A 72,089-nucleotide genomic window follows, 5' to 3' on the forward strand; every position below is an offset into this window, starting at 1 on the left:
CACAGGCAACAGCCATCTCTTTGTAGTTCCCACTGGGTAGCCCTGAGCAATCAAAAGCATAGGCTGACCTTAGCCTATGGGCAAGCCCCTCCCAAGATACTACAAAACCAAAGCATCCAGAGGCTGGCACCAGAACCCAACATAGCAAGTCCTGACTAGTCCCATTAGTTGTACACACAAAAGATGGTTGCAACAAGTACGCAAGCCTGCTAGGGCAAATCCCACTCAGTGGGGTCAGCTGCTACACAGCAACTATTCCTATAATTAGTCAGCCAGAGCGTTTATCCTATCCACTGATCTACTAATAACAATAAAGTCTTGATGACAACAGAAGATCACACGCAACCCACACAAAGATCATGTCCAGAGTCCCCGGCATAGGAGATCAGGGAAGGTGTACCACTGGGCCACACAAGACGCAGGAGGCCATCTGGCCAAGGCTGAGAGATGAAACAAATATTCCTGACACATAGAAACTAACACAAAGAGGCTATAAAATGAGAAAACAAAGATATAAACCAAAAATGAAACAACCATAAATGAAATAAGCCATAAATAAAAATAAAAAAAAAATCTACAGAAAATAAGTTAAATAAAATGGAGGGAAGCAACCTACCAGAAACAGTGTTCAACTTATGGCTAGAATGGATGAGCACAATGAGAACAACAGAGAGATAATAAGTATAAAAAAGGGCATAGAAACCATTAAAGAGAGCCAGACAGAAATGAAGAATAAAATAACTGAAACGAAGAATAAACTAGAAGGATTCAATAGTAGATTGGATGAAGCGGAAGATCAAGTCAGCGAAATGAAAGACAAGATAGCGGAATAAGAATAATGAAAAGAAAAAAAAATTTAAAGTGAAAATAGTTTAAGAGACTTTTGGGACAACATGAAGTATAACAACATTCGGGTCATAGGAGTACTGAAAGGGGATGAGAGAGCAAGGATAAAAAATCTATTTAAAAAGTAAACACAGAAGACTTTCCTCACCTGGCAAAGGAATTAGACATACAAGTTTAGGAAGCACAGAGTCCCAAACAAGAGGAATTCAAATAGACCCACACCAAGACACATCAGAATCAAAGAGAGAATCTTAAAAGCAGCAAGAGAAAGGCAGCTAGTTACTTACAAGGGTACCTCCATAAGAATGTCTGCTCATTTTTTCATGGAAACTTTGCAAGCCAGGAGGTACTGGTAAGAAATATTCAAAGTTATGAAAACAAGAATCTACAACAAAGAATACTCTACCCAGCAAGGGTTTTGATTAAAATGGAAGGTGAGATAAAGAGCTTCCCAGACAGAAAAAAAATTTAAGGAATTCATCACTAACAAACCAGTATTATAAGAAATGTTAAAGGGACTTCTGTAAAAAGAGAAGGTGTAAAAAAGAAAATAGAAATAACAAATATGAATAATAAGATGGCAATAACTATGTATCTATCAGGAATCACTTTAAATATAAATGTATTCAGTGCTCCAATTAAAAGACATAGAGTAACCGAATGTATAAGAAAACAAGATCCATGCATATGCTGTTTACAAGAGACCCATTTCAGATCAAATGACATTCACAGATGAAAAGTAATGAAATGCAAATGGAAATGAAAAAAAAAAAAAGCCAGGGTAATAATACTTGTATCAGACAAAATAGACTATAAAACAAAGTCTATATTAAGAGACAAAAAAAGGACATTACATAATGATAAAGGGATCAATAAATCAAGAGGGCATAACCCTAGTAAACATAGCAAACATATGTGCTGCCAGTATAGAAGCACCTACACACATAAAGCAATTATTGACTGACATAAAAGGAGAGATCAACAGTAATACACTCAGTAATAAAGTAGTAGACTTTAACACCCCATTGACACCAATGGACAGATTTTCCAGGCAAAGAATCAACAAGGAAACCCTGGGCCTAAAAGTCACACTAAACTGGATGGATTTAATAGATATTTTCAGAGCATTTTACTCCAAAAAAGGAAAATACACATTCTTCTCAAGTGCATATGGAGCATTTTCTAGGATAGACCACATTAGGACACAAAACAAGTCTCAATAAATCTAAGAAGATTGAAATAATATAAACCATCTTCTCCAATCACAATAATAACTAGAAATCAACTATAAGAAAAAATATTGGAAAATATACAAACGCATGGAGGCTAAATAACATGCTACTAAACAATGAATGGGGTATTAATGAGATCAAGGAAAAAAAATGAAAAGATACCAGAGATAAATGAAAATGAAAACACAATGACTCAAAATCTATGGGACACAGCAAAAACAGTCCTAAGAGGGAAATTCTTAGCAATACAGGCCTACCCCAAGAAACAAGAAAAAGCTCAAACAAACGATTTAACCTTACACTTAAAAAAAACTAGGAAAAAAAAAAAAAACAGCTAACAAAGCCCAAAGTGAATAGAGGGAAGGAAATAATAAAGATCAGAGTGGAAATAAATGAAATTGAAAAATAATATAAAAGATAAATGAAAGCAAGAGCTAGTTCTTTGAAAAAATACACAAAATTGATAGAACTTTAGCCAGACACATCAAAGAAAAAATAGAGAAAACTTGAATAAATAAAATCAGAAATGAAAAAGAAGAAATAACTATGGACTCCACAGAAATACAAAGGATCATAAAAAAATATTATGAGCAGTTATATGCCAACAAATCTAACAATCTGGAAGAAATGGACATGTTCCTAGAAACATACAACCTCCCAAAATTGAGTCAAGAAGAAATAGAAAATCTGAACCAACTGATTACCACCAATGAAATAGAATAACTAACCAAAAACCTCCCAAAAACAAGAGTCCTGGACCCGATGACTTCATAAACAAATTTTACTGAACATTCAAAGAAGAATTATCACTCATTCTTCTCAAGCTATTCCAAAAACTTTAAGAAGAGGGAAGGCTCCCTAACTCTTTTTATGAGGCTGCCATTACCTTGATTCCAAATCCAGGCAAAGACATTACAAAACAAAACAAAATGAAACAAAACAAAAACAAAACTGTAGGCTAATATCTCTTATGAACAGTGATGCAAAAATCCTCAACAAAATATTAGCAAACCAAATTTAGCAATGCATTAAATACATCATACTCCATGATCAAGTTGGATTTTTTCCTGGGATGCAAGGTTTATATGACATCCGCACATAAATTATTGTGATATATCACATTAACCAATCAAAAGATAAAAACAATATGATTATATCAATAGATGCAGAAAAGGCGTTTGACAAAATCCAGCATCCATTTATGATACAAACTCTCAGCAAAGTGGGAATAGAGGAAATATACCTCAACGTAATAAAGGCCATATATGACAAACCTACAGCTAACATAATACTCAAAGAAAAAGGCTGAAAGCATTTTCCTTAAGATCAAGAACAAGACAAGGATGTTAACTTTCACCACTCTTCTTCGACATTGTATTAGAAGACTTAGCACAGCCATAAGGCAAGAAAGAGAAATAAAAGGCATCCTAATTGAAAAGGAAGAAGTAAACTCTTGTTATTTGCCGATGACATGATACTATATATAGAGAACCCTAAAGATTTCACCCAAAAACTGGTAGAACTGATCTCCGAATTCAGTAAGGTATTAAGTTAAAAAATAAATCTTCAGAAGTCAGTGGCATTTTTAAACACTAATGATGAACTTTCCAAAAGAGAAATTAAGAAAAAAAAATTTCATTTATAATTGCATCAAAAAGTATAAAATATCTGGAAATCAAATTAACCAAGGAGGTGAAAGACCTGTTTCAGAAAATTATGTTATTGAAAAAAGGAATTGAAGAAGATACAAATGAGTGGAAGAATATACCATGCTCACGGATAAGAAGAATCAACATCATTAAAATTGTCATTCTACCCAAAGCAATCTGTAGATTCTATGCAATCCCTATCAAAATATCAATGGTATTTTTCAGAAAGCTAGAACATATAATCTAAAATTTATATAGAACCATAAAAGACCCAAAATAGCCATGGTAATCTTGAGAAAGAAGAAGAAATGTGGAGGTTTTACACTACCTGATATTGTGCTATACTACAAGTCTACAGTAATCAAAACAACATAGTACTGGCATAAAAACAGATACATTGATCAATGGAACTGAATAGAGAACCCAGAAATAAATCCACACCTATACACTCACTTAATACATGACAACGGAGGCAAGAATATACAATGGGGTAAAAAACAGTCTTTTCAGCAAATGGTGTTGAGAAAATTGGACAGATACTTGCAAAAAAAAAAAGAAAGAAAGAAAGAAAGAAAGAAAGAAAGAAAGAAAGAAACTGGACCACCTTCTTACACTGTTTACAAGAATAGACTCAAATGAATTAAAGACTTAAATGTAAGCTCAAACCCATAAAACTTGTAGAAGAAAACATAGGCAGTAAACTCTGATATTACTAACAGGAATTTCTTTTCAGATATATCTTCCTAAGCAAGGGGGAAAAAATAAAAAAAAAATAAACAAATGGGACTACATCAAACTTAAAAGGTTTTGTACAGCAAAGGAAACCATTCTCAAAATATAAAGACAATGGACTGAATGAGAGAAAATATTTGCTAATGATACATCTGATAAGGGGTTAATATCCAAAATATACAAAGAACTCATACAACTCAACAGCAAATGAAAAAAAAAAAAACAATACAATTGAAAATAGGCAGAAGACCTAAACAGACATTTCTCCAAAGAGGAAATACAGATGGCTAATAGACATATGAAGAGATGGCCAAGGTCACTAATCATCAGAAAATGCAAATTAAAACCATAATGAGATATCATCTGACATCTCTCAGAATGACTATCATCAATAAATTAAAGAACAACGTGTTAGTGAGAATACGGAGAAAAGGGAACCCTCATACACTATTGGTGGGATTGCAAATTGGTACAGACTATGGAAAAAGTCTAGATTTTTCTCAAAAAATTAAAATCGAATATGCCTTTTGATCCAGCAATTGCACTTCTGGGTATATAGCCAAAGAATATCAAACAATAATTTGTAAAAATCTATGTACCCTGATATTCAGGGCAACACAATAGCCAATATATGGAATTAATCTAAAAGCCCATCAACAGATGGTTTCATAAAGCTGGAACAAGAAGTTATGGTTCATATATACAATGGAATATTACTCAGCCATTAAACAAAATGAAATCCTACCATTTGTAATGACATAGATAAACTTAGAGGTTATTATGCTGAGTGAAATAAGTCAGACAGAGAAAGATAAAAACTATATGATTTCACTTATATGTGGAATCTAAGGAACAAAAAGATCAAAATAATCAAAAAGAGACTCACAAATATAGTGGACAATTTGGTGATGGACTGAGGAGAGGGTGTTTGGGGAACTTGGAGAAAGTGGTGAAGGATTAAAGAAGTACAACTTAGTAGTTGATAGATGGTCACAAGGATGGGAAGAATGGCATAGGGATTACAGTTAGCATTCATATATTGGCTAGGTGGAAAATCAGAGGAGAGAAGGAGTAATTAGGGTAATTGTTTTATAAATTATATAAATGTCTAACCAATGCACTGTATACTTGAAACTAAAATAAATAAAAGCAAAAGCATTCAAAAAATAAATGTCTTCTAAATTTTATCTCTTCATCCTGGGGTCCAAATTCAGTCAATTTTTCAACATTTGAAGTCCTTAAATTTCTAAAAATTTTTTTTTCTCTTTTATTCTTACCTGTAAACTGGTTATTTTTTCTGAGGGTGTCTCTTTGTTTTAATATGTTTCTTAAATAAATCACCAGCAACTGAAATACACTACTGATATTTGTTTCCTAATCTTTAGATCTAAAATTATTTTAGATATCCAATCTTTCATCTAAATTATTTCAAAAAAATTCTATAAAATATTTCACCAATGTAATTTTTAAATGTTGATAAAAGTTCTATTTTACAATATGCTAAATTTATAAGCCAATGACATAATCTGTTTTTAAGGTAGTACTCTACTTTTGATACCATGAACTGGGGATTCGTCTTTACATTGTATTCCCTCAAGAATGTAATTTGATGGATACTCTACCATCTACAGAGATGTAGGTTGCTGTAGCAGTGGAAAGGCAAGATGGCAAAGTATGCCCTATTTCCTAGAGGTATCTACTCTTTTAAAAAATCACATGATTTCATACAATGCTTGATGTGGTAAACAATAACACCGCTATTTCCTAGAAAGAGGAAAAGCAGATATTTAAAAATAACACTGATGATTACCATAGTATCTATCAAAAGAATAAATAATAGATTACATATATCACAAAGAAAGAATGACATGATTAAGCAAGAAAGACATGGCATCTACTGAAGAAGTTATTCATTTTTTTTTTTTTCTAGTGCATTGATACAATCACATGCAGAGTGTAGACTGGGTGTAAATGGAGAGCTAGCATTTGGATGCCTGCCACACAGAGAGTATCAATGACCCGTTAGTCTTAGCGAGAGCAGTATGGATAAAGAAGAGAGAACTACAGCAACTCCTAGAAGAGTAAACCACATGTCCCTTTTCACTTCAGCACAAGAGAAGGGAACCCAGCAGAGTGAGAAGAGTAAAAGAGTTACAACCTTACTCCCAATCTTGGGTTAGTTATCTGGCTAATTTTAGGGGAAAGAAAGAGATGAACATCAAAATTAATACTGATATTGAAGCTTTAAACTTGGCCAATTTTTTGTCTCTAATCGCAATGTCCAGAAAGTTAGAAATGCTTATAAGAAATATGCTATTGTGAAGAATTAAGATTGAGATTAAAATATATATATATAGCTGAAGGCAGTGTTTGGAAATAAATAAAATAGATACATTTAATTCTTATTATTGACAGAGAGTTATGTTCTAGAAAGTCACCACAAACCATGTAATAGTGGATACAGAACTATTGCTTCTAGGAAAAATACAGGATTAGATCACTGAGACCCTCCGATTATCAGATTTTTTCTTAACAGATATAATCTTGTTTCATGTGTTTCTGTTTAAAGACACCTTATTTAGTATATATCACTGGTTAATTAGTTTTGATCTCATGGCAAATAGCACTATAACTATCACCTGAATGCAGCTTATCTAACACATGTATTTTCACATTATAGGCTTTTGCACTTAGGAACACTAGAAGGCACTTCAACATTACACTTGGAGATCATCTTGAGCAGCAAAGTCAACAATGCAAAGCACAAATATGTTAAAAAAATTGTGGTACAAAAGAGACTGAAGGTTATGACAGGAAGATGAATGATTGGTTTGAGGCCATTACACTCGTAGGTAAGAAATGTTAAGTGTACTTTAATTCGAAGATTTTGTAAGATAGTGTACAAGTACATGATTCTGAGAAGTGTGAAAGAAGAGCACACAAGATATGTCTGTGGTTGGAGTATGAAGATCTAGTTTGAAAACTGAGAAATATGACTTTGAAAAAAATAATTAAATTTGAACAAATAATAAGTTTATATATAGTTCAAAAATTTTAAAAATAATAGAAGAGCACAAAGATCAAAAAGGAGCCCTCCCTTTTACTTAGTCCTCTAACTACTCAGAACTCCTTACTGGATGACAGATAATGTTACACAGAGAGAAACAATCTAGAAGGACATGGCATTCGTGAGGGACTTTAATGGGTCTGCTGGATTTGGAGAGATGGAGATGGCTAATCAGTGCATTAGTAGAGACATTATTAAAAAAATCTTGATCAAAAGAAATCACGGAGATATTGTGAGGACACCCAGAATAATAAAAAAAATATATATGCCAATTATAGATTTAGCAAAAAGTTCGAAGTTACACGATCATCACACAATTCTCTTTTGAATCATGAGTCATATATGCCAAGGAGAAGAATTTATATCAGTTGATCTCAGTAGTGTACTCTTAATTCTCCTTCACTGTTAGAAATGTTCCTTAATATCCAATGAAAATTACCTATTAATTTTATCCCAGTGATTTATTTTAGTAGGAAAAGGATTATTAAAGACTATAGAAAAATCAAATCAAATAGTAAAAAGAAATTAATAAAATACAGACTTGTTTGAATTTAACAGTTATTTCTGAAAGTTTCAAAAGCCTTTGGGGTTTTAAACAACCTCAACTGAAATAGTTCTATAGTCCCATGAAGTACGGGCAGGCATTATAATCTCTATATTACAGCTGGGAACTTTGAGGCACAAAGCCATTTAAGTGATATGTCCAAGGTCACTGAGCAAGTCACCGGTGAGGCCAAAAATAGAATCCCAATTCTTCAGCTAGTTCTTTGTTCAGGAGACCATATTGGTTCTTTTATTATTCTGCGGATAAAATTTAGCTTTATACCAGAGACATTTTTTTTTATGCCAACCTAAAATTCAACATTTAAAAGGCCCATTGAATTGATATTAAATCAAGTCATATTTTATGCTTGAGATTTTTCAAGTTACTCTTAGAAAAGTGTTTTCTTGTTGTTTAAGAGAAAAATATCCATAGGTAGTTTTTCACTGTTATCATCTCAATTCATAAAACTTTCTCCCTCTCTTAAATATTTAATGTCTCTATTTAACAATGAATATGTTCCGGTTTCTGCACAAGGAAATGCAAGCTGTAGTAATTGGCTTTGCCTTCAGACAGCTGAGTCAGCAAGAAATCAGGCGGCCTATAGAAAACCTTTTATTTGCTATCAGTTTTTCAGAGTTTCAAGCCATTGAAATATATTGGAAAAATCTGGGAGGCAACTAAACCATGCAAATTAACCGTACATCGGCTTTATACGACTCTTGAACCTCTAGATTTGTAATTCCTTATCTGTGGCTGCTCAAACAATTTTCTGGTTCATAACGCTGTCAGTGCAATGGTAGGAAAGGAAAGTGGATTATAGTCTCTAGTACATACTTGTCTAAAAGTACTTATATTTTTCCAGTCATGAAAAGAATCTTTTTTTCCCCCTCTGTGGGAATTCTTGAGAGCTAGAAATTCTACTTTTTGAGCTTTATATCTACACATACGAATTTTGTGGAAAATGATTTCATAAAGTTCAAAACTGTTAAATATTTTTAAAGTAATACGTGTTCATACACACATTAAAGAGAACTGTAGATATATTTATTTCTTTAGACGTTTTTGCAAACATACATATACCTCACAAATATATGTGTAAATACAGTCTATATATACTGTTTTAGAATTACATGCAATTATAATACAATAATAGATAACATTTATGAAACAATTATGTGTGCCATGCACTCTGTGAAGGTCTCTACATATTTCATTTATCCTTATCACATTACGAAGTGACTATTCTTATTATTCCCATTTCCTTAATAAGGAAACTGAGACACTAAGAGCTCAAGTCAATTGCCCAAAGTTATACAGCATTTAACTGAGATATCAGAGTTATAAACATGATGGTTGAGTTCTCCTACACTGCATGTGAATCAGAATTATTTGTAGACATGTGAATATATATATATATATATATATATATATATATATATATAGTCTGTAGGTTTAGTCGAAACTAAATTCATAAACTGAGATCCAGAAAAGAGAAGTGTTTTCCATAGCTTGCACAGCCAACGAATTCTGAAACTTGGAGTATGACTCAGGTAGCATTCTAACAAAGCTTTCATAGTTGATGCCATTAGATTTTGCTGTAAACTGCAAATAGATAATGAAGAGGAATTTTCATTTAAAAGGCTAATCAGCTCTTTTCTCTGCTTCTGTAGATATGCTTGCTGCATAGTCCGTACTGGAAATTAACTAAAGACTCATTCTCCCTTTTGCTTATTCTAAGCAACAAATGTAACTGCCTATACCTCCTAGCAACTCCTGTGCTTTGTAACAATCTGAGGACAAACTAACCAATCAGCCCATGCCAAATAAGTTCTATATAAGGAATGTTGCATCTGATCTCCCTGCCCAGATCTTCAGAGTGCTAGCTCCTCTGGGACTGTTGGCATATTAAATCTGAATTCTCCAACTCTCCGAGTGCTGCTTGGTTTCTCACCGGTCTGATTTTTGCAACATTTCTGGAGGCCTCAGCAAGATTTCAACCATGCTGGCCCTTTGAGCTGCCAGGCCAATGGATCAGCCAGGCTGAGGAGGAGGGTCTCCTAGAGAAATGGGGGAGGCGCACCTGACAGTATTCTAGGCTCTCTTTCTGACTGGCACTCTGACTCTCTGGACAGCCGAGACACTGATCGGACTAATAGAAGGGATGGACCAACTCACCAGGAATGGCCACGGGAGAAGGTAAGGCCCTGGAACCTCAGCCTCCTAGTCATTTTTCCCCTCCAGACAGAAGAGGAGCTTGATCACCTCCTAGTCTTCAGTTAGAAGACATCATGGTCTTCCAAGGGGGTGAAGACATCAGGGTCTCCCCAGCAGTGGAGACATCAGAGTCTCCTAAGCTGGGGAGACATCAGGGTCTTCCAAGGTGGGGGAAGACATAGGTCAGGGTCTTCCAAAAGGGAGGAGACCAATTTTTAATCTGGCATGTGAATGAGTGAATGAATGAGCATCCTGCTCAGCTTGATTGGTCAGATACGAATTTGTGGCTCCACACTGGGCACCCTTAAAGTCCTCTAAAAGCTATGGGTATGAGTGGGCTCATCTGCGATTCAGTGATGTATGGTATATGATCCAGGGCAGCATTGGACTAGTGTCCAATTGTAAGTCACATAGCTGAATCCACTACAGCTAAGTGTCACCTAAGCTACTTCGGTACACAGCCAGTTGAGCACCTAAGTGGTCTCCTCCCTAGAGGAGGCGCCCACCCTTGTTTGTCTTTGTATCATTGACGCAGAGTGGGATACATGGTGGTGGTGGGGGGGTGGGTGCAATTAACCACTGATTTTGCTTAAGAATTATGTATCTTCAAATGGTCCTTTAGACATAGGGGCCCTCTGTTAAATTATTTTCTTGAAATTTTAAGGTCTATTTCCTCCTCCATTAGGAAGCTCCCTAAAGCAAATATAGGGGGAGGTTCCTCTGAGCAAACTGTCTTAAATTGTATGTGAAAAATTTTAATAAAGGCTTCTTAGGGGATTACAGAGTCAGGTTGACCCCAGGAAAACTTCATACTCTTTGTAAGCTAGAGTGGCCCACCTACAAGATAGGATGGCCTTCAGAAGGGACCCTGGACCATTGTTATATCTGTATACTGAGTAGTGACAGGGTCCCCTAGATGCCCAGCCCAGTTTCCATACATAGATTCATGGTTGCAAATCCTATTATAGTGCCGCCTTGGACCTGGTTCTATGTAAATAGGCAGCAACAAAGTAAGGTACTTGTGGCACGACTCTGGGAAAGAACAAGGAATGCAAAAGCCGTGAACTATAAGAAGTTTAGAACTATTACTCAAGAAAAAGATGAGAACCTGGCCAGCTTTTTTAGCTGGCTGGAAGAATCCTTTAGGAGGTATACTAATGTAGAACCCACTTCCACTGCAGAGTTAGCTTTGTTAGGCCAACATTTTATTAGTCAATCAGCCCCTGATACCAGATGCAAGCTTCAAAGGCTGCAAATGGGACCACAGACTAATCAAAATCAATTACTTTATATGGCCTTCATGGTCTATAACATGAATTCAGAATAAAAGAAAACAGAATAAAAGAAAACAGAATAAAAAAAAAAAAACACACACACAGCAAGCCAGGATTATGGCTGTCGCAATTGGTCAGGCCTTTGGTACCCGACAAATGTCCTGTAGAGACTAGAGAATAAAGAGACATTGAATCTCTGCTTCAAATGCAAGAAAGTAGGACACTGGGCAAAGTGCTGTACCGAAAAGTCCCTGAGGCCCTGCTACATATGCGAAGAAACCAGTACTAATCCCTGGCATTGGAGAGTTGACTGTCCACACTCCCAGAGAGGAGGGTGGCCAGCCAACACATTAGTAGCCCAGGTCTAGGAACTGTGTGACTTAAGAGGCCTGGGGCCATCCTCGCTGCTCTGGCCCAGGAATGTGGTCATTACTACCAAGAAACCCTGGGTAACTGTGAATGTGCTGGGTAAGCAAATTCAATTTCTTTTAAATACAAAAACAATCTATTCTGTTTGCCTTGAATTTGCAGGAAAATTCTCCTCACAAACTACAATTATCATAGGAGTAGAAGGCAAGGTCAACCATTTTACTCCACCACTGACCTGCCAATTTGAAGATTAGATCTTTCAGCAGAAGTTTTTAATAGCCCCAGTCTGCCCAACTCCCTTGTTAAGATGAGATATTTCAACTAAATTAGGAGCAACACTAAACACTACAACTTGGGTATAGATCTCCCAGGTTTTTAATGCATTGACAAACAAGTTAATCCTGTGGCTTGGTATAATGGTAAGCTGGAGCTTGCCAGGACTAGTGTGCCCGTAAAAGTTCAGCTTCTATGTTCCTTCACTAAGACCCAAGCTTATTAGCTGGCCCACTGATAGGAGCGCCTTTCCAGAGATCTTGGTAATCAGGAATTTTCTCCCCCTTCACCCTAAGACTCTGAGGGGGAAATGAGTTCTCTCAAGACCCCATCTATTTCATCGCTCCCTGAGGAAACTAGATATGCACCCTCAGGGAAGTTACAAATAGTGATGATAGGGAAATGTGATTATGTGCATGACCTCTGATCTATATTTGTCTGTGTTATATGTAACATGATGGTTCAGTTAAGAATTATAATTATGATGGAAAGGAAAATGTTTTTGGTAACAGAAGGTATAAAGTATCAAGACTTATTTTGAAGTGAATTAAAGGAAAAGTGTTTGTTTTTGACTTGGTTATTTCTGAAAGTGAAAAGAGGCAAACTGAAGGAATGAGAAAAGTGGTAGAAGGTTTGTGAAGAGAAATCCTGAGAGAAAATTGTAGGTAATTAAGCTAAACAAGATTGGAAATTTCAAAGCCAAAAGTAAGCTAATGCAAAATTAGAATTGCGCTTTAATGTTTCTTAGGCTATTGGTCTGCTACTGATGTTATGGAAAAGTTTTCTGAATAGAAAACAAGGATTCCATACTTCATCAAAATAATTTCTGTATTTTATGTTGCCTTAACCAGTTTTCTAAGACTTTTAGAGAATATACAAACATTGGCCCAAAGTCTGAGGGCCAGACACTCCTGTCTATACATTTCATAACTCAGTCTGTGCCCAATATTCAAAGGAAACTCCAAAAGTTGGGGCCTATACCCAAACCCCACAGGCTGCCTTGATGTCAGGAATCTTTAAAGTGTCCAATAACTGGGACAAGGCAGAGAAAGAAGCAGAGTACAAAAAGGCGCAAATTTTAGCTGCCATAATACAGGGACCATCTCAAGGTGACCCTAGGCAATAAAAAACCTTGCAGGCTTGGAGGGCTTTGATCTCGGTTGCACATGATTGGCATCATCAGGACTGGGGCATCTTGCAAGCTCTAGTCCTAGAAAAATCTACCACGGTAACAACATTGGAGCCTCAGGTCACCCTTAGCATGGCAGGAAGGAAACACTGAATATTTACTGGATACTAGAGGTACTACCTACTCTGTCCTGACCCATCCCATGGGCCTCTCTCCAATCCTGACTGCACTCCACATAACTGCAATCCATTAGAATCAATCATAACCAACCCCTTGAACCCCCATCGAAAGTCCAGGGAAGTATTAACACGTGGCATTGACGAGATGGGGTTAAATCCCTATGTTCAAATTTGTATCAGAGGTCAAGTCCTAGACCATCCAGCTTGAGCCTTTCAGGTTTATAATCCTTCTACAAGGAAGTAATTGAACCCTACCCCTACCACTGCTATCAACTAAAAATGGCTGAAGGAATAGCTAACTCCCTGAATGTCACTTCCCGCTATATATGTGGAGGAACTCTGATGGGAGATAGGTGGTCATGGGAAGCTACAGAATTAGTTCCTACCAAGACAATGCCAAATATATCGGCCCCACACACCTCTGATGATAGTCAATGGATTTTAGAGCATATTATCATAGAACAATACTGCCTGGCTAGGGGTGGAGGAAATCTCACGGAGCCAGTCAGAAACTTAATTTGCCTAGGCCTACAGTATTACGATGCCACCTCCAAACAAAGCATGTGGAAAGGAAACAAAACAAACAGAAATCTGTTAGCCAGATTCCCAGAGCTAAGAGGATCCAACCAGGGTCCAAGACTGGATAGCCCCACATGAGCTTTACTGGATTTGTTGAAACAAGGCCACATCTGCTTCCCCAGAAATTGGGAGGGGAAGTGTATAATTGGTATGATAAGGCCATTCTTCCTCTTACCTCTGAAAACAGGAGAACTGCTTGATTACCCGGCCCCACAACCCTTACAACAGGTAAAAAGAGAACTCTAAATAAGGTACTGGGAGAATGATGAGTGGCACCCAGAGTCGATAACCAATACTATGGGCCTGTCACTTGGGTAGAAGATGGATCTTACAGATACCGTACCCCCATTTACATGTTAAACCAGATTATCTGACTGCAGGCAGTCTTAGAAATTATTACCAAAGAGATTGGGAGAGCCCTGACCCTTCTTGCACATCAATAGACTCAGATGATAAATGCCATCTGCCAAAACAGATTGACACTAGACTATCTATTAGCAGCAAGAGGAGACATGTGTGGAAAATTTAGTCTCACCAATTGTTGCCTACAGATAGATGACCAGGACCTGAAGATGACAAAACTGGCACATGTGTCTGTGCAAGTATGGCATTGATGGAACCCCAATAGCCTTTTGGGGGGATGGTTTTCAGCCTTTGGTGCATTTAAAACCTTAATAGGAGCAGTTTTACTACTCCTAGGAATCTAACTGATAGGGATGTGTCTGCTGCCCCTGCTAATGAAAAGCTTTAAAAACATGGTGGAAGCCACAGTATAGCAATGAACTGCTGCCCACATATACTTTAACTACCACTATCCAGAGATCCCCCAGGATGGTTTAGATGGAGAAAGTGAGACTCCAGTGTAAAAAAAAAAAAAAAAAAAAAAAAAAAAAAAAAACGCAGAAAACACACACACAGAATAATGTCTAGAGTCTCAAAGGAGGGGAATGAGTGGAGAGGAGGCATCTGAAAAATGCAAAAGGAAGGGCTTGCAGAAATGACCAACTTACTCAGTTACAGATTAACCACAACTGATAGATTTCTTATTGACCTTCTGGAAACTCTTGCCACACCGGCAAGACAAAGGATCTGTAAATGATAGGATCAGTGGTCTGGGAATTCTTTCCCCCTTGCAGCCCCCACCCTAAACTCAGGAAGGATAAGGAAAATTTCTATTATAACACCAGCAGAAAAATGAGTAACATTTACTCAGTGTACTAACCATTGTTTTAAAATCTCAGATAATATGATCTTGAACTGCAGCTCCACTACTTCTGTAAGTTATGAAAATGCAAATGTTAACTTACCTGTTGGATGGTTTCTTATTTATGGGAGAATTGTTTATTCTTATGTTCCCACTAACAGTACTGGAGAACCTTGTTCCTTGGAAAGACTAACTGTATTTATGCCTCAAAAGTCTTCAACTAGGCACTGCAAGGAATTCACCCTTGCAGGATATGATATGGGACATCTCTTGCAGAGTTCTTAATTTTTTTTTAGTATATCTAGTTAAGTTTTCTTCCCCCTTTTCTTTGAGAAAAAGGCCCTCTTCTTCAAATCCAGATAATGACCCTGAAACTGGTAACTCAGGACCATCATGCAGAAATGTCCATCCCTAGGCCAGGCAGGGTTCTTAGAGTCTGAGAGGGGAGGGGGCTTTAGGCCAAAGGTCTTTTTACTCTTTAAAAAAATATATATTAACCAAGCCTGTTTACCTTTACTTACTTAATGGGCAAATCAATAATAGAAATGAATAGATATATGACTTAAATAACAGTTCCTATCTTCTCTTCCTTGTCTAGGGACTGAGGCGGCACTTCAACAGGAAACCAAAACCCTGCCCTGATTAAGGCAGAAAGGAAAAGAGGTCCATAAAACACCAGTAAGGCAGGGACTACGACCATTCTCAGCAGGAAGCAAATACGGAAGAAGAGACCTCCTGTCCCTCAACATCCATATAATAACAAGGGGGTTCATGGCTCTAAGAAAAGTTAGGCAGGAAAATAAGTTAGAGGGGTTTCTGAGTCTGCCTGCAAAAACACTGAGGTCATCCTATCTTAGAAGGGGTCTGCCGTAATCCATCAACAATTAGATGAGTCATGGGGATCCTGGTACAGAATATTGAGTTGGAAATCCTGGCTTCTCCCATTTGCAGGTCCTCCCCTCATGCTCCTCATATTTCTCTTATTCCCCCTACCCTTTATCTTGAACTGTCTTATCAAATTTGTCTCGTCAGGCCAAGAATCCATTAAGTTACAAATGGTTGTGACATTGGGACCACCCCTATACCAGCCCATAGGCCAAAAAAATCAAGAGGATGATGCTCTATAAGAATTTAAATGGGCATCTAAAGGGGGGAATGAAGACAAATTTTCACTCAAAAGGCTAATCAGCTCTTTGTTCTGCTTCTGTAGATATGCTTGCTGCATTGGCCTTACTGGAAATTAACTAAAGACTCATCCTCCCTTTTGCTTATGCTAAGCAACAAATGTAATTGTCTATACCTCTTAGCAACTCCTGCGCTTTGTAACTCTTTGTAACTGCCTGCCACCCATAGCAACTCCCACACTTTGTAACCATATGAGGACAAATTAACCAATCAGCCCATGCCAAATAAGTTCTATATAAGGAATGTTGGAACTGAGCTCTGGGCCCAGATCTTCAGAGTCCTACCTCCTCTGGGACTACCGGCATAAAAAACCTGAGTTCTCCAACTCTCTGAGTGCTGCTTGGTTTCTTGCAGTCTGATTTTTGCAACTTTTCTGCAACAAGAGGAGCTATCTTTTTATGGCAATTATGCAATGGATACCCATTTTCTTCTAGTGACATTTTCTGGATGAGATAATTTTTAAAATTAGATAGGAAAAATATTTTAATTTTTTAAATTTTCTGTTGATGTTTTTGAAACTTTTTTTTTTAAACACATATAAGAACTTCTATACTTCCTCATGGTTGCTATTTAACAACTTTTCTCCATTTCCATTCATTATTCAAACTATTTCTCTCTAATGTTATAGAAATACATTTTGCTAAGACACTTAGGTCTCCAAAATGCTATCTACAGTTGAACATCTTAGTATTTATCTTAGAATTTTTTGCAAGATTTGACATTCTTCACTCTTCCCTTTTATACACACACACACACACACACACACACACACCCTCTGCAACTATTCAACTCTGCTTACTCTCATTTTCATGTAAGCAATTTTTTAACAAATATTGATGTTTCCCAATGTTCAGTGTATAGAATCCTACTTTTCTCACTATGCACACACTTCACAGTTGAAGGTCATCACATCTCCTAAAATTAACATATTTAGATAACCGTGTGTGTCTGTGCCATGTGCACTACATAAAAGAGAAGACCAATGTGTTTCAGATTCCATTTGTTTATTGTTCCTTCTCAAATCAACTATCCATGGTTAAGGGTACAAAACACTTAACTATGATGATCAGAGGTAGCCCCACTGGGACTAAATCCCTAAGTTGAGAGCTGAAGTTTGAGAAGGATTCTGTTATATGAATTTATCTGATATAAATTTTTTAAAGTTTTGTTTTTAAAAGACTATCCTCAAATAGTACCATGCTGATAAAATTTCCTGCTAAAATTTTGCTGAAAGATCAGATGCGAAAGCTTCTCTGTTCTTAGTGTCTAGACTGATCTCATGTTTTCATTTAAGACTTTGACTGACTGCAAATTGAAGCTTCAGTCTCAAACTCAACAGTGAGTTTTCTTCTTCTATCTTTCCCAACTCTAGAGCAGCCTAGCATTGCCTTGGGGAAGGGAGAGAGAACAATGGTCTGTCCTTTACATACATCCTTTTCCCATTTCTTTAGGCAACAGTTCCTCTTGTGTGTTGAGGCATTAGTAGGAAAGGGGAAAATGTCCAATATTTCCTTAATTCCTTGGGCAGGACTGTAGTCTTTTCCTTGCTAGGATATAACTTCTTTTCCTTGCCTGTGAGCTCCAACACGCTATGATGATAAGGTGCTCATTCATATGTAGCTACCCTAGGCATTTTTACTTTGTAGGTTTGGTGTTACCTGTTGGCTAGTCTTTAGCCAATGATCTTCATACAGTATTTCTCTAATGCCTATGTCATTTTTGTCCCTTTATTCCCCAAATCTGTAGGTATAATTGCAACTCATACATACACACATACACATTCATATTCTCTCCTTCACCCCTCATATCTCCAGTCCTTTTACTCTCTTCCAATTCTCTTTCTTTAGTACAGAAACATACCAAAATGTCCGCCTTCTAAGCAGATGCACAAAGAATGAAAAGTTTTTCCTTTTCTTTAAGGCTTTACTAATTTTTAGAAAGGAATTTCATGGAGCCCCTTCCATGTATCCAAAATGGGAAAGACTCACTCTCCATAAACAGCGATCTCAAAAATATCAACCAGTCTTATTTTCCAATTTTCATTGCATAGTAATTGGTAGAAATGAGTAGGGTTAACACATGTCTATTCTCTTTTGCCTATCAATAATTTTAACTTCTGGTGACTCTGAAATTAGAGTTTGAAATACTTATGAAAGTCTATTCTTAGCTTAACCAATAATTCTATAACAACAGATGAAATCAGCAACATCTTGTTACATTCTGATCAGTAGACAGATAATTTCTGGGTTATGAGGTAGCAGTTTCAAAGACTCTGATGTAGGGAACTCATTTAACATTTTAATAATGCCTATGATTTAATTTTTGACATTTAACTACTTACAGTTTTCAAGCCCTACCATTTCTCTTTCTCTTCTGCCCCATAACTGACCAGCTGATAAGAAAGACTAGGCGCTCCCTTCTTTGGCAAGGGCAGGAATTTCAAACAATACAAATCCCAGCTCACTCACAAGTACTCTTATAACTCTATCCCCTAATCACAATAAAAGCCAAACTGATCTCTGCTCTCTCAATTTACTGTATCATTTTACTCACTTGGGAGGCTTTTCTACTTTCTAAAGAAAGCTTTGGTTATGTAATAAATCTTTTCATAACCTTTTTGCAAGAAATATTTTTTGAGGTATAACTTACATATAATATTATGTTTCTTACACATATACAGCATAATTATTTGTATATGTTGCAAAATGATCACCAGAATACACACCTCCAACTATACCCTGGCCAGGAAAAAAAGAAGGATCTGTACCAGAAATGGATCCAGAGACGAATCTTTACAAAGCATTGTTATGTGAAGCCCATGGAAGACGTTCCTTTCAGGAACATCTTGGGTCTGGTTTGCCTCAACCAGTATCTCGTGAGACCTGCATCATTACCAACTTCGAGAACAACCATGCCCAAAATGTGCAGGTGATGTAGTTCAACGTGAACTCTGTCGTCAAGGTCACCTTGGAGGCCAAGAACCTTGCTGACCTTCCTAAGCCGATGGGGGGTTTTAAAGTGGCTGGTCAAGTTGGACCCCATAATAAAGTGCATCATGGAGAACCTGGATAATCATATCATCTCAAGAGCCAGGGAGTTGCACTTAGAGATCTGCCTGGCGGACTTGGTGGAGAGCATGCCTGGATGCCTATAAAAAATCTGACCCAGTTGCTTCATACAATGAGACCATCAATGAGGAGTTCAATGTACTTTGCCTGTCCAGGTCCCCAACAAGCACAATTTGCTCTAAATGAAGGTGTGACCCTTCCCCAACTACCTGATCTAGGACATCCTCAAGGTATCTGCTGGCCTGGAGTTCAGGCTGCGGGCCTGCTGCCTGGGAGCGAAGTACAAGTGGGATGTGGCTGAGGCCCACCAGATCTGGTGTTTAGGCCACATGGACCTGCCACAACATCAACCAACATTGCTGAGAGCGTACCTCTGGGAGCTCAAAGACAGCATGATAGCAAGCTTTCAGCAGGTCACCAAAATGAGGGACGTGTGAGAAGAACGTGTGTCACGTGCACCTTGACGTCCACAGTATGTTGCTGCACATGGAAGTCATCCAGCATGGGACAGCAAATCACCTTGTTCCTGCACTGCTTCTACACCCCTGCACTGATCACTGTGTCCTCTCTCAGGCAGCTTATTTACCTTGTGAAGATCCAGGGTCTGGAACAAGTGATTGGTGGTATTTGTGGTGTCTTGAACAGGAAGCAGAGAAATGTCTTTGAGGAGACCCAGGTGGCTGGGAACCCCTTGTTTATTATAAAAGCCTGCCTGGCCAACAGTGAGCCTTTTGGCTTTGCTGCTGACATGAGCTCCCACACTAGTGGCCAAGCCTTCCTCCAGGGCATGCGTGACTGTTGGCAGATCCTGTTTGGAGATTTCTTCGAGAACACTAGCCATCTCGCCAGGTGATGTCTAAGACCCACAAGCACAAATGCTTGAAGGAAGGCATCACAGCCCTTGACAACTTCCTGGACAAATTGTAAGTGGGTCTCCTGGCAGCACTTACTTCCCATGGTGGGACACTGAGGTATACCAGTACCCAGCAGATGATTAACCACAGCAACAAGACCTGGCATTGTCACACCTTGGGACTGACCGGGCACAAAGATGCTCTGACTGACAGGTTTCTGGGGTTCACTTTGCTATCACTCAACATTAACACTTGATGAAGTTTCTTTCTATATTTAAGATTTCAGAGGCAATAGAAATGCCCTTACAGCACTTACTTAGTTTGTAGGTGTGGGAGAGGGGATGCTATGCCGAACACTTTTTTTTTTTTAATTTTTCAGAAGGAAACTCAAATGTCTCTCCAAAATTTAAAATAAACAATTAAGAGGCTTATTTGGGTAAATGGCCTCTAGCAGATTTTCCCTCAGAATGTGGAGAGACAGTGGGTAGACATTCCCTTTGGACAGAAACTAGAAAGCAGGAAATTGTTTGTGGTATTGCCATGAGCACCACAAGCTGTATTAGTGTCATTGTAACAATAAATCTGATATGGTGATAACTGTGGGAAAAACATCCTCTTTATTGAGTGTGGCATGATGAGTCTTAATATTGTAACCCAAATTTAGGTATGTGTGGAACAGTTCATCCCACATCTGTAGGGTAAATAAAACAACTGGCACTGTGAGGAGGATGGCCAGACAATGAGCACAGCTAAGGGGTGGGAAGTTGGGGGCAGGGGCTTTAATGCTTTAGCCTGCTAACTAGCTTTCTTTTTTTTTTTTTTTTCTGCTGGCAAGCATATGCTTTGAGCCTGCTGCCTGCTGGCTAGTTTGTACTTTAAGCTGTGGTGCTTCGTGCCTCATGTGCTGAGGCCTCCAAAGTCTCTCTTATAGATTTAACCAATCTAAGTTGGATGTTTTGATAATTGACATTTAGGGACAATAGTATGGAATTCTGGGGCTCCTTAAAATAGCTGTAATTCATATGCTGTGGCCAGAAGCTATTTGTGTGTCTCAGGTTGAATCGTGTGTCTTGATTTTAACATAAGCCATAACTGACACTAGGCTCAAAGGAATGACTTTTACTTGTGACCACTGATTATATATCTCAACCTGGCACTTGCTCCCATCTTATTGAGTACTTAAGGGAAAGACTGATATCCTGTGTAATGTACAGGCCCATGAATGATTGCTCATATAGAGAACGAGTAGTCACTTAGTATTGTGCTGAGAGTCACACTCTTAGAACAAATGACTCACTATAACTATTAATAATGACTTCATCTGTGTTGCAAAAAGAATCCTTTTATTGGGTATATAGGGAAAACACCCATGGTACTCTCATGACAGAGCTAAGGGGTTTTTTGAACCCAATTTCAGTCAAGGGTCTTTAAAACCAATACAGCTACTATTGCCATGAGAGAGGCCCTGTGATACTAATTTGTGACTTTCTGAAAGAAGAAACTTATAAACATGAACAGAATATAGAGGACTCCCTTGAAGTATATACAGTAAGGCCTCTAAAACAAAACAAAAAAAAAACTGAAACAGAGGTCCCCAATTTACTACATCAGAAATCCAAACTACTAGAAATCTACAATTTGCTAAAAGAATTTCTACAAAAAATAGATAAGAGAGCTAATTAAATTTTATGCCTCCACAACATAGGTTCTGATTTAACTTTAACATCCACCTGCATACAGCAATCGGAAACATTTCATGGCTTTTATTAATACTGAAACTCAAGTATCAGTTATCCCTGGGGATCTCACTAAATTTAAATAAGGTATTTCTTTATTCTTAGAGAAGTTATAAAACATGAAATAGAGGGAAAAAAGGTATATTTCACCTTAACCATCATAATTATTATATTGCTTAATTCCCTATGTTCAGAGTACCTATTACCCCAAAATATCCTGGAGTATGCATGAGCATTCTGAATCAATCAATAATAAATTAAAATTAAATTAAGTTTTTGGCACTCACATCAGATTTATGAAATGGGACCCTATCAACCTTACTTCTCAGTGTCCTAAATTTGGGCTTAGAAACAAGTGAATGAGTGATATCTTGAACATTCTTCATTTTGCTTCATCTTTCCTATTTGTCTTTCACTGACAAACTCAGTATGGCAAAAGGCGAAGTGTGAAAATAGGCCGTGAATGGAAGGACAAGTGGATGAGCTAAAAAATGGCCATGTCTTCAGTGAGTGGAGTCATTCATTCTTCAGTTAGCAGCATCATTTCAACCATGGAGAACCTCATCTTTACTCTTTTATTAATAGTTTGAAGAAGTTTATATTTGAACGAGGCATAGATTTGTTGAGAATACTTGAGTTGGCTGGTAGGATCAGCTATAAATAAGAAGAAAGGAGGATGTGAATTTCCCAGAATATCAGGGCAGGAAATGATTTACTGTTTGAATTTATCTGTACAAAGGGTAATTCCTGAATGAGGGGTCTTAGGGTATTCTAACATTCCTCGTTCTGCCTAAAGGCATATTGTAGCATTTGGGGAAAGTTATGTTTTTGCTCAGCTGTCCCAACTATCACCAGTCTCTCCTTATTCTGAACCATTTGAGACTCAATTTGATGAATTTAAAGTGAAAACATGTACTTAAAAAAAATACTGTGCTAAAAAGTAGCTACAAAAGATAGCTGCCAGTAGAATGTGATTGCAGTAAGTTATCTGCTTTAAATAAAATAGTACATTTTTGTGTAATGGTTTATTGTCTGTTTTAAAATTCTGAGAATTCATATATTAAATGACACTTCTTGAGTCACCGTTTTTTGATTCAATAGGTAGTAAATAGTAAATATTTTTTTAAAAAATATGCTGTTAATTTTGCAAATAATGTTTCTCAAATAAAAAATCTTTTGAATTTTGTTTTTGTGTTCTTAATAGAACATATGGATATAGACATGATTTGGTTGTCAGTTGCCCAAAAGTATTTAGTGTCTACTATATTTCCGTGCCAGCAAAAAATAAATAAACAAATAAAAATAAAGGTATGTGAAGATAGATGGAGAGGAATACATAAGAAAATAAATAAATAAATATAAGGCTGGACTATGCCTCAACATACTTTTAAACTATATCCCTGTCTTTGGATATGCTGGATATACACATATAGCAAATTGTGTACCTTTCTTATAACCATCATATTTTAATAAAATCGATGATTTATTATCTGTATTTGTCATAAGCCTATAAGTATATTAAAGAAAAAGTACTATTGATTTTTCCTCTCTGTATCCCTAATGTCAATCTTGTGTCTGAGAAATGATGGAATCAGTAAAATTTTGATGTTTAGTTAATATGAGCTAATAAAGAAATAAGAGCCTATAAAATAGATACATATAGAAGAGTGTAAAAAAGAGGAAATTAAAATAGTTTACATAGCTTTTTGTTTTGAAACCACTAAAATCTTTTTTTTTTTTGATAAGTATAAATATTTTCTTTAGATCATCTCGAGTTAGAGAAATCTCAGTCCCTTCACAGATGAGATTTCATATTTGAATAGGTGTTGAGGGACAGTTGGTAATTAGGGAAAAATAAGATTACCTAATACCCATAATTTCAGTATAGGGTGTCATATGGCTGAAAAATATTTCATCTGAAGATACTGACTCCACTTTCCAAGGAATAGCAGGTTGTTTTCATGAATGGGAAGATTTTATAAGATACTTATCTACAGATATAAAACAGGACATTACCAATTGATCTGGTAATTAAAACAATCTGAAACTTCATTACATTGGAATTTACATCTTGAGCCCAGGTATTATTACAGAAACAACTTTAAAATTCCTGGAGTAGGTCCTTCTATGAATATCTTGTAATCTAAAGTTCATACTATTTTCCTTCTTTATTGTTGTTGTTTACAAAATGCATCATAATTTTTCTCAGTTTTTTTCATTGAAATGTTTAAATCAGTGACACTTACCTTTACTTCATCTCTAAATATAATTAGTCTCCAGGACCTATCAATTCTTATCTTTCAATAATTGGTGCCCGCTCACTATCTTTTGTTTCTACCCTATTTTGCAGCAGCATCAACTATAGCTAGACTCAGATACTTGGAATAGTATTTCTTATAATTAACTATGCATAAAAGTAATTTGCATATCTTGATAACATACAGATTTTAATTTAGCAGTTCCAAGTTAGGTCCTGAAATTCTTAATTTCTAAGAAGCCCGATTTTTTTGGTTCTGCTATCTGGAGGCACATGTTTAGAAGTAAAGCTTATAGGTCTTACCAATCTCCCTACCACTGCCACTCATATGTCACTACAAAATAAATAAATAAATGGATAGATTAGATGATAGATAGATATAGATAAGTAAATGATAGATAGATAGATAGATAGATAGATAGATAGATAGATAGATAGATACATACATACATACATACATACATACATACTCCAGTCCATGAATAAGTGTAGGGGCATAAAATAAAACTCTGATTTTTATCATATTTATAAATGCATTTTCTTGTAAATTGCAGAATTATTATGCTCATTGAGTAATTTGTCTCATTATTATTTCATATGTCTCTTTGTAAGAGCATCCTTTTTGGTATTCTTTACCTGTTTCCACAAAACTTTCCTAAAACCTATGTGAACCAGGATTACAAAAATGGACATGAGCCAAGTTCTAAAGCTAATAAACATAGAACAAATTTTTGTAGCAAACAAGTTAGGCTGATAATTAAAGCTCTCCATCAATTGACTCTATCTAGCCTAACTTGTATTACCTTATTTTCTAACTTGAGTATTTTCTTTCATCTAAATCGGTCTCCAAACTACTTCTAAAAAGATTGAAAACTTATTGCATGCTCATTTATTCAATCATTCATGTATCAGCAATATTTGTTAGGTGTTATTTTAGGCTCTTGGTGCACAAGACAGATATAGTTCTTATTCCCATGAAATTTAAAGTTCAGTGGGAGAACCAAAACATCTTTTAAAATATACAAATAAATTACTAATTGTGATTTTTTTTTTTTTTTTTTAGAATTTAGTGAGACTAAATTCTGTGAGTAGAAGCAAAGAACATACTGGCTGAAAAACACTGTAAAAAGAACTTCTTTATTCTGACTGTAATCATTGTCTGTTCATTGCCTAGAATGTTCCTTGTTCTTCTGTGCTAATTCTTCTCATCCTACAAATCCCATCACCTGGACCCTATTATAGGCCTAATATTTATAAAATGCTTATAATTTTCCTATCACAGTGAGAAGTGTTTCACATACAGCATCTAGTTTATTTCTTAGCTTTATTATAAACAGTGGCTTTATTATCTTCTTTGTAAGAAAGTGATGGCAAAGACCAATTGAGTAAATTATCTAAGATTACATGTGGTAGGGTCAGGTTGTGAGTCCATGATGTTTGATCCAAAAATAGTTTAATCACAAAACAATACTCTTCTAAAACAAATTTTATTCCATTAACCTCTGCTCTACTCTTTAAAATTCAGCTGGGACTCTGGAGTTCTTAGTTTTTCAAACATTTGTTGATATACGTGGCCCAGTACAACTCACAACCTCATCATTCTGTCATGTAGACATTGAGAAAAAAGTATTCAGACTGACAACTTTGGTTAGTGTAGAGCTAGGTCCACAGAAGGCATCCAGTCCAGTTAATATTTTGGGGTAAATGTTTCATTGATCAAATTTCAGATTAATCTGTGTTTCAGCTTTGCTATGACCATCTAGAAGCAGTTTCCCTGAGTCATATCAGACTAGACTAGACAAAGAAGGAAGCAAATATTTGTTCTATATATACCCAAATCCAGTGTTGTTCCAAGAACCCTATAGCTCCTCCCAGTGAATAAAAAAAAAAACCCAAGAGTGAGTGGCTCTTCATTTGATATGAATATCTAAGAGTGCTCAGCTTAGGAATCGATAGAAATCAGAATTCTAATAATCATGCTCATGTATTCAATAATAATGTCATTTAATTACATTCCCATTTATGAATATGGATAATAGTATTAAGATTGAAGCTTGTTAAAAAATATGTGATTTTGGTAAGATTCTCTGTGCCTCATTTGGATATCAGTATCAAGGGATTCTCTATTGCATATGTTAACCATTTCTTAAATAAAAGAGCTCTTGCACATTAAAAATAATATTTATGAGGGCAATAAAAAATTATTTAACCTTGAGTCAGTAGTATCTGGAGACTCTCGAATTGCAATTTTTCTTCGATTCTTGAAATGGCTTACAAGCAAGGGAGCTTAATTAACAGAAACACATGGCATAAATTTTCTTATGTACTATCATTAATATTCAGTGAACATAAGGAGGAAAATCCATAGTTTGTTCAAACTCATGGTTCTCTGAACTAAGATGATAGCAATTTATATCAGGTGAGGAATAGTTAAGAGATGTTTTAACATTCTATCCCTAGAATGGCTTTTTCATTAAATAGAAATATACTGAGAAGTGTATCTGTCTATTAATACATAGTTACATAAAAATTGTTTTAATTTTAGTGTGTGTTTTGTGGATGATATTATTCTGGTCTTTTGAATTTCTTTCATCTTTTATATATGTGTTTTTGCTCACTCAGTTTTCCTCTTATAACTTTCAAAATGTAGATTCTTTTAAGTTTAAATATCAGGTTAACTGTATCATAGTCTTCCACGAAGAAAAATAGAACTAAATACTGTTTTAGCCATTAGAATTTGTGATAGTGTTCATTATATTAAGTAACACACCCTGAAATCTGTGTTCTTTGCAAGGTAATAGGGTCACAGTGCTGTTTTCACAGCTCTTAGCCATTAAACGGCCTTACTGCATCTATAATACATGACACCCTAAAGAACTGGACACACATACATACACGAATAGTTGTTACTGTCTCTGTGCACTTCTGCCATGAGACAGACTTCCTAGGCCTTTTTTTAGCTCACTATTTGAATGACAAGTATATCTCCCTTTATATGATCACTATATCATCTATTCTTTCGTCACAAGTTGCATTTATATATAACTTTTAAAAATCTATCCTTCCTTAGTTAGCTTTCTTTCTGTCCTCTTTGTGTTGTACTCTTTCCCCTCTATCTAGAGAAACAAGGTCAAGGCATGTTCTTGGATGCCTGTTCATTAACAGCTCTGCAGGTGATGTTCCTAGAGAGGTCTGATGTGTTGTGTGATGTTCTCACACAAACTATGTTAATTTTTGATCAGTGATTATGAGTTTTAATTGTGTTTAGGTAACTGGAGGTTTGTTAAATAGGCCGCACTTTGAAATGCTAAATTGGAGCAATGAATCTTAAAACCAAGGAATCCCCCAACTTCTTGTGTTTTATTTTTGTATATTAATTACTGAAGAGAAAAAACTGGTAGAATGATGAGTTTGTTTATGCAAGGCTGCAAATGTATGACTATGACTCTGTAATTTCTTTTTTCATTAACATGATTTTTTTTTTTTTTTTTTTTTGTCCTGCAAACATAACCTTTAAAAAAGAGTCTCAAGAGGAATGGAGAGGGAGAATTTGCTTAGGTAATATGATGCAGAATTTGGATTCAAATTCAGGAAGTCTGACTCCCAAGTCACCGCCCTAGTAGGACTGCTCCAGAAACTCTAGGTCTTCTGTTTGCTATAAATACAGGTCATTTATTGCCATTTCTTTATTTTAACTTAAAAGAAATATTTTCATTTCATTTTCAATATTTAGAGTTTTTGTGCCAAAGTTCTTGGCTGCTTATCCCTTTTTTAATAGTATTTTTAAAATTTCTTCTTTTTTCTATTACTGACAATTTGTTCCCTTTGCTTTTGCAGTTACGTACAGCAAAACACCTCCTTTGCCTCTTCAAGTCCTCTCATGTAGTCTTTTTTGTGCTCACTGGAAGAGTCTGATAAAAAATATATTGTTTTTTCTTGACATAAAATATGTCTTTCTTTATTTCTTTCTCACTCTATCCTATTACTTTCTTAGAAGAATTGTTGAATTCACTGATATATAGTACATAATTACATGTGAAATGGTTTGAGAATTAGCGACTTAATTAATATAGCTCAGAAAAATTCTTTAGTGGGATTTTACTATAATTTCTTTTTTTTAAACTAGAATATTATATCTATCTCTGAAGTTTATTTAACCACTTAAAATGCTAATACTTTAGTTTTTATTTTTTTAAATATGACGTGCATGATGACAATATAAACAGTAAAATTTCAATATGGTATATAGTGAACAAGTCACTTTTCAACCCCTGTTTTTCACCTAACCAGTGATTTAAATTGTTTTCATGACAAGTAATAATATCTATCCTCTGCTACACCTTAAAAATACTTTTCTTTTCTCTTCTCAAACTAAATTAGGAATTTTTTGGGTAATATTTGTTTTCAATAAGGTATGTAGTTTGTTCAGAAGAGAATTTCATCAGCATAGCTCCTTTATAAGGTCATTTTTCTTCAAAATCTAATACACTAAATTTTCTAAACAGTAATGCTTAAGTTTAATTGTATAAACAAATGGTTTTGTTTCTTTAAGGAAAGCTGGACTGAGATATCAGGGTTTATATCTAATTTCAGAGTTGTAGTCAGTAGAAAATAATTAACTTAGTTTAAAGGAATAGGTCAGCAGGTCAGGTCTGGAAAAGTGATAATTTGTCCACAGATTTTACCAAGCAGATTCCCAATATTCAGGTTCATTAGGTGAGATAATAGGGACTCTTTGGGGCTACAATGTAAAATACTTGAGTATATATGAGTTATGATTTCTTGGTCTTAGGAGTTGAAAAGATTTCAGGGGAATGAAATTGGTCAAAACCTAGTGATTTTAGTTGAGAAGTAAGAAGTAAAGGATCCTACTGTGGCATCTGGGAAATATTAACTGAATGGTAAGAAATTGGAATATTTAGAAACAGTGTATTTCAAGAGTTGTATTTCCCCCAAATGGTAGTTTGTTAAGGCCAGTATTCTTACTACCTGTGTTATTACCCAAGCTTAATGCACTCCGATGGCCCCAGGCTTTAGCTTGGTGTAAGGGGAGGATTCACCTTAAGAAACTACAGTTGTATCCAAAGATTTGATTTCTTACAGACCAATTTGGCTTCCCTTTCTGCATGACCTTGAGGTAAGTCTTTGAGAGATACAAAGGCTAGATTAGGCTTCACATATGATGACAGCAGTCTCGTTAAGACACTCTTTTTTATTGGCTAAAATTAGAAATTCGGGCTGTTATTGTATGAACTACTATGAAAATCAAAAAGGAACCTTAAGGAAAATGAGAGTCTAACCTACTTATTGTCAATATTACTTTGTAGAGCTCTTTATTCTGAAAATGAATTCAAGTCAGCACATTAAGGCCCAAACATTCACAAGCATGGTCCTAGACACTGAAGGGATATAAAAAAGAAAAGGCACAGTTCTTATCCTTAGATTTTTAAAAATTTGGATCTTTCTTTATTTTTGATACTTCCTTGATTGGATTTTGACTGTAAGTTTATGACTGTGTTAAAAAAAAAAAAACAAAAATGACAACAACCCCTTCAAAAAGAAAAAAAAGAAAAGATGAAAGGAGGGAGGGAAAGTAAAGGAATGAAACCAACTAATAGATATATTCATTACAGACCTGAAAGTTGGCTGTGCTTGCAGAAAATACAGTTAATATAATCTACATCTGTTTAACTTTGTGCATAGTGTATAGAATAGAATTCTCTGGATACTTAGTAGTGAATTTAATAAAAATGCATTATTTTCTTACACAATAAAGTTTTAGTAACTTAGGAGAATGTATTGGTAATTTAGAGAAGTAGCAATTCTCATTAAAATCTGTTTTTAATAGGCTTATTATGTACTTGAAATGATATGATAGATTATCATCTTCGGTAGTATTATTTTAAGAATTATATATGACCAAAATATCAGTAAGGCTTATTCTCTGAGACCATAGGAAAACCAAATCAATATTCCCATCTCTACATCATATTGATCATTCATTTGATTTAGGGAGAAAGAAGACAAATATGTTAGTGAAAGAGAGACAAATGAGTATTGTGCCTAGCCAATTCCTGACTCATTTACAAAGGAAGCTAATGTAATTCTCTTACTCATTTATGGGAAATATGATAGATTTGATTATATAATTTATGTCTCTACTCAGTCTTTGTGCACCCCACTTCCTTTCTCTTCATTTTTTGCTCATCTGTTTGGCAGTCATTGCACTTTTTGGAGATTTTTTTTTAGGATGTTACTATCAATCTTTCACCTCAACTAAACCTCTGAAAATCCCATTTTTACCCTTAATATATGAAAATTACTGGAGAGGTAATATAAGGAAAAAATGAAGCAGTCACCCACATATGTCACTAGTTTTAACATTTTACTTAAAACTGCATAATTGAAACCTATTGCTATATTTGCTGCATAGTGTTAAAAATAGCAAATTGATTGCTTTAAATGGATTTTTCTTTATCTTGGAGTTTTGGTGCAGTAAATTATTTTAAGTAATGTTAATTTGTACTGGAAGTGTAAATCATAGTTTTCTAAGTTTGACACATTTTAAAACTTTTGTTTTAAATTTCAGGATCCATGCATAATATTCTGAAATTTATGGTATTACTTTGGTAACACACACACACACACACACACACACACCACTTCAAACTTTATACACATCAAATAAATATTCATCTCAATTGATTCAAAATATATAGATTAAATGTATTTAAAATACATGTATATTTAAAATTTAATGTGAGTAATGCTTATTTTGAATGTATCTTAAGGTTTGCTTAATTCAAATATTTAAAAGATCTTATCCAACTGAACTTAGTGCTTGTAACTAGGAAAGAATAAATCTTAAAACCATTGAAATAAATGCATAGTTAACACAAATGTCTTAGAAACTTACATGAAATATAATTTATATTTTTGCTGAAGGCAGTGCTTCTCAAACTTCTTTGTACAATATGAATTGCCTGGATAATTTGATAAAAGCGGATTCTAATTCAGAATGTGTGAGGTAAGATCTGAGATTCTGAATTTCTAGGAGCTCTCACGTGATGGTGTCACTGATGTTCCATGAACCATGTTTTGACTAGCAAAAATCTGGTTCACAGACCACATGGAAAAGTTCTGCTTGGTTACTTGGCTTAACGCCTCAAGACGGATGTTTCTTTTTCAGGAACTTACATATACTTTATACTTTAAATCTTCCCTTCTGCAATGCCATTCAGAAACTTCTAGATGTGATATCTTCTGAAGGCCTACACACTTGGAGATAGCTAAGCTCCCTGTGCCACTACTTACTTACCTTGTCTTTGGCCTTGAAAAATATAGAGTTAATCTGATGCAGAGTTTTGGACTTAGAAGGCAGTAGCTAAGGTAATTAAAATTGCTGTCAGCCCTGGGCAAAGATTTCAACTTCAACTAACTATATTTAAGCAAGCATAAACATGGAGTCATGGTAGTGATTCCAACCAAATTAGAAGTAGAATTTAACAGTTAGTATCTCAACAGGACTAAACTTGACAGGGAATATGGGGAATTTGCTTTGACAGAGCAAGGTTTGAAATTTTATGTTTTCTTTTGCTTATTACAATCATAATCATTCTTATATCACACAGAGAAGTAATTTTAGTAGCTATGTTAAATATAAAGTAATAATTGATATGTAGGATTTTTACATTTTCTGATTTATCATTTGATTTCCTAATGAAAAGTCCAAACGTGCAGGGATCTTCATATAAAGATTTTTTGTAAGAATGGTGAAAATTTTTCTCTATAATACCTAACAAAAAGACAATGTATTTAATAAATTTCATTTGCTTTTAATGATAGATTTACATTTGTTGATTTGATCAGTTTAATCAAGATATACTTAGGCCTTTCACCAGAATTCACAAATCTGTACTATAAATCAGGCATCCCACATATTGCATAAGTAAAGACTAATCAAACTTATGCTCTATGAGAAATATTTAGTATATGAGCATAAGTAGTATAACTTTGGACTATAGTTAGGTTTCACTCAAAAATTCAGAAATTAGTGAAGTGCAACAGCTCTTTCAGAGAGTAACTGTGAAATAAACACAATACAGCAGAGCAGAAATATTCAGGTCATTGGAAGGGAAGAATATTTTCCAGGTCTATGCAACTTAAGTGTTACTTGAGTAAATATATTAACATAGCTGATGAAAGAATGTAGAGTTGATTAGTGATAAAATCTTAGATAAAGAAGAATAACCGGGATAACCTTTGGTATTACCCATCTATTTTTCTTGGGTGGAATCCTAACCAATAACATGAAGATTGTTCGCACATATATTCTTCCTCACTTCTATTTCCACTCTTTCACTTGTTCTTCCTGTTCATGAGGGTGTCTTAAATGTGAGATGGAAGATAAGAGACTCTTCTAGTTTGCTGTCACTGAATATTTGATATACTTGACTCTTTTGATTCCATAAAAAACAAACAAACAAAAAAACACATTTTATCTCCCCTTGTGGTACTTAATAAAACCAAAAATAGACAAATCACATGAATTTGAATATTTTAAACCCTGTGACAAATTTATTTTTACAAAAAAAAAATCGATATTATAATGTACTGTATGGAAATCTCAGATTAGATGCAAGGCTTTGAATCCCTGCGTGAGACTTAACACATGAAGTGTCTTTGACTTTCTTCTTCAAAATGGGATATAAATGTATATGAAATGCAATTAAAATTATTCTTTTTGATAAAAAGTCATTTTACTAACTCTTTGTACAAGCTCGTATTCTATTTTTTTTTAATAAAAGTAATGGAAAATAAAAGATAAGTTTTTGTAAAGTGAAAATTACCATTGCCAGATTACTTTAATCCCAAGTATAGACACGGATGTAGAAATTGAGAAAGAAGGTAGGATAAGTCTGTAAATATCTATTTAAAAAAATGATGTTAGTCAGTAGAACCTGTCCTTCCCTGACCCTTGCTTTCAAGGTTTTAGAGTAAATGTGATAGGCTGGTAGGTCATAAAGATAGCTTATTCTGTCACACATCCTTCAAATTCAATATTTGCATTTTTTTCCTCTACTCAGAGGTGGAATGACAAGTGTAAAGAAGACAAACACAAGGTTTTCTGGACATAGTCAGAGTGGTAGGATCTCCATTATTAATCCTATTATATTATTGCTTTTCTTTCATCTTTCTTGGAACTGGGTGGGTACTTTAAAAGTAGAATTAAAAAAAAAAAACAGAAGCTAATTTGTGATTGATTGTATAAAAGTTTTTAAATTCATTACTTCTATTTCAAAATTGTTTTTGTTTATTTAACACATATTAAAGTATTATTCTATGTCTGGCATGATGCTAGGTCCTGGGGACTTACAATCTTTAAAACCTTTTAATCTTTTGTTTTCATGGAGTTTGCAGTTTAGTAGAGATAGAAGTATGTGCAGCAGTCATAAATATATGTAAAAAGTAATAGATAGGAGTGTGTGAAGTAAATTACACTTGCAGTAAGATTGAAAAGATTATTTAATTAAAAGTGGAAAACAAGCAATGAGTAATAGCCAAAAGGAGGATTAAGAACCTGTTGAACTCTATCCATAGGACAACTGAGTTTATGCTTTTATACATCAGTCACATGAACTTGGTTGATGTCTGGTCCTAAGAGATGAACACACTATGTATGTGCTGACAAAATCAAGTGTATGTATCTACAGTACTGAGGGGCATATATTTGACCACAGCAAATTTGCTAAAGTAATGAATGCCACCCTACAGTGTTCCTGTTGACCATCTTACTAGCCCAACACAGGGAATATAACCTCTATGCATTACTGTAGTGATTGACTTTTTATCTGAAATTTAAGGGTTTACTTTTGGGAGATGCCATTGATTTGGAGAGATATTAGTGCTATTACTATAAAATGTGAAATACTACCTTTAACTTATGAATAATGCTATGTATTATAACTGAATCCACTTAAACCAAATTAAGGTTTGGAATTTCAATTTCAGGTGAGATATTTTAAATACAGACAAACTAATGAATGTCTTTTAGAATAAATCACTATTTCTCAAAATCCATGAGGATAACTTTGAGATTTTACTTTGCAATATTAGATAGTTAGAGTAATCATAAGTATAATTAACTAGAAACAAGATAGGAGGTATATGAGTAGAATTTGGGCTAAAGTAAAAAATTAAAAAATCTTGTATTTTAAAAACTGTAATTTTGTGTAAATATATATGTATATGTGTATGTGTGTGTGTGTGTGTGTATGTTTAAACACATGCAATTTTTGAATTACAGTTTGGGAAAACTAAAATAAACTAAGAGTTTAATGCCTTCATATATCAATTACATATAAATTTATTTAAGACTCAGTCCTTCAAGGAAAATGATTTTAAGCATAGCTAGTAATGATAGTAAGTAAAAAAATTTTGATAAGATTTCAAATTGGAAAAAGAAGGATAATAATTATACTTAACAATTTTGTTCCGTTTATTAATTGAGATGTTCTTTTAAAATCCAAATTCTGTCTATGGCCATGCTACCCTGAACAAGCCCGATCCCATCTGATCTCAGAAGCTAAGTAAGGTCGGACCTTGTTAGTACGTGGATGAGAGACCACCTAGGAAGACCAGGTACTGTAGGCATAAAAAATTAAAAAAAAAAAAAAAAAAAATATATATATATATATATATATATGATTGTAAGCTGGCAAGGTCTTTGCAATCTGTGAGTTCAACCAAATGATGCTTCACCTAAAAATAAATAAATAATAAATAAATAAATGAACAAACAACCAAATAAATAAATAAAATACAATCCAAATTCTGAAGGAAATCATAGGACTTAAAATTTTGATAGAGAAGCAAAGAAGACAATATTTGTCTTTCCTTCTTTCAACTCTATATGTCAGCAACATCTTATCTGATCTCTGGGAAAAATCTATTTCTCTGTTTTACTGAGAAATATTAACTTTACCTAAAAACCAATAGATTTTTTAGATAAAATATAGTATGACATTATATTTTCTAGAATATGTTGGTTTAATCCCCATCACCCCAAAATATTCATCCAATTAGATTCAACTGGTACAACATATATTTTCTTAATATATTACTATAATGCTAGAATAGTTTAAAGAAAACTTTCTACCTTAAGTGTTAAGAATCTTTTGCTTCAAGTTCATCATTATGCTAAGTAAACTAGATACAGAGCAAACTCTCAAAAACATCACCCCTGATAGGTATCTGGGGATGACATACAACTCTTCTTGATAATAGTAACAACAAAAATACAAATAACATTGGCAGCAGCATTTTTTAAAACTATTACATTTGGCAATGTACAAGCATTTTAATATTACACGTTATAATCTTCACTAGAAATATATGAGCTAAATATTATTATTTACAGTTAAGAAATGAGAAAGCTAGGCATCAAGTAAAGTTAGTAAACCTCTCAAGTCACCAAGTTATAGTCAGATTTAGTAAATAGCAGATCTGAGATTTGAATCCAGCTGAGTGAGATTCCAAAGCCTTTTCTATTTATTAGTCTTAGGTTATAGACTCACACTTCTTTAAAGTCTGAGCATAGGTAAAACATTTTCATTTTATTTTGACATAAATTTGAGTTGACTGGACCAAAGATGATAGATATACTGTGGAATTTTTTGATACATAAAACCTAAGAATAGAAACTCTTAGACTATGCATCTAAAAATTATATATGAAACACTTATAAAGAAATGAGATCATAAAAGATAACAGAAACATGCTATGGAATATCAGCAAGAAATCTAAAGTGTAAAGGATTATTTAATGAAAGAATATTTCATTGTATGAAATATAGTATGAGAGAATATTTGAGACATTTTCAAGATAACTTTATCCTGTTCATTAGATTTTAAACTAAAGTAAGATTTATAAAATTAAACATTATTAAGTAATTAAACATTATTAAGTATCTTTGGACTATACTTTCATATCATAATATAAAAATATGATTCCTTTGAATGGTAGGATATTACAGTGTTTAAGAACATAGGCTGTGAATTCTGATTATCTAGGTACGCATCAGGGTTTTACCACCAGAAGCAAATAAATTAGTCTGTCTACTCCTCAATTTTTCCTTCTAGTAAATGGGGAATAACAATACCTAGCTCATAAGTTTGTTTTAAGAATTTGATAAGACAAGTAGTTGGTAAATACTCAGTGAAATTTCTCTTTGTTTTTATAATTATATTTTAACTTTTTTCTGTAATGAAGCTCAAACTGCTTAACAATACATAAAACTATATTTATTTATATTTACAACATAACCTTCTTTCTATCCTTCTGAATTCTTTAACATTTTTATATTTCTTAATTACAAATTATTCTTTTATCTCTTTCTCCTCTACCTTGAACGGCTTTCTTTCTTTTTGTTTTACAGATACCTATTCATTCTTTACTGAATTCAGATACAACTTCTTGGCAATGGCTTCCCGACATGGTGCAAACCTGCCTGAGTTTTATTTTCTTCTCTTATACTTATCTCAATTATGATAGCTATTTAGAAATGTAAAATCTTGTCAAATTGAAAAAATATCTCAGTAAAGATTTACTTTTTTCTTTATTGTTTTTAGGCCAATCATAAGAAAGTCTCCTGCCCCTTTCTTAAAACCCTTTGCAATAGGTTAAACAAATTTGATTACCAAAGCAATAGATAGATTGAGGAAAGAGATGATGGAAGATGTTTTTCTGAGCTTTACTTATTTCTAAGATTTTCACTTACACAAGGCCTACCATATCTAAATTGAAAAGATTCTTTATAGATCAATTGTCAAAAGTCTCTGAGAAATATGAAGTATATTTTCTAAATATGTCTTATTTGTATGTTGCCTGTATTCTGTAGCTATGTCTAGAAAGAACAGAAAAGAAAACTGACAGAAATGAAGACTGGCCAAATTGATGTCTTTCAGTAAATATCTTAAAAGGCAAAACTCTGCTTCCAACTAAATTTTTTATAGTATACAATAAATTCATTTAGTAGATAGATAAAACTCCACAGAACACTGCATCATGTTTTTGTTAAATCCTTTTTGTGGTATTATATATTTTTAAAAGTTCGTACCAAATAGGGGGTAATAATTTCCTATAAAATAAAAAAAAATTGTAATGTCTGTAAGGCGTACAAATATTAAAATAGAGTCATGACAAACAGATGCCTTTAATTTGGGTAGTAATGATAGGAATCATAGTACAGAAACAGAATTATAAGTTTCTTATAACATGTAAATTGACATAATTAAATTTATTATTTATTATTGGCTTGAAATGACCAAATTTGATAAAATTATTTTATGATTTCTTAGTAAATGAATAGAGAGACAGCAATAAGTACTGTAAACAAAGATGAAATTGTCAGCATCTATTTTAATAATTTTTCAAACCTCAAATTGCAGAATGCTATCTTGGGCCTGTGTCTGTTTATGGCAGATCGCTGCCACGTGGAACAGGTGTTTTGTTATATAAAGTAACCATTTGACATGACAAGTAAATGTTGGAAATTCTATTTAAGCTTGTTTCTACACATCATCTCATGAACTGAGATAAAAGAAGTCAAGTTAATAAGCAGAATCATTCTACTGATGTTTTTGTATCTTGGCTGCCCAGTTCACCATCTATTATTTTTACTTTTCACCTGGCTGTAAAAAAATCAAGAAAAATTTTAGTGAAATTTATGTAACTTTTATTTAGAAGTGTTCCTTAGTTTTATAGCATCTTGTGTCAATGTTAGGAATACGTATTTAATTAACATATGTGTTTTGATTGTTTAAAAATTGCTGAAACTACATTAAATTAGCAAAATTGTGAAGTTATTATAATTTTTACCTTTAGCACCACACATTTTCCAGAATTTCCCATTTTGTCAGCCTTTATTACTATTTTATGGTTTTGTTCTTCAAGAAGATTATGTCATTTGTAATATCTCTCCTGTTGAGGAAAAGAAAAGCTATACTATAAATATGCATTTTATTTTTTTAGTCTCATTGGTACTATGTTAACTTTGTCCCTCTGTACCTCTGGCTTACATAATTGCAAAACATTTTTTTGGTCTCTTATATCTCCATCTCTTATATTAACACTGATTAGCATTCAGTATCCAGGTAGAAAATATGATTATGGCTCAATCATAGTGTATTTTCAAAATTAAATAATATATAACTAATTTTCTCTAACATTTTCTTATGTTGCTTTTTTTGTTTGTTTTTGTCTCTCCCTCATTTTTTAAATTTCTACTTTCCATTTTTATCTCTACCTCATTTCTTTCTTTGTAATTGCTTTGTTATTAATGTTGATATTAGATGACAGATATTAGAGAATGATGAATGTTAGAGTTTTTACAGTGTAACACTTTACTAATGTAGATATTAATTGGATATTAAATTATTTAAAATATACTGTGAAAATTTTCTATATACATTATGATCATCTTGAATGGAAGATAAGTTAAGTTTTTGACACTATCTAGATAAGTTTTTAAAATTGGCAAGTCTTTACTACCTTGAGGAACTCATAATTTTAATGAACTTAGATTTTACTTCATTCTACTTCATTCTATCTATATTTTGTATTTTTATTTTTTTTTAGTAACATGGACTGTGATATTTGCTTATTAGCTTATCGGATTTTTTATTCATAAATTTTGCCATCTTTATGGCATTAGATATATCTTTATCTCATGAGTTATGTGCTCTTACAGTAAACCAGTGGATTTGAAAGGAGTCAAAAAAGCATTTTTGTAATTCCTAGCATTTATAAATACCATGATCTTCATATTGAAATGCTTAACACCATGCTTCAAAAACTAAAATGTCAAAACCTTATTGTTTCTCGTGTGCTTTAATTCACTTTCTTTGTTTTACTGATTCTATTAAAATATTATATAAATGTGACTTTATTAGGATATCTCATATATTATGTTTTTTGCTAAAGTTTAGTTATGTTAACTCGACTCTTAATTTACTTATGTTTTGTGGACCAGAACACGATTTTAGTTTTTTATAAAGTATTTAGGGTAAAAAAAATACAAAAACAAAATGCAATATATGCATGTATTAAAATCTTGCATATTAAATTTCCTGATTAGATTATTTAAGCTACTTTTATAATAGTATAAATAATACTCTGGATGCTTCTTATAAAAATAAGTCCTGGATTGGTTGCTTCTCATTATACAAATAAAGCCAATACTGGAACAAAACTTTTTAGTGTCTTATTTATTAAAATGAAATAAATGCTATTAGAGGTGGATGAGAGAACAGGAAGTGAGAATAAAAAAATAGCTGTTCAAGAATGTGTTTCATTTATTTACATTACCTACTATTTAAATGAGGATGTTTACAATACCAGTCTTAAGACATAGTGTAGTCTGGCATTGCTCATTGCTATTTATATACTAGCTATGTTAGGATTGTCTTGCTGGAATAATCAATCCCAAATATGGTCGTATCACCCAAAGATTTCATTTCTAGTTCATATAAATCTATTGCATATGTCCTTGATCAGGTGCATCTTAGGTATCCTTGTTCTAGGCAGTGACCTTAAAATCAAGGCTCTTTCCCTTACATTATTCCCCCTTTTCTCAGACCTTCACGTCTAGTAGTGTGAGTAGGAAGAACACATGAAAGAGGATGAGAAATATTATATGGTATGGCATGCATGTGGCACAAATTATTTTTACTAGCATTCTACTGGGCAGAAATCATTTGCCAGGTCATATCTACAATCATGAGGACTGAGAAAGGTAATCATCTTGTTTAGCCAAGTGGGAAAAAAAATAAAACATATCATGAGAGGGGTGGCTGATATTTGTATCTGGGAATGCTTAGCAAAGAAATACCCCCTTAGTCCCAAATAGACCCAAATAGATTGTTGTAAGTTATTTAAAATAGTTGTTCCAAAGTAACCTGGGAAATATGCCAATTTATTCTGCCTATACTCATCTCCATCAATAATGGAGCTGCCCTAACTGCCAGACATCTCAAAATGGTGGTCTACAGAGGCCAATGTACCTCTCGAAGATGGCAGCATCTGGGGATGGCCATGGAGGTGATGACAGTGAAAGCTGGGCCTCTGGCCCTGGCTGTCCCAACTGTGTGGAGCAGTGGTGATACCCCATATCCCAATCCCAATATATTAAGACATCTTACCTAGCTCAGTATATATAACTTCAAAAGAGTTGAGAAAGTAGCCATCAAAAAAGGCCACTCTACTTTGGTATCTGGCACTGGCTCTGGAATGAGCCAAAGACCAGGCCTTTAGTTTGGATATAACACAAATCAGAAAAGGATTTCATAGAGATTACAGTGGATGATAGAAACAGGATTCATAGATGTCTTGGTATGGTTGAAACAATGGAGAGCTCTAACAAGATAAAATTTAACAGGAATAAAGCAACTCAAGTCCTAGTCATGGCCTTTATTAGGGGCTGGAGGGGCTTGCTTTAGTAGTAGATTGTATATAAAAATATTTAGGAGATTTAGTTCACAGCATTCTGAAGGCATCTAATAGTGATGGTGCTGTAAATTGTGAATGGATATAAATATAAGATGAAAGACAAAGAGAGGAATGTGACAGTCTTGCCTGAGTCTGTGGTGGTCAGGCTACCTCTAAGGAATGGAGACCACACTCTTTAGAGGTGGAAGTTGGAACCACAGCAAATAAACCACATTTGAAAGACTGGATATGTTGTTTCTGAAGAAAAGATGAATCATCTTGAAATATTACAATGGTTGTCATGTGAAAAAAGAATTAATATTTATGCTCTGGATGGAATCTAAAGGAGGATAAATTTTTGCTAACCCGAAAGTAGGATTTTTAAGTTCTGAGTTTATTGGTGATGAAATATGCTAATTACAGAGGTCGTAACCTGTTCATTGTTAAGTGTTCAAATAAGATGTTGTAAAAGAAATTCAAACACTGGAAGAAGTATTGTACAAGATGGCCTTTAGAGGTTCCTTCAGCCTGAACTCCATGATTTATTGATTTAGATATAACTCATTTAAATAAAATTCCTCTGCTGCTCCAAAATTAGGTGACAGGACTTTGTTCAATAAACATTAAGTAAAACTTACCCTGCATAACATCTTGTACTAGATTTGGAAATATAGAGATAGCCCCTAATCTTTAGGAGCTAAACCTGAGAATCTGCAATCTAATACATCATCGTATGGTAGGACAAGTAATGTGATAGAGGATAGAAAGGAGGATCAAGGAGAGAAAAGCAAGAAAGTCTCACCTAGGAAAGAATATTTGATCTGAGTTTATATGGTGAATAAGACCAAATGACATGAAAGCATGTTCGTATTAGGAACTGGAGATTTAATTGAGGGAGATGCACTGGATTCAGTGACCACTAGCTCCATATGCTTCAGTTTTTCTACTTAGAGATCTAAACTTTGAGTACATGATGATGACACTAAGGCCTCCCCAGGTCCTCAAATATTATATTCAGGAGTTAGGCCATCTGGGGCAGAGAAGTAGACTCCAAAATATTAGGAAATAGTACTTTCTTTCTGCTATTTTTAAGGAAGTATCAGTTTCACTTTGTCCCATTGTTTCTCAAGCAGTATGGTTAACCAGTGGTTAAGAAGATTATAAGATCTTTCTCTTAGAGAAAGTCTTCTTTCTCCAGTATTTCCTCAAATGAACTGGAAAAGAATGTTTCTTATCTGTTTCCTGAGCACCGTAGAACATTTAGGAGGCCGGGGGTTGGTGGCCAGAGATCCCGGCTTGGAGCATATCCATTCCACAGGCATCCTCTTTCACTTCCCTGTTTCATGTGACAATAACTCTTCCTTTATTCATAATTAACAACAACAAAACACTTATTGGGTGCTTGCACAGTTCTAAGGATAAATAGTTAACAAGAATATTGTGTAGCATAGTAATGAGCATGTAACAAGAGATTAGGAGAATAGAACTGATATCTGGAGATATAAAAAATGAGGAAATGGAGGATCATTCAGTAGCTTGTTTTCTAGCAGATGGTTAAACATTTGGATAAAAGAGACTTGTTTTATAATATATTCCAAAATAATTCTTAAATGAATAAAAAGTTAAATTGTGAAAAGGAAAAACACACACATACAAATTTAGAATTGAAAAAGTCTACTAACTATTAAATTAGTAAAATCTACAAGAAAATATAGACATATTTGATCACATAAATGTCAGCACCATAAACAAAATTCAAAAGGTAAACTGGGAATGCATGTGAAAATATTTGCAAAACAAAGGACAAGAAGATAAAAATGACTAGCTCCTTGAAATAAAATGAGCAATGATAAAAAAATTACAAAATACATAAAAATGTTTAGAAATATAAAAAATACCTAGTCTCATTAATAATGTAAAATGGAAACCATGACTTTTATTTCTTATATTACAAAAATCCTTACATTTTAATTTTGCATTTATTTTACTAAATAGTTCATTGGGTTGTCCAGGGGTGACTGAAATTTGCATTTTAATGTTATTTTGATAGGAGAAGAAATTAATATAAATTTCATAGTAGGCATTTGGTAGTATTTGTCAAGAGCCTTTAAAATGTTTAAATTTCTTGATTAGAAATTTTACTTAGAATTTATAGTTTGAAAAAATTGAGATGCTCATAAAGTTTTATTCCTAGATGTTCTCTACAGCAAAGTGTATTAACAAAGATATATAAACAATTTATAAATATTCAACAGTATAAGAATTTATTGTGTTCATAAAATAATTTCAAAATCGTAGCAAAATTATATTCTTAAAATATTGTCTTTGCCTCCTCAGTGAAATGGCGTGTTATTTTTATGATCTTTTCACTCATTGATCAAAATTCATTGAAATCACTTGTATCTGGTGGTCCAACTAAATGCAATCATTCTTTTGTGCATTTTGCAAGGATTTATTGCTGGTTTTCTGTGTTACTGTGTTATTACTATGTTTCAATGTACAAAGGTGTTATTTTTGGCACCAGTTACACAGTCGTTTAAAAAAATAGTTGCTATTTTTGTGAAGCTTGCATTCCAGAGAATGAAACATACCATAAGCCAATTATTTCATATGGTAATAGAGATTGAAAATAGATCACGAGAACGTAGAGTGGTGTGAAACATGGAAGAGTCAGAAATGAGGTTGGAAGATGGGAGGTGGGGGCAAGCCCTAGATCTGTGGGACTGTCTATGCCATGCTAAGAGTTCTGCTTTTCTCCTCTCCTCTCCTCTCTTTTCCTCCCCTCCCCTCCCCTCCCCTCCCCTCCCCTCCCCTCCCCTCCCCTCCCCTCCCCTCCCCTCCCCTCTCCTCTTCTCCCCTCCCCTTCCCTCCCTTCCTCTCTCCTCTCTTCTCCTCTCCTCTCCTCTCCTCTCCTCTCCTCTCCTCTCCTCTCCTCTCCTCTCCTCTCCTCTCCTCTTCTCTCTCTTTCTCTCTTCTTCTTTCCTTTCTTTCATTTATTTATTTATTTATTTTGGTGTTATATGGGAAACCATCAGAGGATTTGACCAGGCAAATGACTATTACTGGTCTATTCTTACAAACGAGCATTCTGACTGCTCTCCAGAAAATAGTCTGCAAAGAGGCACAAGTGGAACCAGGAGGATCAGTTAAGAGATAATTTCAGGAGCTAATGATTCCTGACACATAATTCTTGGCGCAAGGTTAGAGATGATGAGAGGTGATTGAGTGTGGGAAGTATTTTGAGTTTTAGTAGTAGCATTTTGCTAATAAACTGAATTTTGAGTATGAAAAATAAAAGTCATTAAGGAATGAGTTCATTTTTGCAGACATATTTGGGAAATAATCTATGGAGTTTGTATTTCAAGCTCTGGGACTAAATAAGATTACTTGTGGAGTAAACATGGTGGGGAAAAAAGCCTAAAATTGAAGTCCCAAGGAAATTCAACATTTAGACTTTAGGTAAATTAGGAAGATTCAGAAAGGAAACGAAATAGGAATGGCCAAGGGCTAACTGGACATATGTGATCTCATAAAACTGAAGTGAAGAAGATAATTCCTGACCGTTGGAGTGATAACAGTGTGAAGCTGCTGAAGGATTGATAGAGATGAAGACTCAAGATTTGACAAGTATCTGAAAACTTTTGATAAAGGGAAAAGGAGAAATTGTAATGGATAGCGGGGCATCTGGGAAAAGAGGTTTTAAAAATGGGTAGAGTATAGCATGTTTCTCTCCTATAGGAATGATGGAGAAAGAGAAATTGGGAAATAATCAAGCTTGTCATGTTACCACCTACAATAGCAAGGTCACACTTTCCATTTTTCCTGTAAAAGAAGAGATCTTTTTATATTTTTCACATTTCATATCTCTAACATTCAAAGCAGAGAAACAGTGGCCCAGAGCTCTAATGCTCTGTCTTATCAATCAAGAATTTCCTGTAAGATTAAGGGCCACAGCACCATCAACACCCTTAGCAGTCTGCCCTTTCCTTTCAAAAATAACTATTTCTTACCTCCATTCTTACTTTCCATAATCTTATTTCAGTGAGATAAGTGTCTCTTCTTCTACCTAAAAGTAATACCTTTGTTTTATGAATCTGTTCACAAATGCTTAACTCGAATTGTTTTCTATTCTTTTTGACTAAAACAGCATTGATAAGAACATGCTGAAGATATATTTTACAATTGAAGAATGTCTAAATTTGAGAAAATTTCTCATAATTTATTATGTGTACATTAAAATAATGATATCAAAACATGAAAAAGGTATGTGTACATTTTTCTTTTATCATCTAGACCTGAAATTGTCACAAATCTCATTTGCAAACTATAAATATTGAAGTTAACTTTATTGGATAAAGAATTCATTTAAGTCAGAATCAATAATTTGTTAGGGATAATAAACTCTACCAGGGACCAAGAAACAAAAATCAAACAAATTATGCCACAAGAATGTGTTCTTTAGTGTGTTGCTGGCAATATCATTATAAGATATTTGATATTTGTTGTCATGTCACTGGATTCAATTGTTCCTAAATTTTCGTCATCCATCCCTTTGCCACAGTTGTCATGAATTATCTCTTAAATGATTGGCTAAGCATACATGACGTGAGTATCATCTAGATGGTATGGAATAGGAAGAGGATTATTTTCATACTTTTATTTTTCATAATAAGAATTTATAATAAAGCTTCCACATAAAGCCTGTTAGAGGGGGAAAAAATTACACTTGATTTGAAGTCTGTGTTGGGGTAAAGACAAATCCTTGAGTTACATAAACTTCTAAAACTATACGAAGTATTCAGCAAAATTAGACTGGACTCCCCTTACAGAAGTTGTGTCTTCATCAGTGATTTTTTGTCTTTCTTTAATAGAATGAATAATGAAGTAAATTGCCAAATTTACTTCTTGGCAAATATGTCCAAAAGCATAATTATCATCCTACATATGTTTCTTTAGTAGAGAAATAGAAAATAGCAATAAGTGATGTCTATAAGTTTTGTTACTAGACATGCCTAATATTTGGTTTTATGTTTCCTGAATTATAACAGCTTTCTATTAAGGAGGAATTGTCTCAAGTCAGCCCTGGGCATACTCATTACTGTGTAAGCTCCAAAAACACTTTGAAAACATAAATCTATTTGTGTCTTCATCTATAAAATTATTACAATAATACCTCACTTTAAGAATTAAAATTTATATTAAACATGAAGAAGCATGTTTTGGGAAAATTTAAACATTGTACAAACAATATGGTATTATATGTGGAAAGTTATGTTTGATTTTTCAAACTGATTAGAATACAATGTTAGATTTTGGAAACAAACTAAATGGTTAGAATATGTGGAAAGTTATGTTTGATTTTTCAAACTGATTAGAATACAATGTTAGATTTTGGAAACAAACTAAATGGTTAGAATTCTTCATATAATATAAAATATAATTAAAGAGGAATCTAATTTGAGAAATATACTTTTAAAGTAAATATTATTTTCTTTGCTGTATGCTTCTTATTTTAGCTTTAACAGTCTCCTATTCCATTACAGATTCTATATTAATAAAGACTAGAAATAATTATTATGTGATAATCACTGATTTTTATGAACTTTTTCTAGCAGGGAAAAATGCGCTTTCTTTAGTAGGGCTTAAAACAGTGTCACCAGAAACCATGAGAGCTCCATTAACACTTTATGATAATTCAAGAAGTCATGTTTGGAAATCCACAGTCATTGATACCTTTTTACATGCATATTAAAGAGTAGCAATATTGGCTGCTTTGGGTACTGAATTGGCACTGGGGATTGTTTGTTTTAAATAAGAGTTGAAGTATCCTAGAATGAAGTGCATGGAGCAGCCTAATGAATGTTTGAGTAAGAAATTAGAAAATCTGGGTTCTAACACTTAGTTTTGCTTTGTTTACTAAATATTAAATTTATATATCTATATCTCTCATCATACACTAAGATAGAGATTATAAGAATTGCAATCAAATGCTAAAATTTTACCTAATGATACATTTTTCAGCCTAAGAATATTTTCTAATTTACTAGCTCTCCTAAACTTACATCATTGTATAACCTATTAACCTTTACATATTAAGTTTTATTTCATTTTACATTATTTATTTTTAACAATTTTTCAATTAAAATTGACATTCAATATTGTATTAGTTTTAGGTGTACAGCATGGTGGTCAGACATTCATATAGCTTACAAAGTGATACCCCCGATGTCTAGTATCCATCTGACACCACACATAGTTATTACAATATTATTCGCTATGTTCTCTGTAATATACTTTACATCCCCGTGACTAGTTTGTAACTTCCAATTTTCACTTAAAAAAATTATTTTAATTTAATTTTATATTAGTTTCAATTGTATAGCACAATGGTTAGGCATTTATATAATTTACAAAGTGATTCTCTCAATTACTCTAGTACGTACCTGGCACTACATCTAGCCGTTACAATATTATTGACTATATTTCCTATGCTGTATTCCACAATCCCTTGACTGTTTTGTAATTTTTAATTTGTATTGTTTACTCCCTTGGTGTTTTTCACCTAGCTTCGGCAAGATCCATCCCATCTGGCATCCATCAGTTTGTTCTCTATATTTATGAATCTGTTACTGATTTGTTTGTTCATTTGTCTTTTAGAGTCCACATGTAAGTGAAATCATATGGTATCTGTTTTTCTCTGTCAGACTTATTTCACTTAGCATAGATCCACCTATGTTGTCACAAATGTAAGATTTCACTTTTATGGCCAAGTAATATTTTATGGTACATATGTACCACATTTATTCTTTATCCAATTGTCTACTTATGGACAGATAGGTTTTTTCCATATCTTGGCTATTATAGATAATACTGCAGTGAACACATAAATACACATATCTTTTCAAATTAGTTATTTGGATTTTGGGGGGGTTAATTTTCAATATGAATTGCTTAGTCATAAGGTAGTTATATTTTTAATTTTTGAGGTACTGCCATATTGTTTCCATAGTAACTGCACCAATTTGCACTCCCACTAACAATGCATGAAGGTTCCCTTTTTTTCACATTTGCATCAACACTTGCTTGTTGATTTATTGATGATAATCATTCTGACAGGGGATAACTCATTATAATTTTAATTTTTACATCTTTGATAATTATGTTGAGCATCTTTTCACATATCTATTGGCCATCTATAGGTTCTCTTTGGAGAAATGTCTGTCCAAGTCCTCTGCCGATTTTTTAATTGGATTGTTTGTTTGGTTGTTTAGTTGTATGAGCTTTTTATATATTTTGTATATTAACTTCTTATCATATGTGACATTGGTGAATATCTCCAATTTAATACTTTGTCCTTTTGTTTGTTGATGATTTCCTTTGCTCTGCAAAAACTTTTTAGTTTGATGTAGTCCCATTTGTTAATTTTTTTCTTCTGTTTCCCATGCCCAAAGAGATATATCCAAGATATATATATTTTTGAAAACAATGACAAAGAGTTTACTACCTATATTTTCTTCTAGGTGTTTTATGGTTTCAGATCTTACATTTAAACTTTAATCCACTTTGAATTTATTCTTGTGTATGATGTAAGAAGGTGGTCAGGTTTCATCTCGTTTGCATGCATTCGTCCAGTTTTGCCAACACCATTTATTGAAAAGACTGTCTATCCCTGATTAATTATTCTTGCCTCCATTGTTATAGATTATATGACCATAGAGATATGGATTTATTTCTGGGTTTTCATTACAGTTTCATTTATCTATGTGTATATTTTTAAGCAGTACCATGCTATTTTGATATCTGTAGCCTTGTTGTATAGTTTTCTATCAGGTCATGTGATACCTTTAACTTTGTTCTTTCTCATGATTTCTGCGGTTTATTTGTTTTAGCTGTCTGAAAAATGCCATAAGTATTTTAATAGGGATTTAATTGAATCTATATATCACTTAAGGCAGCCTGTACATTTTAACAATGTTAATTCTTTCTATTCATGAGCACAGTGTATCCTTCCATTTATTTGTATCTTCTTTAGTTGTTTTTTTTTTTTTTTTCTCAATGTCATAATTTCCCAAGTACCGGTCTTTTACTTCCTTGGTTAAACTTACATTTCTTATCACACCATTAAAGTTCTCACTGTTCATCTACTTTTCTAATCTCATTGAGTTTCCTTATAATTAGAGCTTTGAACTGCATCTGGTAGATTGCTTGTCTCCAATTTGTTTAGAGTTCTTCTGTAGTTTTCTGTTCTTTCATTTGGAACATTTTTCTTTGTCTTCTTATTTTGGCTATATTTCTGTTTGTCTCTATGTATTAGATAGATTTGCTAAGTCTCCCAGTCTTGGTAGGCTGGCCTTATGTAGTAGAAGTTTTGTGGGCCCCAGTAACACAGTCTCCCTGATTACCTGAACCATGTAATCCAGGAGTGTCCTTTTTGAGGGTTGCATATGCCCTCTTGTTATAGTTGAGCCTTGATTGCTGTTGTTATATCGGTGAGATTTGACCTTCAGGATGACTGGCATTGAGGACTGGCCTGACCACAGTAGATAAGCTATTGTGTGTGCACTGACCCCCTGAAGAGGGATTTGCCCCAGCAAGGCTCTGGTGCCTGCTGAGACCACCCTTCGGGTATGCCAGATATGGAACTAATTGAATAGTGCTCTATTGGGGTCTGAAGCTGGCCACTAGATTTGTTAGTTCTGGGCTTTTGGGGAAGGGCTCCAGTGAAGGCCAAGTTCAACTGCTGCTTGTGCCCAGCTCAGGGCCACCTGGTAGAAGCTACAAAGCAATCAGTGGTTGAGAGCTTCCTATTCTGGGTTCAGAGGTATGTAAGAGGTGCCACACTATTAATCAAGGCTGGCTGCCACCAGTGCCAAACCTGGAGATGCTCAGAAAGGGCACACCAACTCCAGCTGCCAGCTGCCTGGAGCCTGTAGATCTTTGAGAGACTTTAGGAAAGTCTGTAGCATGGGCAGAAGTTAGCTGCCTGCCATTGAAAGTGGCTCAGGTGGGGAGTAGCCTCAAGGAGTTACAAATGCAGGGTAAGTGGTGTTCACCAGGTTAATGCTGCTTCAGCTTTGACAGCCACCTATACCTGCAGGCTATATGGGAGAAGAGTTCAACAATGGCAGTTGTTTCTCTAGCCCTAGCCCTGAAGCCAAACATTTCAGTTTTTCCCTGTATGCTCCTGGTGCCTTTGAGCTTCTGTCCCTTCACTGAAGCTTAGGACGAGTATTGGTGAGCTAGTGAGTCTCTGTGAAGGCCCTTTAAGAGGACGCCTGGGTTTCTAGTAGCCCTTTACCTCACTGGGACAGAACGCCTGCTGATTTTCATAGCCAGATGTTGTGGGAATTTCTTTTCCCAGCACTGGTGTCCTGGACTGAGAAGCTTGCTCTATGGCTGGAACCCTTTGCTCCTCAGGGGGTACCTTCACAGCCTAAATATCCTTCCTGATTGTCAACTGTCACTTGTGGGTATGGGACCAGCCCCTTTTCTCATCTTCACCCCTCTTCCCAGTCTCGACATGGCTTTTTCTTTTTATTAATAGTTATAATCAGCTAGTCTTCAAAAGATTCTCTTTAATTTAGTTGTAATTTTGATTTGGTCTTGGGAAGAGAGAAACAAAGTATTTACCCAACCAGAAGATACTATATACTATGAATTTGTGAGGATAATAAATGTATAACCTCTTTGAAAACTCTCAAGTATTATGCAATTGAAAGCTATGTGTTTATGGCTATGACTATACTGGCATAATTATCAGCAATAACATAGAGTGAGGAAGAACATTTTTATTGTGAGCACTAAACTGATTTTTGCATCGATGGGTCTCTATGTCATTAATATTTATTTAAGGACCATCTTTTGTGTGGTGTATAAAACGACACAGAGAATTTGCAGGCATCTGTCCTCCACCATCACCTAACATTAGTCTAGTGAATCAGAGTAAATTTAGAAATAAATCTGGGCTTTAGAAGATCCATAATTCTGTGGTTCAAATCATAGTGCCTCTTAGCAGTATCACATAAAGATAGCAGTTGCTAGAAATAACACCAAAGGGGATTTTAAAGATATATAACCAAGCAAGGATATATAACTAAACAAAAGCAATTGTTTAAATTAGTACTGTTCATTCTTGTTGGGAAATTCTCTGATAACATGCCTTATACTAGAGAGAATCCAGTTTCTGCAGATGCCTGCCATCCTGTTATCTTGTACCGCCCTTTAACAGAAGCAAAGATGAAATGCCTTAATCAGTTCTTACGGGAGTACAATAGTACAATATAGGCCTCCATGGGAATTGTCCTTATCCCCTTGAGATAATGTTTTTTCCATAGACTCCTTTTAAGAGAATCCTCTTGGGACAGCTATTTTAAATGAGAGAACACACTTTCTTTAGGATGTGGTGACATTTAAGAGGCATTAAAAAGAATATGCTGCCTCAGTGTATAGTACCTTCATTTTCTTTCTCTTTATTAATTTGAAATAGGATTTTTATTCTTGGAAGGAGCAATACATTAATTATTATTTGTAATTGATAATTCAGTTTAAATCATTCACTGAAGCATTCCCAATGGAAGATTACTGAAAATGAGAATAAGACTTTGTTTGTTTGTTTGTTTTGCTTTTTTCTACTGGATAGGTTGCAAATCAAGATCCAGAACATAATCTGGGTGGGAAAGAGGTCGGAATTTGGAAAGAAAATAAAAGACCTTGAAATAGCATTGAGATCAATGAAGATAATCATTATTCAGTGTTTAATGGATCATAAAGTAAGAGGAAAACATAGGTTAGAGTGACTTCTGAAAGAATTTCTGTAGGACTTTTCTTGTAAAGGAACATACAGGCATACTTTAGGGATATTGCTGGTTTAGTTCCAGACCACCACAATAAAGCAAGTAGCACAACAAAGTGAGTCATAATCATTTTTGCTGGTGATGGGTCTTGCCTCCAATTAAAAAAAAAAAAAATCTGTAAAGCAAAATAAAGTTAAGCACAATAAAACAAGGAATGCCTATACATGAAAAAGCTGCAGTTATTATATACATTGTTTTGGCTATCATTAAGGCAAATAATTATAAAATTATTATGCTCCACGTTTTATCTCTGATAAGCTGTATTCCTGATATCTGGCATTTACCAGATGGGTATGATGTCATTCATCTGGTGCCAGGTTGGGTAATCAAATATAAGGGTATTGGTGAGAAATACTTATTGTTTTATCGTCTTACAACAATTTCAGCACTTCAGTCTCTAAAAATGTCAGTCCTCTGTTTTTCTGACGCTTGAAGAAATGCTTTGTGATAATGCTGTGAAATAAACATTTGACACAGGGAAATCTGCAAATCAACTTTTCACATTAGTTACTGTTACAATGATTCACTCCAGGGGTGCCATTTTTAGGCTAAACCATGCATAATTATTATCCTGAAGCAAAACACAAGAGAAACAAATGCTGAGTCTGGAAAACAAGAGTACATTTTGTGAATTCTGGAGAGAAAGTGTCTACAGAAGAGAGAATCTGAGTTTCTCTCTGTAGGAGAGTCGCTCTTTGCAAGGTACTGCATATCCCAGACACGTACGTAGTGATAGAATATGGTTTGAAAATCAGCAGTTATGTTAGGGCTCTAAATGCTGCTTCTACAGCTCAAACTGCTATATTCTCCCTTCAACCCTGATTTGCAGCAGTAGGTCTTTCCTAAGCATCATTTTTTTTTTTCATTTTGTTTTTCTCTTTTAAATTTTCATTTTGCTTCCAGTAAATTCTGCAGGGATCACAACTGACAGGAAGCAAAAAGACACAGTGAGAAAAGAAACTGTGCTAGTTCGTGTGCTTCAAATTCGTATTCCAATATTATCATCAGTTCAGTCACAGTCCGTCCTGCATTTCAGATGAAATCTAAGAGGATAAACAACTTAAAATAAGTTTTATGTGCTGCTTGTGGAGAGCAGACAGATCATTGCATCCATCAAATTCCTGTTTACATCAATAGAGACTGGCATGATCTTAAACTAGCAAAAAATGCTCTTGCTTTGTTGCTATTAGTATTCTCAGCTGCTTCATGGTCCAAGGCCAGCAGCAGGAGATCACTTAGGCGTCCATCACCCATAGTGGTTCTTACAGAATATAATCCTTAACTCACTTTAGCACAAAGAAGTGTCTTTCATTCTGCAGTGTAGAAACTGGTAAAGAGAACACAATGCAGTTATTGACAGTGCGACTGCTAAGCTCTTGATAATTTGGTAGAGGGCTCAGGTTGTTATCATTGTTCAATTAGAACTCTTTAAAAGTTATGGATGTTTTGACTGCTTTAGCTACTTAGGTTTAAGCAGATTGTTACTGAACAGGTTGTCAAATAATGGCAAAAAGGCAGAAGTAAAATTTCAAAATATGTGGGTACCAGTGGATTGGAATGCAGAATTCAAAGGGTGCAAATATGATTACTCTCAACCGTTTGTAAAAAGTACCAAGTTCCCTCAGTGCACAGTAAAACTCTAACCTTTACCTTCATGTTGTGTGTGAGCACAATTTAATTAGTATCACGTCTTTGTAACAATGCAAACATAAATTAAAAACTGCACACTAGACTAAGCAATTTGAGAAACTGAACTTTTTTCTTCAATGATTTTTATCATCTTCTACAAAATAGATGTTATCATTCTTATCATTATATAAATTGATTGTATAATTTTGTATAACAGCTATCTCATAATGATAATAAAAATATCTTACATGAATAAAAAATTTAGCATATAAATTATATTTACTCAACCACTTTTATTTTCCTAAAGTGGTAATAAAACTAAATTAAAATTTCTAATGTGAAAATTTTGTGCTTTAAAAGTTTATTTAAAGTGTTTGTGAAAATTCACCTTGAATTCAATTGTTGATGAATCACAGCCTTTTAGTATAATTAGTCCGAGGTTGATTAAATTTCTTCACATGACATTTTCCATCTAGTCTAACAGTGAAAGATAAATCAATTTTTTATATATACTAGAGTTAAGACAAATAATTAAAATACTTTATTTTTGTAGCCATAATTTAAGGTGTTGATAGTTAATCTGTTTCTATTACCTTAAATTTATAGGTTGACGTATAGGTTGACTCATACTGTATTCCTAACCTTTATCAAAATTAAGGACAATAAAAGTTATTATCAAAACTATGGACCAAATTAGTGTAAAATACTTTGCCGATGTTTGTTAAAGGCATGTGTTTTGAAGGAATTGTTTTATTACTGATTTCATTAGGAAATATGTAGAAACTGATTTGGATAGAAATTATATAAATTTTCAACATGCTAAAGACAAATTATAGTCTTCAATGGAACATGAAATAGAAAACAAATTCAACTCTTAAGATAATTTTTATGTTCCCAGCTGAAATCTTTGCTTAATTCCTCAACCATTAGCAAATGTGTTACCCCAGACATCTTTTTCTTCTCACCAATTTTTAGAGGAGAGATGCAATCAGAGTGCTATTTTGATCAAGTAGAGCCTTTTTAAAAAATTTTTCTTTATATTCTAGCTTTATCCTAAATATAAATTTGGATGACTTTTATATGACAGAATCTTGTTGCATATCAAGATATGATCAGATTCATTATCAGTAAACTAGATAAACGTTGTTTCATTGACATATGAGAAATCACAATATTTTTTGAATTATATGACATTTTATAGTATGTGGACAGCTGATCAAGTCAGAATAAGATATCTCTGACAGAGATACACAAAATATACAAAAAAAAATATTGTTCAAGATTTTTGCTTTATAATGTTTGATAAGTTAAATAACCCATGCCAAAAAGAAAATAAAACCAGTAGAGTCAACTTGATTTTTTGCTTTTACTATGCTACATAAACATTTGTGTATATCAAATCATTTCAAATATTTAGTTTATGAGAAAACATCAAGTCCTTCTTGGCATTTAATCATGTCATTGAAAGTGATCTACGGAGTAAAAATCACTTTTCTTAAGAAGTCCTTGGGATTGCTGTGCTGATTCCAGGAAAATAATTTAGTATTCTGTAAAATTTTTAAAAAGTCATGAAGTACATATGGAAAAAAAGCAAATTTTATGCAACTCATTATTTGTGGTGAGATGATTGATATAAAATAGAATTACTATGCTAGGCCTACCTTTGTCTTCTCTGAGTTATATAGAAGAATGGTGGTACTTATCTATTCTTGGAGTATATTACTTTTCTTAGAATTGTCTCTTATGAAATCTACAGAAAATAATTCTTAGTCACTGAAATTTCTGCCCATGTATAAAATTACCAAATTGAATAGACATTTATTTCTCAAACCATCATGTGTTTAAGTTGAAATAAATCTTCTGCCCAAGAATTATGTGTGAAAAGGACAATAGCACACACGTGGAAGAATAATAATAGGGCAATAGAATATATGTGACAGAAGGAGAGAGGGCATTCAGGCATGAGTCAGAGGGAGAGCATGATTATCAGAGTTATGGATCAAGGTAGAAGTAGCAGAGGTTTCACATGAGTTAGAACAAAGTGAGTGAGTGCTATTGAGTATATATGTGAAAACAATATTTAGGGGAAGTAGAGAATAAAGATTAGTGAAAAAATAACGAGGATAAGAACAAGGGTATACTATTAATTATCAATTCCAAGTCATCTTTTAAGTCGCATTTACATAGGTGCACAGAATATCTTTTCCCTGGGCATGGGCTGACCTAGCAAATAGAATACTCTTTTTATCCAACCATTTTTCTAATGCCAAAATAGTATCCTTGTCAAAGTGCCTAAGTTCTAAAGTGATAGCTACTATATAAATTTTAAACAGGTAATAAATATTAATCAAGGTGGTATATTTATACAACTATCATCTGGGCATTTCAAAACATTTTGCAAATGGTTTTGACAAAGCCCCTTTAATTAATATTGGTGCCAGGGATAATTGGACTAAACATTTATTGAGGGACATCATGTGAAACACTTCATAGACATTGATTTGATCTAATAAAGTAGACAAAGAAATAAACGTGTGACGATAAGTGATTTACCCAGGAAGAACGTATCTGGCATTCATTCCATTTTATATTATCATGGATTATGGACCCCTCCAAGGAACTCGAGGTTTAAGGAGAGAAACTTACATGATTAAATAAAATTGAATGTTAAAAATAGATTTTAAAGAGGAAATGAATGTGATCGATAGTTCAGGAGGAGGCTTTAAAAAGTCAAAGGAATTTCGTGGAATCGTACCTGAGGGAAACATTAAAAAAATGATCAAGATCTTTCTAGAAAGTACTAATAGTTCCAAAAAATAGATAGTTTCTTCCTGTCTCCTCTTTCTCTCCAAGTTCTTCAAATTTTCAGATTCCCAGTGAAGGATTTGTCTTAGTCTTCAATCACATATAATGTATATGTATATGTATATGTATATGTATATGTATATGTATATGTATATGTACATATATAGTTTTTCTCAATTTAAATGGTAGTATTTTCTTTTTCTGAATATTTAATTAAAATTCTACCCCTCTACTCTCATTGACACTTCAGTGATAAATGAGTATACGATTACCATTCTCTGTGAAAGAGTTATATCAAGACTTGGAAGTTAAAATGAAGACTCTCCTTAGTAGTTATTAATCTCTTCTGAAACATTATATAGCTTTTAGAATGGCATTGCTATTTTCCAAACATTTGGTTCTATTTTAAAATTATTTTGGGTCTTGGCCCAGTTATCCATATATTGAATAATGAAACTCTGGGAAGAATTTAGTATAGCCAATCACAAATTCACCAAAGATCTGTGTGTCAAAACTTCTGATGAAAGTCAGTTGTTGAAAGCACATAAAGCTTTTTTTTTTTTTCCTGAAGAAATTATATCATGCATACTGTCATCTCTCAGGATCATACATCAGAAGTTCTTTTAGTTGACAATGTCACCCAAATAGAATAAAATTACCATTTAAAGCTTAGTCATAATTTAAATATTTTTCTCTATGAAAGATCATTCCCAATTCTTTTCAGCTTGAGATACAGCATTATAAATGGTATTTCCCATTTTCTTACATATTTCTCTTCTTTAGTATACCCTAGAAAAAGGAAGAGTGTCCTTGACATGTAGAGTATGGTCCAATCCAGAAATTTGAGAGAAGGAAAAGGTATTTCTGTTAGCCCATGTGTAAAGTAAAATCTCTAGTTGGGGTGGCTGTTTACAAAGCATATTCATAAACTGTGTTATCTGTGTTAAATATAAGGATCCATTCTGTGCCTGTAATAGTATAAAGATGATTTACATTGTATTCATATGCTTTACATTGAGGAACTTGTGTATTTTCATTTTTTATATTGCTTAAATGTAAATTTTGGTTCAATATCAATCAGCATTTATTTTATGAACTCCTATTGAATAGAAATGTTGGGTGATATGTAGAATTAAATAAACCAAGAAATAATTATATCTAATTCCTGCTCTAGGGACAGATCCTATACATAAAATTAATGATGAAAGACATTTAAGTGTCAAACAAGATATTGGTGATATAAACTAAAAACCTTTCAAGGAAGAAATAATTGCTTTTAACGGAGATGATCAGAGAAGGATTCGTGGAGAAGGTGAAAGTGCTATTGATATTATTTAAGAAAACATAAAGCATAATATTTGATACGAATAAATTTAGTTTTAATTTTAAAAAGTTATTCAAGAAAAATGAGAAAAAAAGAGAAAAAGTTAGATTAAGAAGTACTCAGTAAGAATAATATTTTTTTCTGTTGTTTTATAAGTAAAATTTCTAAGAGAAAAGTAAAGTAGTCTGGGATAATTAAAAAGACACAAAAGAGAATTTTTTTCCCCAAATTTTAGCACAAGTTAACATTGTGAATAAAAATATTTGCTTATTCAATAACATAAGTTTTTTACTGTATCAGTTAACGGGATTTTTCAAATAAATGAGAATAATTATTTAGCCTGTTTCTAATAACGTGTGATTGAGCCAGAAGGATAAAAAGCCAAGTTATTTTTCACATTTATTTAGTTATTAAAAGAGCCTTTTGAAAGAATTTACCTGAAAACAGAAGTGAAAAGACTTATAATCTTAGGGAAAAAAGTAGATAAACATCTATATACACATCCCAAGATATATAATTTAACAAAATTTATTATTTATTTTTAAGTCATAAGCTACTCTATTAAAGTCAAAAGCTACTTTGTTTCAAAAAGGATTGAAAATGTTGTCTCTAGTATTTAAATCTTCACCTACCTACAATTTGCAATGAAATTGTATTTCTGTTACTATCTTCATGGCAAACACAATCCCATATCTGTTTTTATTAAAGCTCTAGCAAGTTTTGTTTTTTAATTGACATTGTTATTGAGATCATTGTAAATGCATGTGTAGTTGTAGGATATAACACAGAAAGATTTCTTGTATACTTTGTTCATTTGTTCCCTATGGTAACATTTTCCAAAACTATGGTACGGTATCACAACTAGAATGTCGATATTGATATATTCCACCAATCTTATTCAAATTTCCCAGTTTTATCTTTACTCTGTTAATATGTAAATTCTATAAAATTTTATCTCCCTATGTAGGTTGTATATTGACTATCACAGTCAAGGTATTAACTAGTCCCAACACCTTAACATCCTTTTATAACCACACCCAACTCCCTACAGTCCCCTCACCCTCATTCAGTTTTTAATTCCTGGCATTCACTAAACTATCCTGCATTCTTAATATTTATAATTTCAAAAATATTATATAAATGGAATTACATAGTATGTAACATATGACAATGACTTTTTATGTCAGCATAATTCTCTGGAGATTTATCCAACTTGTGCATATATCGAAAGCTGTTTCTATTTATTGCTGAGAAGTATTCCAAAGTATAGACACACCATAGTTTCACCATTATCCTATTGAAGGACATACGGGCTAATTCCATTGGGCTATCATAAGAAATGCTACTGTGAATATTTGTATATAGGTTTTTGTGTGAACATAAATTAACTGCAAAATAATGCTAAGGGTGCCATTACTAATTCTTATGATAATTGCAGGTTTAGTATTATAAGAAATTGAAAACGATAGCCAATTGACTGTACAATTTTATATTTCCACTAGCAATGTTTGAGCAGTCTTGTGTCTCTGCATCCTTGCCAGCAGTTGGTCTTGTCATTGTTTTTTTAATCTGAAAGTAGATGGTAATCTCAATTTTTTTCTTTTTAGTTTAGGAAGTGTGGGTCTCAGGCCTGGCTGTCCCAGGTCTGGCTGTGATCCAGGCTCATGGCTAGAATAGGACCTGGATTTAGAATGTTACATTAGGTTAGTAGGGCACCTGCTCCTAACTCATAGAAGCATGATTCAGCTTATTGTATCATGCATGTGTGGCAGAATGCCACTATTGTACTCTGAGATATATGGAGCGCATACGGTCCCCTAGCACAGAAGTATATTCCCCGCAATAGAAGCGTGCTCCCCACAATAAAGTTGGTGCCTGCAATTTTATTCTCATGTCTACCCCTCATGTGTTCTTTCAACTGGGAGTCTCACTACCAAAACCTTCCCTTCATCTTCTCAGCAAAGACAGAAAGCCATTTTGCTAAATCCTCTCTTCAGAAATATTTTTGTGATACTTGATGATTATTTGTAGTCTCAGGTTGCATTTCTAATCTAGTGAAATGTCTGTACTCCTCCTGTGAGCTCATTCTCCATGCTATTAGTTACTGGGAATTTTTGTATCTCTCATTATCTTTGTAGTTCTATCGCATTTCTGCTTATCTTTCTGGAGTTTTCTCATATTTTACTACAATAATAGCTAAGACAAGTCCTCAACAAGTAATATAATTTTACATACCATTTGGGGAAATTTAAACAGATTGATAATATAGTGTAATATAACTGTTGTGAGAGCAACATTGCTAAATTTGGATGGCTTCATGATAAATTTCTCTTTTCCCAAACTGCCATTTTGAATATATCTGTTTATAAAACTCTTCAAGAACTCATGCACATATATATTAACAAGCAGAACACTTAGTTTTACAACCTAAACCATTTATTTAAAGTGGTTTCAGAGTTTTCACCCAATGAATGGATCTATATTAGAACCCACAGAGTTTCAATATCACAAGTGCTCTTTTAAACTTAAGCTGAAAACAAATTCAAAGCTAAATGTTTTTATTAACTGCAAAGGATATGGTGTAAATTCCCTCCTAGCATACCTGGATCCAGAGATTTAAACAATGCTTTTAGAACTAATTGCCTCTTTTTATCCTACTCTTGGCTTTCTTCATCTTAGCATGACTTATTTCACAGACATGTTTCTCCACATAGATACAGGATAGCCTTGGGAACTCCAGAAAGTTTTTGATACAAGGAAAGAAATGTCATAGATTCTAATCTAAGGAAGGACTCTGAATGAACACTTGAATCATGCTGGTAGCCAAGATGATGAAGCTCCCTTAATGCTCAAGCTGAGTCAAAGATCCATATCTGGGCATTGAAATCAACATATATATATAATCAAATATATAAATCAAACATATCAAATATATAAAATTCCTTAGTTTTAACCCAGAGAAAACACTATGTATCCTTAGCTGTCCCCACTCATGAAGTTGATGGCTAGCAGGATGCAGAGAGTGTTTGCCTTAACTGCCTCAAGATTCTCTTGAAGCTAAAGTCTAAACTTCTGAGCATTGTGGGAAGCCCCATAAAATTACATATCTGTGACCTTCTTGGCTGGCAAGAACTATAGAAGGAAGAAGACCTGTGCCTCAGCTCATCTTCCACACCTGGAACAAGTGTATTTCATTAGCAGAATCTGATCTGAATCCATACTTCTAGCTTCAAGGAAGTCTGAGGTCTATGAATATTGCTTTCCAAGTCTTGTAATACTGAAAGGCTAGTAGGGTTGGATGTCAAGTGCTAATCAAACATAATATACAATATAATTATATACATGTGTTTATATGTATACATATATATATATATACAAACTACCTGTTTTTATATATGTGTATATATGTATATATGTATATGTATATACATATGTGTGTATGTGTATATATATATATGTATGTGTGTTGTGTGTGTATACCATATCCTTTGCAGTATACACACACACGTATATACACATACATACATACACACATAATACATATATACATGCAGTGAATTTCCAAAACTGTTGGGAAAATCATTGTAATGAATAAAATTAATTAAATAGATTTTACTATTTTTGAGTAAAATTTCAAGATATACGTTTTTATTTTATTTGTCCTTATGAAATAAAATCTACGGTCAAGAATATTTGCTGTATACTTTATTTTTCAAATTGCTGTAGCAAATAGTAATTTTTAAAACTCTTCTCTACTCAGTATAGTTGCTTTTATGAGTATACTTAAGGAAGAAAATGGCATAATGATGCTGGACATCAGTTTATGGCACTGTAATTGAGATAGGGCTAAACCACAGTGATTTTTGAATCAGTACTTTAAAACAGTCAGTAGGTTTTTCTTGTGGAAGTGATCTATATATTCTATTTCTCAATATTCCTTTTTACAGGGCTAACATGAGAAGGCATAGAAATTATTTCTCAAGTTTTTATTCTTATTCTCTAGTGTAAAATTCCTTTTTGATGGTCTTCATCAACACTTTTTTTCTTTCTTTTTCTTTTTCTTTCTTTCCTTTTTTTAAAAAGAGACTTCAGCAGAACAGAAAAATGAGACTATTTTCAAATGGATGGGCTGGTTAGTACTTTTCCTTCATACAAATAGCCATTCTTGACAAGATATGTATGGTTTATGCCCGCTTTTGCAGTCTATCCATAAGATTAAGTTTAGGAAGAAGAAAAATAGATTGTTATTTGGTCAGAGAATCAAAGGTTTCATTAATGTACAGCAATCAATGTCTTCACTGGCATGTCGGGGTTAAAATTATTTAAAAGGTTTCAATGTGGTTATTCAAGCTGTCTTATTCCCTGTCTAATTCAGTGTGACAGTTGAAAGAAACCTGCTTTGAAGCATGGATATTTGACATTGATATTTAATTTTTATATATTTATTCCATTCAGTAAAACCATCTTACTAAAAGTTTAATACAATATGCATGAGATTTTAGATCTCCTAAAATGTCTTACCCATAGTGTTTTAGTTGGGATACCCAAGGAGTAATTGTTATCAGCACACAATTTTCTAGGTGGGTGTATTAAATACTATCATAGAAAAGAGAACGTGGTAATAATTCTAGGAATTGTTATCCATACATTAATGCTTGTGAATTGGTTATTTAAAGGAATTAAATTAACACACTTTAGCCAAACTTCTACAGCAGAAGTTTCTAATGAAAACATAAATGATTTTAATAAAATACATGAATTTTTAAACACTTTCAGTGTTTCCTATTAATCACCAGCCTTTTAATAATGATAGCTTTTTTTGGCACCTCAACTAGGAATGTTCTGTGTAGTTAGAGATATACATTGTAAAGGAAATGTCTTGAAATCAGTTAGAATTAGTTTTCTGAGATTTAATGCCTTTCTAAGTAATAATACTTCTGATTTGCATGATGTCTTTCTTAAAATGTCAAATGATATAAAGGCAATTAACTCATTTATTTTGATCATATATGGAAGCAGATGCAGTCAAGAACATGAGATGACTTCCCTTTGAAAAAAAGAAAATTATAGGCTCTGCTTCCTAGTATCAGCTATTAGGGTTTTAGGCAAGAGATGAGCGAGCTGACTAGAAAGATAATAAAATGAAAGCAACTTTGCACAATGGGGACATGAAAATATCTGGATTCTTCAATTTCTCCAGCTAGTTAATTAAGAGACAATTTTTTCTAGTTGCAAATTACCAAAAAAAAATTTTAAACTGAGGAAAAATTCCTAAACTATAGAAAAGAAACATTTACACCACTTTATATTTTTTTTACATTTTATTTTAATGCTAGTTCCTCCTTTCTATCATGAATACTCTTTTAGCTTGACTCTACCTATATTACAGACAAGGAAAATTCAATATGGATGACAACAGTGGGATGTCATTATAGATGGGTAGACTAAAGAAGAATTTCATAAAATTTATATTGTAGACTAGCTTTGGTACTTTCAATAATAGAACTCATAGTGGGTGTAAAGTGTTTGCAGTAATTCAGGTCCATGTTTGAATTACTATTCTCTACTTTTTTTTTTCCAAATTGCTTCTATTTATTGATTAGGTAAATGTATATTTTGTTGTACATTGATTAATCCCAGAAATAATAAGGAAAGGTTTTGTCTTTTCTAATATTTGATATAATTTAGAATTCATTGATCTATATTGAAGTTTGATTTGCTCTAGGATGTCTATCTTATGGTTTGAGATAATTGAGTTATTACTTCATATATTTAAAAATTACTGACTTTTATATTTTCCCAATTAAAGGAAAGTCAGAAATAAACTTAGGAATTTTTCTATATTCATAAAACCAAAGTTTTTCTAGTCGCGTGTTCATATACTTGAACTTCTGCAATAGATGCTACCCAAATCTGAAAGCTCAGAAATAAAGTGGGAAAAAAAAATTACAATGAGACATACTTAAACGTCAACTGACAACTAAATACTTAGATAATTTAGGTTCTACATATATTAAGAAACATTTACTTCTAATATACTTTAAAATTATTTTTGTATAGTTCTGAAGATTAAAAAGAAATGTATGTATGTCTCCATCTATAAATGCATATGCACATCTATATCTATGTATGCCATCTTATCTGAAAATATGATTAAAACATATATTTGAATTATTTTTGGAAGAATTCATTAGCAGCTTTTGAAAACTCGAATAAGAGACTCAAGCTAGGTTTTTAATGAGTGACCTCTAGCCATATGAAAGACACTATACACACACAAACACACACACACAGGTGCAGGGGGCAGAGGACAGTCCAAACAAATATTACTCAGAGTTCTATCTCCCAGAGAGAACTGTTAAATGTTTTATAAAATTTCATTTCCCTCATCAATCTTATGCATATATTATAAAATAAGTATGATTATAATGTTAGTGAGAGTGCAGCATTGTTATCAGTTCTGAGCATGTTTATTGGAAAGTTTTCTGGACAGAGAGGATATCAGGAGACTCAAGTTCTGATAATGACTGTCACTAAACTGAGTTCTATATTTTTACATTTAAACATTGATGCTGTCTAGTTACTATGAAAAAACACCACTTAGGATGAGCTAAGACAGTACAGAAATTCTCTGAAGTAGATTCCAATATACACCAAACTCTAATGTTTTTCTATACAGTCATCTCTGTTAGTAATCTGGATTACATAGTTCTACTTGGTTAACAGCTTTCCCTTCTTCTTTCTGTTTTTTCTTTAACCATTAATTCATTTACCCATGGACTCATCTAATCTTTCTTTTCTAAATTAAAACAATTGTCTATTGCCTAGTAATTTCCAGGCATTTGTGCTAGTTTCTGGAATAAAGGTTGAATAATTTTTTTAGGTCAGGATGGAGCAGTACATAAACAAAGAAACATGTCCCTAATGAAAGAACAGAGCAAAATTCTAGAAAAAGAACAAAACAAAATAGAGTTGAGCAATCTACCAGATGCAGAATTCAAATCACTGCTTATTAGGATGCTCAATGAAGTTAGAGGAAGAGGATATGAAGTTAATGAGAATTTTAACAAAGAGGTAGAAACATAAAAAAGAACCAGTCAGAAATGAAGAATATAGTAACTGAAATGAAGAATACCTTATGAGGAATCAACAATAGATTAAACGAAACAGAGGATCGAATCAGAAGAGAAGATAGAAAACACCCAAATGAAAGAGCAATAAGAATAAAGAATACAAGTGAAAGGGGCCTAGGGGATTGATTGTATGATGATGGGTGATCCAGAGTCTTCCTGCCCACAGCTGACGCACTGGGAATGCTTGAATTTCGAGGTCAGCCACTAGAAATACATGGTGTCTTGGACAACCGTGTTCCCACAATCACCTGAAATTCACCAAAGCATTATAAAGGAAAGGTTAGGATGAACCCCCAGCTCACCTCAGAGCAAAGGAAAGGTTCTGTACTCACTATCTCACTATATGGAAAGCATGGGAGACAAGCCACAGCTGGCCACTCTCAGCCATCAGGGCCCCAGACCAAGCTTTAGCCTCAGGCGGACTGGGCCTCCTTGTGCCCCAAAGGCCATGGGACTTCCTCCTGTTAGTCACAGGAGACTCTAGTTCTGTTGTGGTTTCTGTCTCTAACCTGGGCAGGCCAGCAAGCAGAAGCAAGCTGTGTCCCCGCCCCCGCTGGCTGTCTGCATCCAGTGCTTGAAGCTCCAACTGCATGATCCCAGGTTGTGGTGTGGGCAGTGGTCCATTTGGACAGAATTTCTGGATTAAAGTCTTGGTATGTTTGGAATGGAAATCCTTGACTGAAGCATGGATGGAGTCCAAGTGTATATTGGTTTCAGGTCCACGATGTCATGATCGAATAGTGACATACCTCTTGGTGTGTTCCCCGTGGAGTACAGCCATCATCTGTCACTCAACAAATACTCTCAATAGGACTGAGATGACTCCCCTCCCTTTTGACACCCTTCCTTCAGACCAGGCCCAGCCCAATGTTTACAGGCCTCTCTGGGGAAAAAAATATATGAAACATTCACATACTCATCTGGACATTGATACACACAAAGGACACTTTATGCTCACATGCTGATTCGCACTCACACTTTAGCAAAGACAGCAAATGCTCATATCATTAAACACCTGAAAACATACCCAGACACTCAAGAAATTGTCACAGGCACACACGTGCAGACATTCACACATTTCCACCTGTCTAGGTATCCACATGCCTGCATCTCTCTCTTTCTCACACACACATATGCACAAACACACATGCACACAAACACACAGAGTGGTACCTAACATACCAAGCATGGAGCTTATTTGAACTCTGTTTCCCCGACTTTTAAGGACATGGCACAGCTACACAACTCCCAAGTAGGAAGGGCCAAGGAGTCGGGCCTTGGCTGTCTCTGTTTGAACCAGACACAGAAAGACACTCAAAGTCGTGCCAGCATCCCAGCCAGGCCTTTGAGGAGACCTAGTTTCTCACTTTAAGGCCACCGAAGGCCTGGGCCTTCCACACTCTCCTCAGCCTTCTGGCATGCCTTGCTAAAGGACGAAAAGGAGTGTGCCTGGTGGCATGGCTGAGGCAAGGACATGTGATCTTGCTTTCTGAGCCACTTGCCAGGCTGAATGAGACATCATCGAACTCCATGTCCCCAGAATCCTGTCCCTGGCTGCCCCACCCTGGCTGGGTAGTGAGCCTGAAGGCAGGCCTACTCCCAGAAGCTGGGTACTTTCTTGTGTCCCAAAGACCTTCTGTGTGTGTGGGGGGGGGGGGGGCAAGAGTGTCTAGGGTGAGCATGAGGGATAGGAAAAACCAGCCAGAAGTGAGTTGTGAAACAGGCGGGGTGAGGAATGTAGGCGTGGTTGTCAGGAGGATGAAGATGGGAGAATGGGTAAGCTAAGGAATGTAGAATTACCTGCAAAAGTTAAAGAAACCTGAAGGAAAAGGGAAATGGCCTGCTGGAAAATTCATGAGTTGAAATGGGATGGGGTGTGAATGTGGAAGCTGAGAGTAGATGGCAAATGAAATGAGGGAGTTAGGGAAAAGAACAGGGCTTGAGGGTGATGGCTGGACACAACAAAAGGCTGAGGGAGGGGAGAGTCCACAGCCTGGCTGGCATCAAGAGCATGTACAATAGCTGTGATTTATTGAGAGCTAATCTTCCTTCCTAGGAGAGTTAATTGGATAACTCACCTGAGCCAGTCCAGGGGTCCAGAGAGGCTGAATTGATGTCAACTGGCACCTGTCCAGCCAGAGCTCCCCTCTAGGCTTTCACTTGCTCTGGGCCTGGCCACTTCAAGATTGTGGAAGAGCTAAGTGAAGATAGGGACAGGGAGAAAGAAAAACCTCCAGAGGGGAAGGTGAAGAATTGAAAGAGTGGTTCCTGGTCTTTTGTTTGTCAGCCGAGAAACTTGGAGTGAAAGCATGAATATTGATAAACCAGACAGTCAGGGCAGGAAGGAAACTGCAATCCAAAGAGTTGGCTACCCTACAGTTCCTCTGGTGCCTGGCCAGGTGCTGATTTCTGGGATAGGGAGTAGGGGCAGGGCAGTGACTCCCAGACCCTCTGATGCCAGGACATTTGCCAGCCTGGCCCCTAGGGTTAAAGAGAGCACCTGACTAGCTCTTGGCCCAGGTCTTCCTTGAGATTTTATTTCTTCATCCCTGCTGGCATCGAAGGTAGGAAGCCAGTGATAAGTACCATGATGGTGCCATGAGCCAAGGGCTGAATTCAACAGCCAAGGTTGCATTTGAAAGTCCTGAAATTCAAAGTAGTGCTCAGTCTTCCTGCCTACAGTTGAGACTCCATCAATACCACATGATGCCATGGTCCTCCCATTACTGAGTTGCACTACCTCTTCCCTAGCCTCAGCTAAGCCCAGACCAGAGGAATAGGGTGTGCACTCTCCACTGGCCCCAGTGCTCCTGTAGACCGCATGAGAACCAAGGCTCAAGACTTCTACCTTGCCTCCTGCCAGAGGGCCAGCCATTAGCCACTGGCCTACTGGGAGGCTAGTTTCACCTGCTTTATTCCATTCAAGTAGTGTCTGTATCTGCAATCTGTCTGCCCAAATGCCATAGGCTGACTCCTTCAGCCCAGTGGCTTGTACAGCTGCCAGTCCTTAGTCTGAAAATCGGTGGTTGCCAAACAGCCCTGGGAATTTGGGGGCCACATTTTCCTGGGACTCAAGCCTCTGCTACTCACCAACTGAATTCCTCACATTAACATGCTGTGACCCTGTCCCTTTCGACCAGTCTCCCAGTCCGCTAAGAGAAGGGAAAGAGGTCACTGAACAAAACAAGGCCTTTCTGGTTTCACTCGCATGTAGACCTGGGAGAAAGGGCTAGACAGAAAGCAGCAAAACCAGCAAAAGCGAATCCTTAGGCTCAGACGACAGACCAGGGATGACCAGAGCCTCAGGGTGATGGGAAGATGACAATACGGAAAAGAGGGTGAGTGCCAGGATGATGGTCAAACACCAGGCAGCTGGTGCTTAGCATGCAACAGACTAAACGGCTGTTGGCTCATTAGTTAGCACACCTGACATTTTCCTAAGGTTCTGAAGCCCGTATTTCAGCTAGGTTTCATTTGCTACAAATGGCAGACCACAGCAGGGGTTGGGGCACCAACTCTGATGACAGAACTGGTGACAAACTGGATCACTGTGTGGACTTGATGGGGTGTTTTTCCTAAAAACCAAAAAAAAAAAAAAAAAAAAAAAAGAGAAAAGAAAAAAGTTCAGGATAGTTTAAGAGGCCTCTGGTACAACATGAAGCCTGCCAATTAGCATCATAGGGGTACCAGAAAGAGAAGTGAGAGACCAGGGAATTGAAAACCTATTATTTCAAAAAATAATGACAGAAAATTTCCCTAATCTGGTGAATGAAATATACATACAACCCCAGCAAGCATAGAGAGTCCCAAACAAAATGAACCCACAGAGGCCCATACCAAGACACATCATGATTAAAATGTCAGATGTTAGACAAAGAGAGAATCTGAAAAGCAGCAGGAGAAAAGCAGTTAGTTACCTATAAGAAAGCTCCCTTAAGACTGTCAGCTGATTTCTCAATGGAAACTTTATAGGACAGAAGGGATTGACACAAAATATTCAAAGTGATGAAAAGCAATGACCTACAAACAAGATTACTCTACTCAGCAAAGCTATAATTTAGAGTTAAAGGACCTATAAAGAGCTTCCCAGATAGGAAAAAAAACTAAAGGAGTTCACCATCAAACTGGTATTACAGAAAATGTTAGAAAGACTTCTTTAAGAAAAAGAAAAAATTATGTATCAAAAATATAATAATGTCAATAACTACATATCTATCAATGAGTACTTCAAATGAAAAATAATTAAATGCTCCAATCAAAAGATAGGGTGGCTGAATGGATAAGCAAATAAGACCCTTATGTTGGTTGCCTACAAGAGACTCACTTCAGATTAAAAGATATACACAGACAAAAAGTAAAGAGATGGAAATATTTCATGAAAGACCTAAGGGGTATTGTGCTGAGTGGAGAAAGTCAGATAGAGAAATACAAACACCATATGATTTCACATACATGTGAAATCTAAAGAACGAAATAAACAAATAAACAAGCAAAAAAACAGAAATAAACTTATAGATACAGAGAACATTTTGATTGTTACCAGATAGAATGGGTATTGTGGGGGTGGGTGAAAAAGGTGAAGAAATTAAGAAGTATAAATTGGTAGTTACAAAATAGTCATGGAGATATAAATTATAGAATAAGAAATATAGTCAATAATATTATAATAACAATGAATGGTGTCAGATATATACTAGCTTTATAGGGGTGATCAATTCATAAGTTTCATAAATGTCTAATCATTACGTTGTATACTTGAAACTATTATAATATAACAATTATAATTGAAAAGTAAAAAATATATATTATTAAAAAAAGAGTGAGCAAAAATAGAAATGTCCTTACTTTTGTGTATCTTACTCTATATCGTGAGGGAGAAGCCACACATAATTATGCTATGGAAAATGTATTGAATAGAATAATAAGCATGTGGGAATATACCTGTTAGAAGTCTTCTGAAGAGAACCAGCTTGTCCACCCATTGTGTGTCTGTTTCTCCTGCATAATTATTAACAGTGCCTTAACACTCTCAAAAATGTTTTATTTTAGGTAATAGATATAGCCATTGCACATATCGAATTTTTACGAATAATGAAAATAAAATTCTGATTATTTTGATTCCTTAACTCTGATGAAATAGCTAATTAATTGTACAAATGAACAGCTTCATGGGACAGACAAAGCTTGGTTTTGATATAGTAGGTCACAGGTGAGTGACGGCTCACCACTGGATCTGCAACCTTAGAAATTAACCTAAATCTCTAAGCCTCAGAGTCATGATCGTGTGAATTTCAATATCCTTATTAAAGGATATTACGGAATTAAAAGAGATGATGATCTTGAAAGGTCTAAAACATCAGACTTAAAATGTGTTCTCTTGGTATTCATCACTCTACCAGAAGGGAAACTACTCTCACTCATGGGCTTTTCTAGAATAAAGGAACTCTCTCAAGTTCCTTAAACGTAAACGAAGTTGGTGAAAAATTTTTGGAATTTTCAAAGTGCCAGCGCAAACACTATTCTGGATTAATCAAAAGGTAATTAATCAAAAGGTAACATGGACAGGTTCATTTTCAAACATGGAAAGATAACTAATGTGAACCTAAGGAACTGACCTGGTTACCCTTCAAAGCACATTGTCTACTTCACTCAGAAGACGTGTAATGATGAACCTTATTTATATCACAACTTCTAGCTTGAAGTTCAAGGGAGATATTAAGCAATAGTTTACTGTAGTAAAAAACAAAACCAAAAACTGAAAAACAAAATCTTTTCAAGCATCTCAGTAATGAAAAAAAGGATCAGATTAAGTTTTGCTGGTAGGGAAACGGACAAATGCCATCATAAGCTCTCTAAATATTTTGGTATCCTTTATAACATATGTGTCCAAGACAATAACTTTATGTAACATTTGGATACCTTTAATAAAATATAAATCTGTATAGGGGCTTTGATTTGAGGAACCATCTGAGTTTACTGCAATATGAAGATCAAGCATAATGTGGAACATACATGCTGACCAAACTTACAAAAGCAGATCTTTAGAACAATCATACCATTAATGTTTATAATAATTTATTTGATACATTTTCAGTAGTATCCTATGTGATTTACATACATTAAAAAAACTTAACATGTTTTTATAATTTTTTACAACAGTTATTTTAAATAGTTTGCTTAATGTGAGGTGTTCGAATGTTTATCCCATATATCATTAACCAAGGAACTTTGCCAAGCATGCTTATTTTATTTTTCCTGAGGACTCACATGGCACTAAATATTTTCTAATGATAGGTCATAATGCAAACCAAAGACATGTAACATTGAATAAATCAAGAATAAATTTTAGATAGCATTTCTGGCAAGCAAATATTATCATCTATATAAAAAAAATGCATTTTACCTGAACATATGATTAAAACACATACTTGGATGATTTTTGAAAGAAATTCTTAACAGCTTCTAGAAACTTAAAGATTTAAAGTAAGCTCGTAACTAGTAACCTCAATTATTATGAGAAACAAATTATAATGAAAAATAATAACCATGTTAACAATGAGTAGAATTTGTCATTTAATAAATTGATTTTTTATTATAAAGCTAACATGTTAACCCTATGTCATGCTTTGTAGAGTATTTATTGATTTCCTAGACAGGACTGTATCCCATTTCTCTGCATCTGTTTTAACATGTACAGGAATATACTCTAATAAAGGCTTGACACATGGGTAATGTGAAAGACTACAATCTTGCACTTGTATATGTTGCACATTATTTGTCTAAATATTCTGCTTATATACAGATTTCTTACTCAATATCTGTCATGTAAATTAGAATCAATGTCTTGAAATTGTATTGGAATAAGCTGTTGGAGAGTGAGAAAGGGAAGAAAGTGTTTCTTTTTCACATCATTTTGGTTTCATCAAGTGAGGAAATCATTGGCCATTGAAGTAGGAAAGTTGTGGTGTGGAAAGAAACCTTTACTGTTTCTATGCTAATTCTAACTTAAAAGGTACCTGAAGTAATCCAAGGATTCTTTTTTTAGTCAACTAGGAAACCTGTTTAACTTTACAATTTTAGATCTGCAGGGCAATGTTTCTGTTATGTGTCGAATTATGTCCCCTCAAAGGATGTTGGAATCCTAACCCCCACTATCTGTGAATGTAACCTCTTTTTGGAAATAAGACTTTTGCAGATGACTAAGTTCAAAATATTGAAGTGCTACTTACAATGTATTAGCATATTTATTCTGTACATATATGGAGTGTAGCACCCACTAAGGGATTTTCATATTCCAAGACTCAGAGTCTGCATTTGTCATCAGTCTACTAAGAAGGATTTAGGATAGAAAACACAATTTACCAGCAGGGAAGCATCAAACATTTCTCTCCTGCAGGAGATGTTTAATGGTCCATACTGCTTACCTGCAAGGAGAGGAGATGTGCATCAAGTGAGCACAAGGACTGACA

At 34.4% G+C, this 72,089-nt stretch overlaps 2 pseudogenes; both read left to right on the plus strand.

The window, feature by feature from the left end:
* Positions 1–19,171: 19,171 nt before the first annotated feature.
* On the plus strand, positions 19,172–19,981 carry LOC107514531 (annotated as a pseudogene).
* A 14,944-nt stretch (positions 19,982–34,925) lies between these two features.
* Positions 34,926–35,044, plus strand: LOC118602155 (annotated as a pseudogene).
* The last annotated feature ends 37,045 nt before the right edge of the window (positions 35,045–72,089 follow it).

Source organism: Rousettus aegyptiacus, unplaced genomic scaffold, assembly GCF_014176215.1.
Source record: "Rousettus aegyptiacus isolate mRouAeg1 unplaced genomic scaffold, mRouAeg1.p scaffold_m13_p_4, whole genome shotgun sequence".
NCBI classification, from domain to species: Eukaryota; Metazoa; Chordata; class Mammalia; order Chiroptera; family Pteropodidae; genus Rousettus; species Rousettus aegyptiacus.